The following is a 72,089-nucleotide window of genomic DNA, read 5'->3' as shown; positions in this document are numbered from 1 at the left end:
TCATTTCAAGTAGGAAATCAAACAGGTTAGCAATAATTGCATTGTGTAAAACACACACAGTACACCCTCACACACGTAAGAAAAATGAAATTCCCTGAGGAAGAATTAGGCTCATGTTCAGGTCTCTTAAAATCATGGGATGTACATATATTTTGTGGAAGTCGGTATTAGTGATCTTGAAGTAGCATTTGGTTAACTAATATATGCTCATTAGAAACTTTCAGAACTCTTTACATTTGTCTTTTGAGGAACACATGATAGGAACGTACCTAGCTCCTTCTTCTCATTGAGCATTTAACTATAATATCATTCCTTTGTGGGGACTTCCTTGACCCCCAAGCTAAAACAACTCCTTTTCTAAGACATTACTTTGCTCCTTTATTGTCTACTAACATATCATTGTTTGGTATTTTCTTATATATTTATGTAATTGTTTTCTTTTTTTTTCCAACTGGAATTTAAACTCTACATAAGTAGAATGAACTTTGGTTTTCTTCACCACTGTATCCTCAATATCTGGCACATAATTGAATCTTCATATAATTGTGTGGAAAAAATATTTTTAAATTACTTCAAGGCTGGATTGTATGTTTCAACTAACATTTATTAAGGACCTATAATGTGCCCAACTCTTTGTTATAACATATAATTTTATACTTTAATCTTCATAACAGCCTTGTGATATGAGCATTAGTATCTACCTTTGATAGATGAGAAACCCAAGGCTCAAAAAACTTTTCTTTATATCCCAATATCCCCACATGGTACATAGCCATACAATCGATCACATGATTCTACAGTCGTATTTGGTTTCTAGTTGATTGCTAGCTACACGTGTTACCAACTACACTTTTAGCTTCTCACCATAGGGATATTGTCCTCTTTTGGTTTTGTCTTTACATCAGTATTCATCTCGATGGTGGGCAGATAGATCTTTCTACCAGGAAGGTAAAAAATGCAACCCCATAACTGGAGCAGAATGTGATCCTTTGCCGAGGTCATGGAATCACTCCTTTTATTCTCCAGGGAATGGATCCCTAACTAGAAACTCAAAACGACTGACACATCTGGTCTTACTCAAAGCTAACAGACATCATGCAATTCTCTAAGTTTTGGGGTTCTTTGGTAGGAAGAAAAGCATTTACAGTTGCACTGGATCCCCATTCCTATATTTCTATATACTTTACAATTATTCACATTTTATACCTGTCCTCATCTCTACTCCCACTTATCTCAAAACCTTAGGAAAATAAGAAGGCAATATCATCTCTCAAAAAAAATTGGTTGCTGCTGATGCAGGCTGTCTCTTGATATCAACATTTTGGTTATATTTCTTGTTTTTTAATTTAATTTATTTTTATTTTTATTTTTATTGTTATGTTAATCACCATACATTCCATCATTAGTTTTTGATGTAGTGTTCCATGATTCATTGTTTGCACATAACACCCAGTGCTCCATGCAGTGCGTACACTCTTTAATACCCATCACCAGGCTTTAATTTAATTTTAAGATTTTATTTATTTGAGAGAGAAGAGAGACAGAGACAGAGAGCATGAGCAGGGGAAGGGGCAGAGGGAGAGGGACAACAGACTCCCTGTTGAGCAGGGTGCCCAACACGGGGCTCTATCCCAGGACTCTGAGATCATGACCTGAGCCAAAGTCAGACCCTTAATAGCCTGAGCCACCCACGTACCCCTCTTGTTTTTTTAAGTAAAACAACACAGAATCCTAGTCTTTGATGAGTAGCATAAAAAAATACTACTAATTTTAAGCCTGTATTGATGATTCTAGCTTCTATCTAGGGAACAAGAAAGAGAGTAGGTTCTAAATCTAGGAGAGTGTGAAATACAAGGCATTGGCCTGACTGTGATGTTAATGAAGTTAGCATTTATTCAGTACTTGGTATGCATCAGCACTGCACCATGCACTTTATAGGCATTTATGTTTTTAATCCATCCAAGGTTTAGCATATCTATGTTTACAGATTAGGAAACTGAGGTACAAAAAGGCCAAGCAACTTGTCCAAGGTCATGTGGTCAGTTAGTGGTTGGTCCAGAATTTTAGCAGATGATGCTGTAACTGGAATTGCAATGCCTAAAAATTAAGGATGGAGCCAGTTTTCCTGAATGCATCCTCCACCTCCAAAATAAATTGAGAATATGTGGGTCCTACAATGAAGTAGATTTCTCCCAATTGGAAGTTGATCTGTATGTGCTTTTATAGAGTACTTGGTTTAAAGTGACTTAAAACCATAGTTTTTAGACTATATTAATAAAGATAAAGAGCAAAGATTATAGTTTTTAGACTATATTAATAAAGATAAGGAGCAAAGATTATATGCATATTAAAATACTGTATGATAATAGGGGCAACTGGTTGGTTCAGTCTGCAGAGGGTGTGACTTTTGATCTTGGGGTTGTAAATTCAAGCCCCATGTTGGGTGTAGAGATTACTTAAAAATAAAATCTTAAGGGGCACCTGGGTGGCTTAGTCAGTTGAGTGTCTGTCTTTGGCTTGAGTTATGGTCCTGGGGTCCTGCAATTGAGTCCTGTGTCCTCAAGCTCCCTGCACAATGGAGAGCCTTCTCTCTCTCCCTCTGCTGCTCCCCTTGCTTGTGCTCTCTCTCTGTCAAATAAATAAACAAAATCTTTTAAATAAATAAATAAAACAAAATCTTAAAAATACATTGCATAATAGTATATTACATTTGTCACAAATAGGCATTTTTGAATAGCTAAAATTCCTGGCACTGAATTTTTTTCTAAATAAATTTTAAGTTAATACAGAAGTTCAAACAGATTTAGTTTATGTCCATGAAATAGTTATGAATTAGATATAATTATGCATTTCTTCTAAATTAGGATCCCTACCCAGAAGAAATTTTGTTCTTTCTTGCTTTCCTAAAATAGAGTTTTAGATAGCTAGTAAAAATAAATTGGAGGAAACAAAATCATTAAATTATCTAGTTTAGTAGAGATGCTTTCATCAAACACCACCTTTTTAATAGATAATTTCTTCCTTACTCATTATTCATTAATGATATTCCCAGTTTAATTTTCTTTTTGCTCTCTAATAAAAGAATTTTGTCAATTCCAGAGGTTATTATTAAAATGTTTCACTGTATTTTTTTCCAAAGAATTCTAATGTATTAGGAAAATGTGAAAGACTTACTTTAAAGAACTGAAATGAATCTTCTTGAGACAAAAACATGGTACTGTGTACAAATCATTCAATTGAATCACTTTTAAAACCCATAAATATAGGCTGGGTAACATATTTGCACACCAACCAAAATGTAACATAAAGCTATATCATCATACTTTAATTGCTTTATTTAGAACCCACTTCTTTTAAATTAGCTATTAAATATCACATTTAAAATTTCTTGTATGTAGGAAATTCTATGGATTTGTAATCATGAGACCATATTAAATAGATGTACTTGAAAAAGCAAAGTAAGCAAAATCTATTATTTATTTTAATATTGAAAGAATAAGGGAATCTGGCAAAGGAGTAAGCTGTCAAGTATGTAACTTATTTAAATTACTACCAGGTTTCCCTTTGTTTACATGACAATGGCACTCCCCCTCTGTAATAATACAGAACACTTTTCCCATTTTCAGATTTCTTATTTGAGACCTAACACAAGCTCTAAAACTACCATGTGCCCTGTTGCTCAACTAAACCTAAATCTTCCAGTTTACAAATAAAGGGAATGAAATGTGCTGCCGTTAAAATCCATATTTTCAAGAGCATTTTCTTTTAGAATAATTTTCTGGTATGTTTATAAGTGCTCAGCATGTGCTTAATATTTTATCTTAGGAATAGATTTTTTCATTTATACATCAAGTACAACACATTCATTGAGCTAGCAAAGCAATGTGGTAAATGTGCCATTCATCATTTGAATCTGATGAATTATTAAATCTTATCAATTTGTTCAGTATTCAACTTATTTAGAAATATAGAAAAGCCAGATTTCAGAGATAGGTTTTTAATTTATTCATTTTCCATCCAGAAAATTCTATCAATGGATGCTGGAGGAAAAGTAATTTTTATTTTAGAAAAATAGAATTTTTAGCTTACATCTGACCAGAAGAGGCTTTGAACAGTTTATAAAGGGACACTGACAGGAGCGTTGATATAGATAAACAGAACAATTGATCAATTTACGAGTAGTAATATGAAGTGGATGATCCCATACTAACTTAAAACAATTTGGTATCCTCTTAGAAGACTTTATGCAGAGCTTTTGATTAATAGCACTTTTTTTTTTTTTTTGTAAATTCTGACATGTTTCACTAGTGTTTGTCCCCAGGAATTTAACATGAATACATTTTGGCCTCTTTTCATAGACCCCAAGCCCTTCAAACCAATGAATTCATTTCTTCAATTCAAGGTATCTAATTCTATACTCTAAACTCAGTAGGAGACGTATTCTTCTTAATTAAGGTAAATCTGTATGACAGACTTCCGACACTGTGAGCTATTCTAAATCCATGCAAAGTTCAAGCATTTTCGAGAAATCTTTTCTATTCAATATGTTTGCAGAAATCTGACATTTAGCTTTTCAATGATTATGGACATGATCATTTGAATCTTCAGATAGATTATAAGATGATATTTCTTTAATATTTTTTGGAAAGAGTAAGTTGTAAATGATGCTAATTCAATAAAGGTTGATGGACTGCAGGTACAGTGCTAAGGTAGGAAAGTACCTTACAGTGTAATGGTGGGAATATAATTCCAAAATTAAACTATTTCAATATAATATCGTGTCTTAGCTGAGTTTTCTCCCAAAAAATCATAACCTTGGATGAAAACTTGAGTATTAGTAGTTTGCATGGGCATATGATTCCTGGTAGCAGATGTACAGGATCAAGGAAGTGAACATGCAGGGATCATTTCAGGAGCCTTATAAAGTGGATTTCAGAAGTGTGTGTTCCAATGGTCAAAAGGGGGAAGCACTTATCTATCAGCTCCAGTTATACATTGATTAAGGGTGACTCCACTGTAATTAATTACAAGAAAATTCAGGTTGTATGTGCATAAGTGCTGGCAGGTTACCATAGCCATTCTAGGCAAAGACATCGGAGAAGCCCAGGGCAGTAAAGGATAGGTAAAAAGCACAGGACTAAGCCAAATTACACTCGCACCCAGCCATTCAAAGATTACTTGGGTTCTGTCATTTCTGCTGGAATACTAGCTGAAATACAAGGTGGAGCAGAGAGAATAAAGTGTCCAATACATATCGTAAGAGCTAAGATCAAGGGTGATGTACAAGCAAAGAGAAGGAAATGTTTTAATCAAATTCGGGATTTAGGGAAGACTCCTGAGATAATACTATGTCCAAATGAAGAAAATAAAAGTGTAAGAAGATAATATTATATGCTCAGAACGGAACTGTACCCTAAGGATCATGGTTAAGAATATCAGTTTTTTAGTACCCCAAGCTACAAATTGAAAAGAACCACAAACTGTTGAGACCAGCCACCTCTCCATAGGACTTCCTGAGATGGGAGCTATTTCACAATGCTATCTATACTTCAACCATTGTCCACTTAAGGATAAAATGTTGCCTCTTGATGAATTATGGTGTTCATGAAGAGGGACAGTTTTCTCTTATGTACTCCCTGTAAGAAAGCAGGGTCTTTCCCTTCCAAGCCAAGGGTAAAAGGGTCCTTCGTAACCACTTGGTGGTATATGAATTTATGTCCTGGATCTAAAAAGAGGATTGGGACAGATGTCATAATGGGACTTTTCTAAAAGTGATGTCCGCTACCACCTCCTTCACTCCTGAGTTTTAAGTTATCTGGGAAATAGGATACAGAATCCTGAAGGTTATAGGAAGCCCAGAGATGGGGAGAGGGGAGATGGAAATTAGATGAGATTGTGTGCTGTTGTCTAAGTGGGGCAACCACAGCATGGAGCAAAGAAGCACATTCATCAGAGGCATATGACCTGAAATGTCTGGCTGGATGGGTGAGGGGACATCCACAAAATGTCAAGAAGTTGCTTAGGAAGAACCTGTCTTCAGTGAGTTCTGTTGGAAACAGCATCTGTCCACAGCAAGCCCATAAAAAGCAAGCTAGAACAGCAATATAGTCAGCCAAATAGGAGACTGCAGTACTACAGACTTGCCTTCTTTGGCCAAGAATAGAGGAGGGAACTCAAGGAAGAGGGGTGAGTGTGTACATATAAATATGAGAGAAAGAGCACAAGCAAACTACTACATTCAGCCTCTCACTTGAATTATCCTGTACTAAGGTGGTTGGATCAAATATGAAATTAAAGTTTTTAAGCAAAGAGTACTGAGCCTTAAGAACGTAAATGAGACTATTTGAATAAACAGAGGTCAATAAAAACCTATAGAATTGGACTAAGATGGCACCTTTAAGGGAACCTATTACATATTGAGAAAAGGAGCATCCACTAGAGCAGACTTATCGTCAATTGTTAGAAACTCATATTATGTCCCAATGACTCCTTAATAAATTGGTTATAAAGCTAATATTTATTGAGTACATATTCTGTGCTCAACCTTTACTAATACCTTCACAATCTTCATTTCACCCAAAGGTATGAATTACTCTTGAATTTATTTTACAGATAAGGCAACTGAGGTTTAGAGAGGGTAAGGAATCTTGCAAAAGAACCACAATAGAGATTTAAAATCAATCTGCATGCCTGACTCCACAGTGCACACTCTTAACCACCATGTTATGATGTCATTCTTTGGAAAGGACACTGCAAGCAAACAGAAGAGGAAGAGCACAGCAGAATGGCGTGAAACAATATATGTGTGTGGAGATACATAAAACTTGGCATTACTAAAGTATTAAGAGTGAGGTAGAGAGTAGAGAGAGATTGGAGAAATTAGGTCAGGTCAATGGATAGAAACAAGTTCATGGAGATCCTTTTGTGCACACTACCAAGCTCAAATTGTAGGCAGTAGGCACTAGGGAAATTTGGAAGTGTTTTTAAGCAAGGAAGTAATAATATCAGATCTGTGATTTCTGCCAATGTTGACCCTCTCATATGTACTACATTGCTTTAGCCAGATATCAGACTCTTAATCTTCAGCTACCAGCTTTAGAATTCCTTTAGGTAATAAGGAAAACCAAACAAGAGACAATAGGAGGTTGTGGTTCACAGCCACAACCACTACTAGAAAAACATCTTAAAGAACATCATAATAGTGTCCACATTCAAGAATTAAGAGCCACTTTGTTGAGAGTTTTTATCATAAATGGATGCTGAATTTTGTAAAATGCTTTTTTATGCCTATATTGTGGTGATCATATCCTTCAGTTTTTTAATGTGGTATATCACACTGACTGATTTGCAGATGTTGAATGATCCTTGCATCTGTAGAATAAATCCCACTTGATCACAACGTATGATCTTTTTAATGTGTGGTTGAAATGGTTTGCTAATATCTTGTTGAGGACTTTTGCATCTATGTTCATCAGGGATATTGGTCTATAATTTTCTTTTCTTGTGGCATCCTACTTGTTTTGCTATCCGGGTAATGCTGGCCTCATGAGAGTTCCCTAAGAAGAGTTCCCTCCTCTTCTATTTCTTAGAAGGGTTTGAGAAAAATTAAAATTAAAGTTTTGAATGTTAGATTTAAAACCATAAAACTCCTAGAAGAAAATATAGGTGGTAAGCTCCTAGACACAGGTCTTACTGATGATCTTTTTAATCTGACACCAAAAGCAAAAGCAACAAAAGCAAAAATTAATAAGGGGACTGCATCATACTAAAAAGCTTCCATATGGGCACCTGAGTGTCTCAGTCAGTTAAGCATCTGACTCTGGATTTCAGCTCAGGTCATGATCTTGGGGTTATGAGATCGAGCCCTGCATCAGGCTCCACACTCAGCGAGGAGTCTGCTTGTGATTCTTTCCCTCTGCCCCTCACCCCCACTCACATGTACTCTCTCTCTCTCAAATAAATAAATAAAATCTTTTAAAAAAATAAATACAAGTAAAAAGCTTCTGTACAATAAATAGAACCAACAAAATGAAAAGGCAAATATTGAATGGGAGAAAATATTTACAGTTCCTATATCTGATAAACGGCTAATAACCAAAATATGTAAAGAATTCATATAATTCAATAGCAAAAAAATAAACAATTCAATTAAAAACTGGCAGAAGATCTGAATATACATCTTTCCAAAGAAAACATAAGATGGCCAACAGGTACATGAAAAGATGCTCAACATCACTCACCATCAGGGAAATGCAAATCAAAACCACAGTGAGGTATCACCTCCCACATGTAGGAATGGCTATTCTAAGAAGATAAAGGATAGCAAGTATTGGTGAGGATGCGGAGAGAAGGGAATCTTTGTGCAATGTGGTTGGGAATGTAAATTGGTGCAGCCATTATGGAAAATATCATGGAGGTTCCTCACAAAATTAAAAATGGAACTACCATATGATCCAGCAATCCCACTTCTAGATATTTATCCAAAAAAAAAGAAAGAAAGAAAGAACGAAAGAAAGCACCAACTTAAAAGATATATGTACCCCCATGTTAATTTAGAATAGCAAGATACAGAAATAATCTAAGTATCCACTGATGGATGCATGGATAAATTGTGGTACATATATACAATGGAGTATTATTTGGCCGTAAAAAAAAGAATGAAATTTTGCTATTTACTACAACATGGATGGACCTCAGGGCATTGTGCTAAGTGATTTAAGTTAGACAGAGACAGATAAATATTGTAGTATCTCTCTTATATATGTAATCTAAAAACAAAACAGAACAAACAAACAAATGAAGAAAAAAGCTTATAGATACAGAACAGATTAGTAGTTTCCACAGACAGAGGGTGGGGTAGGGAGTGGAGAAATAATTTTTTTAATGCAATATAACTATATTTTTTGATCCAGCATGTGTGTGTGTCTGTGTGTGTGTGTGTGTCTGTGTGTATGAATTTATATCTATATCTACCTATTAAAAAAAGAAATTCTATCTGTTTTTAAAAAGAATTAAGAGTCAGAACATTTCATTAGCAACCTTTAATTCAAAACTTCACAATTCACTTCTTTAGAATCACTTTCCACATAAATATAAGGATAACCAGCTCTTTAAACATCTTCATAATTTAACAGCTTTTGAAATTTGACTTTAGCATTTGTTGTTAGCAGGAAAATGTTGGTCATGAGTTTAGTTTAACGTTTATGTTTAGAATTTCATGTGACTAATTTAAAAGTCATACTTCCTAAGTATTATTAACATTTTTTCTATGGATCCTTTGACATTATAAAGTGAAATATAATTTTTATAACATTCTAAAATTTCTTTACTCTGGGGATTTTATGTTATACCACAGACAGCTTTACATCTTGAGAGTATGGAATTTCAAGCCCAATTCTTAAAAGAAAATTAGCAAATATTGTGAAAGTGATTATAGTACTAGCCAACATGAATAGCATGTAAACTCTCTTAAGTATCATATTAGGCAAAGACTACTAAATTCAAGTCATGGGGAAAAAAGCCAAAATGCGATCATCTCTGAATCTTAATAAGAATCCTTATTTTTGAAAAAATGTATTTAATAGTTAGAAATAAACCTAAAAGGAGACATATCTGATTACAAAAAGTAAAACAGACAATCTTGGGGTGCCTGGTGGCTCAACTGGTTAAGCATCAGACTCTTGATTTCAGCTAGGTCATGACCTTACAGTTTGTGAGACTGAGGCTTGTGTCAGGCTCTGCGCTTGGCATGGAGCCTGCTTAAGATTCTCTCTCTCCCTCTGCCTCTGCCCCTCCTCTCTCCCCCTCTAATAAAAACAAAAAGTAGAAATTCTTCTGTTTAGTATTCATATAAAATTCAATACAATTTCAAATTGCTAAAAATGTTATCATATTTATTCATGTTTTTATGTATAGAGTTAAGAAAAAACACAAACAGAACAGATATGAAAGGATGCTCTCATCTAAATACACAGAGATATTTGTAATTTTCTAGGCACCACAAAATGCATGGCATTCTGGCTGCATCATTGAAATTATAAAGTAATATCTTTTAGATGACACGTTAAATCAAAGTTTTCCAGAGATTAAAGATTACATGGTAAATCTGGTAAAGAGCAGGGGTTATAAATCTAGGATCCCAAAAGACTTCAAAATTCTTCTCACCCTCTCCCTAAAGCAAAGACCTCAATATAACTAACTTGCAAAAAGATTTTCTGTTCAAAAAAGCTGCCAAGAGATTATTGGACATTTAGTGTTGTAACTGACATTGATAATTTGCAATTTATAGAATGCCACAGTTTCATGGTTACATCAAAAGTCAATTTTGTTTCTTTTCAGAGCATGCTGAGTGAACGTGAGTTTGTTTTATTCTTCAGAATTTGGAAATTTGCAAGGATAATAAAATACTAAAGAACACTGATTAAAAGAGAATGCCAGGCAATCGGTTTGAAGTTGCAGACATTTTGCAAGAATCTTCACAAATGGATTATTTTTGTTTTTTACTTTATAAAATTTTATTAAAAGTAAAAATAAATAAATAAAAGAGAACATGTAGCAAAAGATACAATGCATGCAAAATATCAAATAGGCATGCAATGTGAGTACTCAATTATTTCAATAAACCATTACAATATTATCATATAGACTCAAAATTATTTGGACTAGGTTTAAATTCTCAAATTAACAGTTTTAAACTTATTCACAATCTTAAATTCTTTGCCTGCAAATATACATTCATATTGTCTTTTCCTCTCCCTCCCTGCTCTTCCCTTCCTCTTTTCCTCTCTGTTTCTCTCTATATTTCCCTCCCTCCCTTTCTTTTTCTCCTATATAGATGGATTTAATGATACAATTATTTTTTATTTTTTATTTTATTTTTTTTAAAGATTTTATTTATTTATTTGAGAGAGAGAGAATGAGAGATAGCACGAGAGAGAAGAGGGTCAGAGGGAGAAGCAGACCCCCTGTCGAGCAGGGAGCCCAATGCGGGACTCGATCCCGGGACCCCAGGATCATGACCTGAGCCGAAGGCAGTCGCTTAACCAACTGAGCCACCCAGGCACCCGATACAATTATTTTTTAAAGTATAGAGTAAAACTTTTAAATGCTGATTGCTAACATTTTAAATTAAATCTGCATCTTTAATGTATTTGTTTATGTATATTCAATCTAAAAATTCTCAGCTAGACAATATTTTTGAAATACATATATGGTGTCATATAAATTATATAATTAATATTCATTATAAAATTTTAGTAAAATATTTATATTATAAAGTTAGAGAAGGCTTGTGGTGCCTGGCTGGCTCAGTCAGTGGACCATGGGACTCTTAATCTCAGAGTTGTGGGTTCAAGTCTCACACTGGGGGTGTAGAGATTACTTAAAGATAAAATCTTTAAGAAAGAAATGTTAGAGAAGGCTTAAAATAATATGTGCTATATATGTTGTAAACCTTAAAAAATGTGTTAATTTAGGCATTTTGGCATTTTTAAAAACAAAACATAAATGTTGCATTAGTATCTTAAAATACTGTAAAAGGAACTATTTGAGATAAATAAATAGTACTAAATAAAACATGCTGATTTAGCTTACTGGTTGATATATATTTGTTGGATAAATTATTGACCAAAAAAATCCTTTGGCAATTGGTCAAAATAAATTCTTATGAAATTAAGAATTACAATTTTATTTTTATTTTAGAAAAAATTCAAGAGTTGCTTTCCAAAATGATTTATATTACTAGCTACTTTGTCTTTCTTTTTTTTTTTAGAGATTTATTTATTTATTTTAGGGAGAGAGAGAGAGAGAGAGAGAGAGAGAGAGGGAGAGAGCATGAGCTGGAGGGGCAGAAGGAGAAAGAATCTCAAGCAGACTCCACAGGCCCAACAGAGGGCTCGATCTCATGACCCTGAGATCATGACCTGAGCTGAAACCAAGAGTCAGACACAACCGACTGTGCTACCCAGGTGCCCCTAGTTACTATTAAAAATTGATTTTCCCCTTTATTTACTTTGCTACAAGTTATTATTATGGATTATATAATTTAATTTCCTAGTAAACATGCAAATTCATGAAAAAATAGTGTTTTTTATCTCTGCTTTAATTAATTAATTTATTGTGGTGGAATGAATGTGTGTTTTATAACAATTTTATGAGTCCCATATTTTTTTTTTGTGCTTTTCACAAAGATTTAATTTGTGTCATTTATGTTACAATATTAGATAGATTCCAAACCATCTACAACCCTGAAGACGGTTTGCTCTAATTTCCACAAACATGTGCAACATGTTTAAGGGCATGCATTAAAACCATGAAATCCGTTATTTTCCTATTTCCATCCTATGCCATAGAAGATTATTCCATACATCTTAATAATGGAAAGTATATTAATAATAACACTCTAATACCAAGACCACTTTGCTATTTGCTCACTTTGACTCACTAACTTTGAGTAACCACAAGGTGGAGTCCCTCAGTGCTATAGCCTTATTTTATTTTTTTTTTCTATTCAATTAACACATTTTTAAAATTTTATTATGTTATGTTAATCACCATACATTACATCATTAGTTTTTGATGTAGTGTTCCATGATTCACTGTTTGCGTATAACACCCAGGGCTCCATTCAGTACATGCCCTCTTTAATACCCATCATTGGGCTAACCCATCCCCCACCCCCCCCCTCTATAACTCTCAGTTTGTTTCTCGGAGTCCACAGTCTCTCATGGTTCGTCTCCCCCTCTGATATCCCTCCCTTCATTTTTCCCTTCCTGCTATCTTCTTCTTCTTCTTTTTTTGTTAACATATAATGTATTATTTGTTTCAGAGGTACAGGTCTGTGACTCAGCAGTCTTACACAATTCACAGCGCTCACCATAGCACATACCCTCCCCAATGTCTATCACCCAGCCACCCCATCCCTCCCATCCCCCACCACTCCAGCAACCCTCAGTTTGTTTCCTGAGATTAAGAATTCCTCCTACCAGTGAGATCATATGATACATGTCTTTCTCTGATTGACTTATTTCGCTCAGCATAATACCCTCCAGTTCTATCCACGTCATTGCAAATGGCAAGATTTCATTCCTTTTGATAGCTGCCTAATATTCCATTGTGTATATATATATATATATATATATATATATATATATATATATATATACCACATCTTCTTTATCCATTTGCTCAGCATCAGGGAAACCCAAAGCAAAACCTCAATGACATACCACCTCACACCAGTCAGAATGGCTAAAATTAACAAGTCAGGAAACAACAGATGTTGGCGGGGATGTGGAGAAAGGGGAACCCTCCTACACTGTTGGCGGGAATGCAAGCTGGTGCAACCACTCTGGAAAACAGTACGGAGGTTCCTCAAAAAGTTGAAAATAGAGCTAACCATACGACCCAGCAATTGCACTACTGGGTATTTACCCCAAAGATACAAATGTAGGTATCCAAAGGGGTATGTGCTCCCTGATGTTTATAGCAGCAATGTCTGCAATAGCCAAACTATGGAAAGAGCCTAGATGTCCATCGACAGATGAATGGATAAAGAAGTCCCATATGTTTTTTAAAAAAAGGAATATTGTTTTTTTTAAACACAGATCAGAAAGAATAATAGCTACATACATTAAATATACTATCATTTATTTCACTTCTATCATTTATTTCACTTTCTTAAATCCTTCATTCAATCTTGACAGAGACCACAATAATTAGATAAGTTAATAATACATTTTAATTCATTTATTTAATATATTTATTAATATAAATTAATAAATTCTCATTTATTTCCTATTGAACATTTAGCTACAATGTAATAAAAAATAGTAAAATTCAACATATTTTTGTAAGCCACCACTTGCTTGAAGTGTTGATGCTAAAGCCAAAATTGAATGTGACTGGATTTTTCTATAAACTAGTTGACCTGTTTTTTTCCAGAAATGACCACCATTCAGTCACAATAACCATGACAAACATCCACCTTAAAGATTTATTAAATGTATCAGTTCATATTCAAGAACTGTTTATGTCTATGGCCTTATGTGAACCTGGCCTAGTCTTCAGATAGGACAAATTACCAACTACTTCAGGTATTTTTTTAATTTAAAAAATACTCTCAGGTAGAAATAATAGTAAGTGATTAATTGTAAGTTAAAACTCTTTCCTAATTCTGAGAACTGTAGGTAGAGAAGGAGGGAAAGTACAGAGTGGGTAAAACTAACACAGATTATTGAATGTAAAAATTAATTTGAAAACACTTCAAGTTTAGGATATGGTGACACTTCTCAAAGATGGGGGTTGGAGTGTATATTCAAGCTAGAGACAAGGCAGTTCTCCAATTGGCAATGTTTGCTGATAAAGCTCTTTCATGAATTTTCATATCCATATGACTGGTCCTCAGAATGGAATCAGTGCCTGGAGAACACAAGGGAGAAAATCAGGGTGATGGAGAAATGCATATTTAACATATGTAGCTAACTAGGCTTCTTGGAGAATAGAAAGAAAAGCTCTTGAAGATGAGTCTTAATTTATAGTGTTTATAAGTGAAGTTATAAGGAAAGAGTAAATAAATAGTACTTTTCTAGTTTCTAGAAAGAAGTAAACATTAAATGAGTGCCTTATTTGTTTTATAATATCTTTAACGCAAATTACAGTATAATAGAGGGTAGGAAAAAATCAGAAAAGCTTTCTTAAAGTTTCCAGACCAAACGCCAATGTTAAAACAATATTAAGTTTATATAAATGGAGGTGCTTTAACCCAGACAGGCTGGCAACTATAATGCTTAAGTGAAAAAGGCACCAAAATGCTTCCTCCTCTATTAAAACCCCAAAGAATTTTAATTTAAACTTAATTAGAGTTTTAAGTAAAATGTTACACATTAATTATCCAGTCTCAAAGGACATGCAAAATAATGTCCTTTCACAGGAAGTTGGTTCAGCATTGACTAGCTGCCAACTGTCAGACTAAGGAATTTTTAAAGGGACCTGCATGCAGAGGTTTAAAAAGGTAGAGGAATTAAAATTATATATACATATATTATAGATATGTATAAATAATTAGTATAACTTATTGTTATAATTCCCTGTGACACTATACCTTTGTAATGAAAGAGAAGCACATTGCCAATGGGAAAAAATTATTCATTTAAATCTTTAAAAATGAAAAAATATAATTTTACATAAATTATCTTTTTTCTGCTTTAAAAGAAATAACTTCAATCAAGAAAATATTTGAGTTTAGAGTTTCATGTCCTTATAATCCGCAAATCTTTTCCAATAAAGTCTTAAATTTCTATTTGCTTATTCAATTAAACAAATGACAAATCTACAAATTAAATATATAACCCATGAATAATGGTATCTCAATGAATTTATAGGCTGAATGTAGAAAATTCTCACATGCAAAATATGTCATTTATATTTATTATCTTAAAATTTTACATGTACCTAATACAAGTAATTGAACTCAAAACACAGGAAATCATCATTCCTAAGGGTTTAACGTTGATTATGAGCCTAGACATTGGCCATCTTCAACAAATAACAAATTTTAATCAAGGTCCATTTGCAAAGGTTCCAGACCACCATTAGCTGTTTGAATAGAAACTAAAGTAAAGTTTCCACTGGGAGAATTTTGTTTTGCCTAAAATTCTTGCTCCTAGGAAAGTAATCAAGTTGTAATCTACCTCTATTTTCTAATAGTATTTAGCATAGTGCCATGTGGATATAGTTTTGAAGTAGAATTTTTACATGTAAATGGAAACTACCTTCTTTTATTATATATTTGTTAAGAATAGCAAAATATATTTTGTTTTTAAATATTTTATTACCATTCCCCATCCTCATTCTGCTTCTCCTCCCTGTACCCAGCCATTCTAAAATGTCTGATGCATCTGATGCATAACCTTTTGTTTGCACACATTCTTATAGGATGTGTATTGTGGTTTTGTGTTTGTGTGTTCTAAATTTATAAAAATATTTTGCTCTAGAGTTCCTTCTGCTTCTTACCTTGTTTTAACACAATATTTTCAAAATCTAGAAGTTTTTCTGGGTCACATTTAGATTGAGGAAAACCAGCTTCCAAGAGAGCCCCCAATGATTCACACTTCCTGGTAAATGTTCATGTGTGATTGCCTCTTATATTCAATCAGAGTTGGTCCTGTGTGTGACTAATAGGATACAGTAGATAAGAGGTGGTGTGAATTCTGAGGCTAGGTCGTAAAAGGTAATGTGGCTTCTGCCCAACTCTTTCTCCCTTGGTACTCAGAGCTCAGATATCATGAGGGGAGGAAACCCCAGCCATAGAGAGAGGCCACATATATACGTTCCAAGAAATGGCACCAACCAAGGTCTTAGCCATGAGCCAACTTCAAATGTCAAAACTGTGAGCCCATCTTTAGATAATTCCAGTTTCTGGTCTTTGAGTAGCACTAGCTGGGACCAAGTTGGATGAGATGTGCTATAGATGTGCTATAATCCCTATTAAATTTCATATCTATGAGTGTCAGTCAGTTTGGAAGCTCTGAGAGGTAAGTGCCAAGGAGAGATCAGATAGGCAAGAGATTTGTGTGAAAAATGCCTATGAAGGTTAAAGGAGGAAGGGGTACAGAAGAAGGAAAGTGTTTTCAGACTGAAGCAAATATGATACCTCTCTTCGAAATGAGAGAAAGAAGAGAGGGGGTGCAGGTAAGAAGAGCTTCAGACTACACTGCATTTCTGAAAAAATCTTGTCAAGGCCAATGGGGGATCTCCTAAGCAAAGGTGCCCATAGAAGAGTACCATGTCAGGCAAAAATGACCAGGTTCTAGTTCCCTTGCCATGCTTGGTCATTGGCTGTGAAGAACCCTGGAAGAGGATGACATTGGCATGAACACCACAGGACATTCCATAGCATGGCAACTGGATGCTGTCAGTTAGCTATGTTCCACACTGAAGGTTCTCTTCATGGCTATTCCATTCAATGCACAGGCCCACTTCTCCATGCATCTTCCTCCTAATTTCCCATGGACTTCACTTCCTGAGAGAACCTTCCTTCTTAAAACATTCTCTTTCATGGTACTAAACACCACTGATTTTCTATGGCCTTCCCCAGTCTCCTTGGCTGATTTGTCTTTCTCTGTATGAACTTTTAAATAAGGGGTCTCTCCAGGAATTGGCCATAGGTCTTCCTCATGGAAGATGGAGATCAATGGGATGAACTATTGTGCCTTCATCAGTGCAGTTGCTCTCAGGATCACAATCGGTATTTGTTATGTCCATTCTCCACTACCCACTGCATCTATTCATGTCTCACCTCTGTGGTTCTTGATGATCGTGTATATATATAAACAGAGAGAGATTATATGGAATTGTCTCTCATGATTATGGAGGCTGAGAAAGAGATTATGGAGGCTCAGGAAGGCTGCAGTCAGCCAGCTGGAGACCCAGGAAAGCCTATGTGTAGATGTATAATTCCAGCCTGAGACTGAAGGCAGGAGAACCAGTAGAGCTAGTGGTGCCAGTCCAAAAGCTACCAGGCTTAAGACCCAAGAAGAACCATTGTTTCAGTGTCACTCCAAATCCTGGAAAAGACCAATGCCCCAGTTCAAGCAGTACCCTACTGCAGGTGGGTCAGTCTTCTATTATATTCAGGTCTTTAACTGATTGGATGAGTACGGCCCACATGAGGGACAGCAATCTACTTTACTCAGTTTACCTATTCACATGTTAATCTCATTTAGAAACACCCTCCAAGCATGCCCAGAATAATGTTTGATCAATTATCTGAGTACTGTGTGCCCTAGTCAAACTGACACAAAAGTCATCACAGTGACTTAATCCAGTGGTGCAACTCAAACCTTCTTTCCTGAAGTGGCTGAGCTCTTGGTAATCATATTCTCAGGCCAAGGTTGCTGTATATGTCCATTCACAGTTTTAACTGGGAAATATAATAATTTGAGGTACCAATGTGGATGACCTGGGCTCCACATGTATTGCTCCATGTTAGGATCACCTGCAAGAGTAATCATTTTCTCTACTTGATATTAAATTTATTTTAAAAAATCTGGTACCAAGTATATGAGGGTCTTCTGTCTAATATTGAGCATCAATTTAAATTAATTCTTTGGTGGAAAGTTCTTTGCTATTTGAAATTAATAACTTTTCAGCATTTTCACTATTTACTTCAAAAATCTTTTTGCAAACTCTAAGGATTTTTTTTTAAGATTTATTTACTTATTTTAGAGAGACAGCATGAGCAGGGGGAGGGTTGGAAGGAGAGGAAGAGAGAGAATCTCAAGCAGACTCCCTGCTGAGAATAGAGCCTAACTTGGAGCCCAATGCAGGGCTTGATTCTACAAGCCTGAGAACATGACCTGAGCTGAAATCAAGAGCCAACTGAGCCACCCAGGTGCCCTGGAGGCTCTAAGGTTTTTTGCTTTGCATTAGCCATTTCCTGAAACTTTGGAAAAGGGTGACAAATTGTGAGACAAAGTGTCTTTCACATTTGTTCTTTGTATGTTGTGAGCATTTTGCCAAAACCTGATTGGTAAGTTTTAAGGACCTTCTTGATCTTAAAACTATTCCATAAATCCTTTAATGGAGTAGTATCACACCATCCACTACACATACTATATGAGAGGCAAAAAAAGACCACTTAGATAGGATCTTCCCAATCAGTAACTACAGGAACTAAAAACACAACAGGGGAAGAAAAAAAAAAGGCTACTCAGATAGGATATTCCTAATCAATAATAATAGAGGAATGCCTGGGAACATTATCTGTTATCAAAAGAGGCTTGTTTGCAAGATTTTCCTTCTTCATGTATTCCATTATGAATAAGCACAAAGATAATGCTTCCTATAATCATTAAATGCTTGTTTCACAAAGCACTTTTCAATGACCCCTTAGAGGCCATGTAGTTTGGGGAATGATAAATTAACAAATTTTTTGCTTAACAGTATACCATAATTTCCACCTAGAAGCAATGCTAGCCTATCTTTGAATGCTTCAGGTGTGTGGCACTGTCTTCTCCTAGTTATTTGAAATAAACCTACATGATGACATTCATCTCTAAAGATATCCAGTTTCATCAATATTAAAAATGTGCTTTTGCAGATAACCACGTTATCAAGTTTCCTGCAATTTATTGAGAAGTATCAGCAGCAGCTGCTTCACCCATGATCTTCAAATTACATAGTCATGCAGAGTTTTAAAATCTGTTGAAGCATCCTCAACCTACTTGAACTAAGGTCTTTTGGTGAATCTCTCTCTCCTCCCTCTCCTTTTTTCAAGTCTTTGAAGATGTTTAATACTTTCTGCTGTTTCAACATGGTTCTCTATGGCATTCCACAAAGACTGAGGTTTTTAATATACAATGCATGGTTATTTCTCTAGTTTTTTAGTACCAACAACACTTTTCATATTTTTTTCTCTCTCTTTTTTTTTTTACTTTCTCACATACAAAAAATCATTGCACGTCTGGTAAACAAAGACAAGTGCACTGCCTGGCTTAAGTCTTTTATGAGTTCTTCTCTCTCAATTCAATTTAGCACTTAAAACTTTTCTTCCAGTGAACAGCTTGCCTGGACTTTAGGCTTGCCTAATTTCTTAAAAGATCTTTTCACTTAATAATGTAAAGAAGACAATAGATAATGCACAATACTTTCAAACAAACATCCTATTAAAAGACCTAAGATATGACAAACAATCTACATACTCTCTTTCAAACTCTTAGTGCAATATAATTGTTTTTACTGGTACATTAGACTATGTTTTCAATAATGAATATGGGGGAAATTTTTGCAAGTATTCATAGTGAGTATGTGGTTAGGAGTTGAGATAAATGATAACGAGAGGTACATGTGTGTTTGCAACATTATATGATTCATTGGTGACTCACTCACATGTGAAGAGAACATGTTTTTATTTGGACCTCTAAGCAAGTGTGAGTGGGATACAGCTGTCAAATCTGAATTTCTTGAGAGTGTCGGTAGAACAATGCTTTCAAACCCAGAAAGAAAATACTATTTACAATTAAAAATATGAGATTAGTGGGAAAAACAAAGATTGATCTGGAAAATAAGATGACTAAATGAGTGTTGTCATGAAAGCAAACAGAAGAGAGATTATATAATGAACTATGCCAAGAAATTGAGAAAATATTGTTTTATTTTCACACAGAAACTTGAGACAGACTTAAGTGATCCTTAAGTATTTGTTTAATTATTACTCCAAGTAAACTTTATACTTTTGATAAATCTTAGAAAATAATAACATAAATTATAGTATATTTTGTTAGTAAAGAACATTTTCATATAACACAATGAATAATAGTTTCAGAGGACCACCAAGGAAGGCGCAAAAAAAAAAAAATAGTTGTCTTTGGATTCTTGTTAATATTTATTTTGAAGTTTCAAGTCTATGCTACCTAGTAAGAATGCATCACCACCTTGTGGAAATTCCTTCAAACTACAGACACATGATCCCAAGATCCAGATGGAGTCAACAGACTAATAGATCAACAGATTTCATTTCCACTTAATTTGACTATTATTTCTATGTAGCTCACAACTTAATATTAGACTCTCAACCCAGCTTCCCTCTTCAATGTTAGACCTATCCTTCACTTGCCCACCTGATGCTCTGCAGCCACCTCAAATATCATAACTTCCTGACCAAATTCTTCATAATAGTTCTTTTTAAATTAGGGGACACTCATATAGTGTTCAGTCATCCAAGATAAACATTTTAGCTTTTAGCTAAGTTAATTACAAGAATCTCCCATAAAAATCCACTCCAACTTAAAATTAGTGACCAAATTCTGTAAGTTATAATTCCTAAATGTCTTTCCCACTTATCCTCTTCTTTTATTTCTATTAACAAAATCCTAGTTTATGCCTTCAAAATTGCATACCTAGGCCATTTTAACAGTCTTATACCCACATCTATGCTTCTAGTGTCTCTTCTTCCCCCACTGCCACTGCTAATACTGCATCTCTTCCCTGGTTAATCAGTTTACTTGATTTAAACTGTCTTAGGCATTATGACCTCTAATAGTCTTATCAGTGTCTGTATGTTCCTTGCCTTCTTTCCTACTGGTGTGCTGAATATCCAATGTTCCTGCCATATACTCTACTTACTACATCCCAAATATGCTCTATTGCCTTCTTACCTCTGCTCCTAAGCTCATACATACTCTCTTTGGCATGCCCTTACAGCATATATGGATTTCAAAATCTTTGTGAGTTTGAACATTTGTTTGAACATTTCTGCAGTGAAGTAGAGTAAACTTGAAGATCTTTTTCAGAAAAATGGTTCTTCTCAATCTAAAAAGGCATTCTAATCTGGATGTTTAAGGGATACACGAGGGATAATGGATATTCACTTGACAAGCTAGACAGCTAAATCCATATTGGTAATGAAGGGCATTTTAAAAAGTTGACATATGAAAGAAGAGAGTGGCTCCTCATATATCTTATTTTGATTAATTTAGTTTGCTATATAGCTTTTGTTTTGTGTAAAATACTGAACAACTGTCTAATAGAGTTTAACAAGCATTTTGATCTTTGTTTGATATCCCAAATCTCCTTATTAACTTTGCATTTTAACCAAATGAATTTTATGTTTTTTCAAAAGAATCATGGATATAACTTTAGCATTTCAATAGATGATTTCTGGGTACTGGGCAAAACAATATAGGGTGAATTGATGAGAGAGGAACTGTCATAGAATGGCAGGTCTGGGTGATGGCTGGGGCTGGGCACGTGTTTAGAATCAGATTAGATCGCAATTGCAACAGGGGTTTTCCAAAAGATTTGGCAAGATTGTAAGGAGGCAAAATAGATCACCTTCAAGGAATATATACTAGAGACAGATCAGATTCAAAAGAAGATTAAACAGAGAAAGCAGTCTTTGGTCAATTTTTAAGCAGCACCAGGGAGAGCTCCCTGCATATGTCAGTCTCCACTTGACAGGAGACAGATGGTGTATACTTTTACCACTGGCAGCTAGAAACTTTTCAGATGGACCTTATTCCCAAAGGTAGTCTATCTGATAGCATAGATCTTCAGTCTGTTTAGTCACATCTCAGTCATCAGTGGAGGAGGCTTCATTCTCATAAACCTAAAAATTATTGGGATACTAACCTAGCTTGATTTGGAGCTTGGGTTAGAAGATTAATTTTGGTGGAAAGATTCTCCTAAAGTCTCAAGTTCTTTGTGGTCAAAGGTTTTGTTTGTTTGTTTTCCTCTATTTTGTAATCACCCAGGAGAAATGGGCTGAAAAGTGTCACCTTGCCCAAAATTATACCCCCCCACACACACACACAGGACAGCCCACAGCCAGTGACGAGTTGATTCAGTGTTATAAAGGCCAAGCTCTCTTTTCCCAACTCAGAGCAACTCTGAAGAGCCATTAAAGTTTCAAGCCCTTCATGGTATCAGCTGAGGCCTCATTGAGACGGTAGCACAGTGCAACGTCTTATTTAGCCCAGTTCTGCTTCATTCTCTTCTCCAAGTGTTGATTCTGAGAATATCCACCATGGAAAAGATAGAATAATTCAGCTAGTTGCCATCAGTGCAAATCTATCATTAACCACCGCAGTGTTGATACAATGGACACATAAATATAGTAGCCATAGTGGCAGAGATGGTGGCTAAGCATGGGCTAAAGACCATGGGTTCTCACTCACCAAAGCTGATACAGCTACTGCTGTAGCTGAATTCCAACCTGTTAGTAACAGAGACCAACACTGAATACTTAATATGGCCCTGTCCCTTGAAGAAACAAATTAATCGTTTGGTGGCAAGTCCATTACATTTGATCCCTTCTATCCTGGTAAGGGGCACCGATATACGCTGTCAGTGACTGACATGTATTCCAAGTGTGAGTGTGACTTTATTGTCTGTAGAGATTTAACTAGCACCATCACTCAAGGGCGTCCAGGATATTTGATACACTAACACATCATCCCTTATAACTTTGCATCAGACTTATGGTTCCACTTCACCACATAGGAGGTATGATAATGAGCACATGACCATGAAGTCCACTGGTCCTGTCACATATTACACACACAGTGGCTTATGGCCTCATAGACCATGTGATGACCTATCCAAAGCACAGCTAAGATGCCAGCTTGGAGATGTTACTATGCAAGGATGATGGTATTATCCTCCAGGACAGTGTATACACAGTGAACAAATGACTATTATAGAATCCAACAACCGCCAGAGATAGAATACATAGGTCTGAGAGCCAAATGATAGAAGTAGCAGTGCTTACCATGATTCTCAGTGACCTACTTGGAGAACTTATACTTCCCAAATCTGTAACTCTGTCACCAGAGAATACAGAAAGAGTCACATTGAACTTTAAACTACAGCCGTTGCCTAAACGCTCTGGGCTCCCCACCATCACAAAGGTACCAGCAGGCAAGAAGAGAAATTAAACCCAGGCAGGACTAATTAACTCACCTCACTGAGAGGAGGTAGTGTAGCTGTTACACAATAGGGACAGGAGGGAATGGATGTGTTTGGCATTCAGCTTGTTAACTGGGATGTCTCATGGATATGTTCAGCAACTTCAGAAGAGCATGGTAACCAGGAGCTTGGACCCTTCGGGCATGAGTGTTTGGTCATCCCACCAGATAAGCCATCTAAACCAGCAAAGTTGCTAACTGAGAATAAGGCAAATCCAGAACAGATAATAGAAGAGGGAGATGCTAAGTATCAGTTGCAGCCTCAAGATCAACTTCAGCAGCAGAGGCTGTAGCTCAACCTTTCAACTTTCTTTTCTCTGTTCTCCTAAGGAAAAGAGTCCCAACCGAGTCCAGACTGAGTTACTCTCAGCCTTGTATAAAGCATATGGAAACAAGTAATTCAAGGGTTGGACAGTCATGGATGTTGTGCTGTCCTACCCAAATCCATCTTCAAAACTGACAAAATGATTTTTCAGCTGCTTTGAAGTTTATTGAAGGCTCTCAGATCTCTTCTCATCCCCTTAGAATTACTACCAGCTTAAGAGACCTGTTTCATCTCTCAGAGCAGTCCATATCCAATGACTAGTAAATATGGAGTTATAAGGGCTAGGCTTCCTCACCTTAACTTGGGACAAGCTAGAAGGGCCATCCCAGCTCCAGAGCAGCTCACAAGGTTGGCTGAAGTCTTTGTTGCATTTGCATCAACTTGCCCAACTTTTGCCTCTTCCTAACTGTGCTTCCATCCCTTTTCAAAGAACAAACTTCCTGAATACTAATCTTCCATTTTAAAGTTTGCTTCCCAGGGCACTCCATCGAAGAAAACTACTAATAGTAAGTGGATCCTATATTTTTATGGATGATATACATTTCTGTTAATGACTACAACAGATAACCTTCATGGCCTGTAAAAGAAATTCTGATTCTATTATAAATATTTAGTTATACCATTAATGTGTTCAACTAGTTGAAAAGTATAAGCTCTCTGGACTGATTCTCATTTTTACCCAATAGGAATGTAGATATATGCACTTCAAAACATCCTTAACTATTGGGGAAAATATACTTGATACTGAAGAGAACTGATGTTGTAAGGCCTTAATGTCTATATTCCATAATCATAGACAAAGATTACATCATATATATAATTTAATTTTTAATAAATATATCCCAGGCTTTAGTTTCAGGAGGCTCATTATTCAAGTAGCGCAAACTTGCTGTTATTTGTCTGATGAGGAAGAGGAAAGTGTTGATTAATCATATTCCCCTTAATAGAGATTCCATATGTACTATGTTTGAATGAGCAATTTTCAAATAATTCAAGCACATCAATACACATTTAATATCCAGGTGACTATGAAAATAATCCAATACCTTTTTTAATGAGTCAAAGTCATTTTAGGATCCTATTACATTACAGGTTTACCAATATAGACATTGTAATTTAGACTCACAGGAACAACTGCTACGAAAGACTTCTGATCCATCTACTGTTGGACCACAGAATGATTATTATACTGTCACAACCCATTTTGAACTACATATTCTAGGGGCAAAGACCACCGGAGACCATCATGCTATCCTTTAACTGTATCCCACAGTTATAAAAAAATAGATGATGTGCTTGTTTAGCTTTCAAGTTATAAACTAATTGGTCAGTATGTGTGACTTAAGAATAACTGGGGAAAAAAGTGAACAGTACGAGTAAACAAATGCAAAAACGTGATAGGTCGGTGTTGAGTATCACGTGTACCTATCCCCTCTGCTCCATGGAAATTGTTGTCAGTGAGAAGCTCCTTCATTAGCATCTTCGCTCACAAAAGAAGACAAGGTTGTTCTGATATATTTCCTCTGAACAACTACAACTCACTTTATGAATACATCTGACATGTACTCGGTATCATTGCAGCACTCACCCTGCCTTGTTGTCAAGGAAACAAACATCACCATCACTTAGGAAGTAGTGAAAAGAGATCCGTAAAAGAACAGAAATATATTGTATATTGCAGGGTAAGAGTTCCTTTCTCTGAAAGAGAATTTGATGAGTTTCCTATTTTAATGAATTGAACCCAAACTCACTGCAAAGCATAAAATCTGAGCATGACAGATAAGATGCTATAAAGAATGCTCACTGATGGCAAAATAATAACAAGGGTGAATTGGCTTTATATTTACAGATAGATCCATTACAGAGTATACTCATTATACCCAACATAGGTATGCCATATCCACATCTGAAAATTATTAAACTCGCTTAATTTAGTGAATTAATCACTTTAAAAAAAATAGCAACTATAAACAAGTATATAAACAGTTGACTAAATGCAACTGATTCATTTCAAGTTGTAAATTCATTTGCTTGGGAGATATGGTTTTGTTAAAGTCAATGTACTAAAATGATTAAGAACTCAGCTTCTAATTCAAGTATCCTTGTAATCAAACTGCAGCTAATTTCCAAAGGGAGAGAAAAGGATGGCACCTTCAGAGGGTTTTAAATGAAAATAATGAAGGGATTATTTACAGAGGTGTGGGAAAGTAGAAGGAAACAACAGGAGATGGCAAAGAACCTCAGGACCGGCAAAAATGAAAGCAATTACTACCCCCAAGAACTCAAGGAACGGTATTCCCAGAATTTGGTGAGAGTGGAAAGAACACCCAATAGAAGTTATAGCTGCATGGGGAAGCAGACCCTCTATGCAACAAGGCAGGAAGGGAGAGGGAGTGACAGTACAATAATGAAAAGTAACACCATTTCTCTCTTTTTTCACCGCCAAGCTTACTGAGCTCTCCCTTTAGTTGAAGCCAATCAGAGGCCAGGGAAAAAGAGAGCCTGGATGAGGCAGTGTGAATAGTTCAGCCTCCCAGAGAAGAGCAGAGTGGAAAATTGATCTAGGGAAGCAAATGGAAAATGATATCCAACATATCCACTTATTAGTTATATTTTCCAAGACATATTACTTAATCTATGTATCTGTTTCATCATCCCTAAAATACAGTTAATAATAGTACCTTTCTTACAGGGACATTGTGGAAGTAGTATATGAAAATGGCAAAAAAAAAAAACAAAACAAAACCATAACAATTCAATAAACCTTACTGATTATCGTTTCTCCAAGTCATTTTTTTTTTAATGAAAAATATCAAAATGCTCATGCCATGAAGTGTGGAGATGGTAACACAAGAAGTTGAACATTTAGAAGATATTCAAAACATAAAGCCCTAAATATACACAACCATGTTAACATTAAACAGAATATTAGTTTGACTTTTTTTGCATTCTTCAAAAAAGAAAATACTTTTCAAATTATAAAAGTAATTCATTATTAGTTGTGAATGTGTAAACACAGTCTCTAGTTTTAATCTCCCTATAGCAGAGACATCAATTTCTTTCACATTAATAGGCTAGTTGGGGTGTGTGATCTGCACACAGAAAAAGGGCTCCCCAAAGATGTCCATCTCCTAATCCTCAGAATCTGTGACTACTTTACCTTATGAGGCAAAAGGGATTTTGCTGATAGGATTAAGTTAAGGATTTTGAAATGAAGAGATTATCCTGGATTACACGGCTGGGCTCAGTGTAACCACAAGCGTTCTTAGAAGAGGAAGGCAAGAGGGTGAGAGAGAGAAGGAGCTGAGATGACAGAGTAGAGAGCGGAGCGATTGGAGTAAGGGCCTGGGAGTCTAGAAATGCATGTAGACTCAGAAACTGGAAAAGGCAAGGAAACTAACTTTCCCCTAGAGCCTCCAGAAGGAACACAGCCCTGCAGACACCTTAAATTTAGGACTTTTGACCTCCAGAACCATAAGAGAATAAATTTGTGTTATTTTAAGCCACTAAATTTGTGATCATTTGTTACAGCAGAAATAAAAATCGAATACAGGGTCTGGGCTAATTGTTTTTCTCTGGCTCCCCAGATCCATTTTCTGTTCTCCATTTTGATCTGTGCCACAGAAGGCTAACCTTTGGCTTCTAGCTGAGATCAATGAATGGGAGGTCCTGGTAGGCAATGGGAAGCCTGGAAGAGAGAGGCTAGAGTATTTATCCCTATGTGACCCACCATGACAGCCCTTTTGGCCATAGGCGTCCTCCCTTCCCCAGCTTCCAGGATCCAAGGCATAGAAATGATTACAGCTTCCCACTGTTGCTAGCCCCAAATGCTTTACTGCCCTGTTGGTTCCCTTAACCGTACCCCTACCCATATTTCCCTAAATAGTCCCTTCATTAATAACTCTTGTTAAGCCTTTTGAGTGTGCCATCTCTTTGCTGCCAGTACACTCTCCAATTCAACACAGAATATCTTTTTCATAACTATTCATTTAAGATACAATTAACTGTGGGACCCCTGTGTGGCTCAGTCGGTTGAGCATCTGATTCTTGATTTCAGCTCAGATCATGATCTCTGAGTCGTAGGGTCCAGCTCCACATGGGGCTCCATGCTCAGCGGGGAGTCTGCTTGAGGATTCTCTCCCTCTTCCCCTGCCCCTCCCCCTGCTTGCATGCATGCTATCTCTCTCTCAAATAAATAAGATTTTTTTTTTAAAAAAAGGATTCAATTAATTGAGTCTTTAAATTGTCCTTGAGGTGCTCTGAAGGAATTCCAAGCATAAGAAAGTTTGACAGTACAACAGTCTATCAGTAATTAAAAGTTGAATTTGTTCATCTTCCAAATTGAATTATAACATCTGTCCCCACTATAGAGAAACCGAATCCTCACCTATTAACACACACATACACACACACACACACACACTTATAGTGGTTATTCATATTTACATATAAGAAATAACATTTACAAAAAATGTCACAAAAAGACATTTTTCAAAGAGAAAAAAATGGGTTTTAGGCACTTTTAAAACTAATTAGCAAAGGCAGAAAGAAGAATAGAGACATTTTTCATGAGGTAATACAATTCACTGCAATACTGAAGGTCAGTTAGATATAACAGATCATTACAGGAATAAATAAATAGTAAATAGAGTTTAATTTAAAAAATGTGTGTGCCCATCAGGAGCACATTTGTTTTATTTACAGTCTATTAAATCTATTACCATGGCTGTTTTTAGAAAACATATCAATGCGATGCCAAATATCTGGACTGATCAAAAATATTTAGTCAATCTTTTGGAGATCTGCTATAATATGGAAAATAAATATCCAAATGACTGATATCCAAAATACATTTATCACTTTACATCTGGCTCTTTTATACTGTGTGTATAGATACATCAACTTAATTATGCCCAAGTAAGAGCTGGGTCAAAGTTGCCAATAGAAGGAACTTTCTTCTGTATGTACTTAAATCACAAACATTCACACTTCATTGAATTTGATAAATTACGTAAAGTAATAAAATGGCATAATTTTTACAACCCTCTACCAGTCCTCCTAAACTAATTAAATAACTGTACTTCAGTTATTTTTCCATCTTATAAATAATCAAACCCTACAGATTAATTTTTGCTACAGGCAGATGATGAAAGATTCTGGGAAATAAAGCTAAAGTTCCCCACCAAGTGGGCTTGAGATTTGTCACAACAATTAAAATTGGTATTGGTTCCCATTTTGCTATAGATTCTACCTCTGCTCACTGTATTCATGGATGAATGTCACAAAGGACAGAGGACTGGGGATGGTTCAATGCGTATTACTGCTCCTGGACATGCCACAAAGAGTCTTACATATACAGACATGATAGTATCTGTTCTATATTCTCACTGAAACAAAGACAGAAGAACAGGTTTCACTCTCTAGATAATGCATATTTTAAAAGTGCCTCAAATCAAAGGCTTGTAAAAATATAAATCTAGTTAAATATCCACATTAAGATTATAATTTTAGCACTTGCTTTTAGCTATAAAATAGGTTCCTATCTCTAAGGCATATTAAGAACAGACAAGATTTATGCTCATGTTGTCTGTGTTAAATACTTGTTTGAACTACACTAAGCTGCCTTCATTAGACTTACTGGTATTTGTTAGTAAAACATAATATGCTCGAAATATACACATATGTGTAAATACCTGTATTTCCAAGGTCATTTAACATTTTTACACAATATTGTAATAAATAATTTATACTTTGTAAAAGAAGTAAGATGAAACTCTAATGTATATGATAATTAGTCTGTCTTTGTTATGAGGTATTAGCTTCTGTTTAACTTGATGTATACTGTATTATATGTGTCAGATTTAAGCTATAATGTGATATTATATCACACATTACATCATGGATAGTACTTATAAAATCTTTATACAACATTAATGAATATGTGCTCATATTAGTGTTTATTGGCATATTACATATATATACTTAATATATATGTATACATGTATATATACATGATGTACATGTACACATACATATATACATAATGTACATACATATATATATAATGTACATGTCTATATATAAATTGCCTGGCATCTCTAAGAAAAAAATAAAGCTATATATTTCTACATGGCTAGAAAAATATAATAATCATCAGCAAATTATTAACTAGCAATTCAATCCTTAGTGTACTTCTGATTCTTAAGTCTTTTGCCATTTGAACAGAAACAGATCTACTATATCCTTCCTAGTGCTACTACCATCACTACCACCAATGATAATAACCGTAGTAATAATAGTAATGATGATAATAATAATAATGCTATCATTACTGCTATCACTACATGCCTATAGAATCAATCTGCTTGGTATTTACAAATTATTTTCCCATCAATTATCTTAGTTTTTTTCACATCAGCTTTGTGATGTTAAAATATACTCTTTAATATTAGAGGTATAGAGGTATGCATTACAGGTGGTAGAAGAGGAAGATTAGACTTATTTCTCTCATATATCTCTTGCAGCTAAGACTTGCACTTTACCTTCTCTGTGAGTAAGACTTTCCATGCATGACTTCAGGAAATCTGAAGCAGATATATTCAAAATGCACTTTCTGGATTGGTGCTTAAAAACCAACCAAACCTCAGCTGATGTGGGGCTGCCTCAACCCACCAGAGGCATCAACTGAGAGCAATGAGGGTACTTCAGTGGCCAAATAGGAATAGGGAACAAATCTAGAATGGACAAACCAAAGCTGGGAGAATGGCCCAATCCAGATCACCTTGTTGGTCACTTGAGCTCAATCGGAACCAGCATGGACATCCGAATGACTCTCGTAGAGTTCAAGGTTTGGCAGGATATCTCCTCAAGCATCCTGGCAACAGTACCATAAGATGTGGAAGGTGCTAAAGATCATGGTGCTTCATCATGGTGCCTTCTCAAGAGGCAGCAATGCTATTTCACTTTCCCTTTGATTCACCAGGTGACCTGGATATGAAGCAACAGTTCAGTTTACAGATTGCAGGAGGCACGTGTATAGAATACCTGGCAAGATCAAGGATCAAGAAACTGAATAATGAATTTGGTGCCTTTTTGGCTGCTAAGCTGATCGATGGTAATTGCTTACTCACCTCAAGCAAAGACTTGATGTAAATGCATATTCTATGGAACCTTTCCAGGAGTTACAGAAAGAAGATTCAGTATTGAATACATTACACCTTTTTCAAAAACATTTAATGGAAAGATTTGTGGAAGATTTCATCCTTTGAATATTGAAATCCAATTCATACACTCAAAGATAACTTTCATTTTCTGACTTTTTCCCCAAGAAATTACAAATTATCCTTACTAATGTAGACAAGCAATCCACATTTCCTTTCAGATAACTGTGCAATTACTTTGTAGAGAAGGTTTATAACCCTTGAAAGACTAGAATTGTGTGAAATGCACAATATTCCAGCTGGAACTTCAGAATGAATTTGGAAAGGGCCACTTCCTCTAATAGAAAGATGAGAGGCCAGAGTGGTTGTTCGACCAGTGGGTCAAATCTCTCTTCCTCCAAAGTTGGGGAGAAAAATCATTATAGACTAGGCCTATTTTGGGCCAAGGACATTTTGATGAGTAGATAAGAAGGGAATCTCTGTAAATGCTGGAGGAGAGTTGAACTGTTCTTCATTTTGTCTCAGTTGGAAGTATTTATTTGCCCACCCAAAAAGCTTCCCAAAATATAGCTTATTGAGATTATTAAAAAAGATAAATATTTAGAAGGACACAACATACTCAACATATTTTTAGAAAACGTTGTTGATATTAGCAGCAGCAGCTAGTTGTTTATTTCATACAATTTTGAAACAAAGACCAATCAAGATAAACCCTACAAGTTCTCACTAATATACTGATTCTGGATGTGAGAGTTAATAATGTTTTCTCTCAACAAAGTAGATATAGTAGATGTTATATATTATGTATTATAAATGTGTCTATAGATAACTTTAAAGTAATGCTTTCTCTTAAAAAGTATATATCTATAAGTATATATACATGATACATATATAAAGCATATATTTCATATATGTACATATGTGTGATATGTGTGTGCAACCCACCAACACTGGACATTTCAAACAACATGGAAATGTCTTGAAATAAAGTCTAGAATTATTAACTACATTATATTCGTACATATATGATTATGTGTGTAATGGACTGATTAAAGGCAATATATTACCTCATTTGTGTCTCTTTTTCTCTCACTAGAGAGATTCTCTGGGAGAAAGAGTAAAGCTGCTGCTGACATCCAGAAACTTGGTCTGACACTTACAGCTGGGCCTTAGTATTGCTAGTTGTTAGGAGTTGGCTTGGCCCTCCCAGCTAAGACTCAGTTTTCTCCTATTTGACTGACCAAAACAATCTCAGAGAATATCAACATGAGGCGAGGTTTCTTTGTCACTGTAAAGAAAAAGACCACTTCATAAGTTTGGCTAAGCACAGGTCACTGCACAAACCACAGAAATATCAAACATCTCCTGGCTAATTTAAGTGCTTGCTGCTTCCTTACAGCTTTATTTTCCTTCTAGTTGTCCCTCCTTCTAGAAAAAAATAATTAAGATACCCAATCATGGAATTTTCCTCACTTCTTGATAGCTCCCTATCCAGAGTAAGCAAACCTCCATTTCCTTGACTCCCCCACCAAAATCACCAAACCAAGGCACGAATCCTCTAAATCCCTTCTAACACCATTTTACTAACACACTACAGTTCTCCATGGTGTGCAGTCTCTCTTGCTGCAATGAACAATAAACCCAGCTTGTTCGACTACAGGTGAATTCCTAGTGGTCTATTGGATGGAAGGCATTAACATGCGTGAACATTTGATGACAATATCATATATTGTGTGATTCTATTTTTAATAAATATAGATGTATCTGTGTAGAGATATATAATTACATGTTTTATTATACATATATATGAGGGCTTTCATTTTTGACTCTTGTTGAAACTTACATGTTTAACTAACGTTTTTTTATATTAATTTTGAAATCACATTTTTTTAACTCATTCTTTTATATATTTTCCCTTACATCTCCAGATACTGTAACAGTTAGGAATTGTATTTGGTTGCAAGCAATAGAGATGTCCCTGTCTATCTGGACAAAGGAATGAGAGGTTCGTTCTCTGAATATAAAGGAAGCCCATGGGTTGATAGTTGTGGTAAGCAGAATTCTAAGATGGCCTCCAAGCTTCTCACCTCTGCTACACATGCCTTTTGAGTGTGGACAAGACCTGTGAATATGATGGGATGTCACTCCCATGATTAGGATATCATATATGGCAAAGGTGAAAGGACTTTACAGATATAATTAAGGTCCCAAATTGGTCATTTTTTGAGTTAATCAAAAGGGAGATTATCCTGGGTCACCTGACTTCATTAAGCAAAATCTTTAAAAGGGGGAATGGGCCCTTTCTGAAGAGAGAGACTCTTCTGATGGCCTTGAAGAAGATAACAGCCATCTTATGAACTATGGAGATGGCCACATAGAGAAGTCCTGAACTACATGCTGAGAGTAGTCCCTGGCCAACAGCTAGCATGAAAATGGGGACCTCAGTCTGTAACAACTGCAAGGAAATAAATTATGCCAATATCCTGAGTGATCTCAGAAGCAGAATCTTTCCCCAGTCAAGGCGCATGATGAAAATGCTGGCTGGCGGATGCCTTGATTGAAACCTTGTGAAACCTAGAGCAAAGAACTCATGCCCAGGGGCGCCTGGGTGGCTCAGTCGGTTAAGCGACTGCCTTCGGCACAGGTCATGATCCTGGAGTCCCGGGATCGAGTCCCGCATGGGGCTCCCTGCTCGGCGGGGAGTCTGCTCCCTCTGACCCTCCCCCCTCTCATGCTCTCTCTCTATCTCATTCTCTCTCTCAAATAAATAAATAAAATCTTTAAAAAAAAAAAAAAGAACTCATGCCCAGACTCATGACCCAAGGAAACTGTGAGATAATAGATAGGTGTTGTTTCAAGCTGATAAAATTGTAGCAATTTGTTACACAGCAATAGATAATACAACAGTTCAGAAATGATATGATGGCTCTAGAAAATAAACAGAGATCCAGATGGCTCTAGAAAATAAACAGAGATCCAGGCAACCCTTCCATCTACTGGTTTTGCATGTCTTCCTCCTCAAGGTTATCCCAAAGACACAAGGTGGCTGTTGGAGCTCTGGCCACAGGTTCTAATCAAGAAGAGAAAAAAATAGGAGCAAGGGAGGTACATGCTAGTTGTCTGTTGACCTTTTAAGTAGTTCTCCCAGAAGACCTACACATAAACCTACACTTCTACCTTACTGACCACTCCTATCTACAGGAGAAGATAGGAAATAGAGTGTTTTATCTGGAAATATCTAAAAAACAAGCAAACAAAACCAGAATTCTATTAGCAAGAAAGAAGATGGGTGGGAGGGAATGGACATTTGGTGAGTAAATAACAGTCTCTTCCACAAAGAGAAAAACAAAGGAAAAACACATTTCCTGACATCAGTCTTTCAATGTCCTTTTTTTCTGCTTTGAAAGTTTGCTGGTAGGAGAGAATTTTCTAAGCAGAATGCCTATAGAAGCACAGAAGCATAGTAAAAAGCAACCTTCTGACCAGAGTATAAAGAAATGTTTTGTTGTTTTTTTAAAGATTTTATTTATTTGACAGAGAAAGAGAGAGAGAGAGAGAGACAGCCAGAGAGGGAACACAAGCAGGGGAGCAGGAAAGGGAGAAGCAGGCTTTCTGCTGAGCAGGGAGCCTGACGTGGGACTCGATCCCAGGACCCTGGGACCATGACCTGAGCTGAAGGCAGACGCTTAACAACCAAGCCACCCAGACACCCTAAAGAAAAGTTTCTAATCAACACTAATGTTCTTGATCTTGCTCCATCTCTTCTGCCCCCAAATGCCTTATACCCTTCCCCATCTTTAACAGTCATTTGGTCACCCACTGGGTTCATGTCCTGTCCTGTGGAAAGACCCACAAAAATGAGCCACTGCCTGATCCTTTCCTTGATCAGTGTTTAAACCCAAATCCAAAACATGAAGAGAAATAAACCTTCTATTTAAGCACCATCACATTTAAATCACTTCCCTTTACCTTTCTCCCTGCCTCATGGAAACACACAGGCTAGTGTGTTGCTGAATGATTAAAGACAGAACTAACATGACTACTTGAAGATCAGGTATAAAGGTCACTTCACAGCAACTTAAGTTTACAAGGAAGAAGGAATAAACTAGGGTCATGCTAGAGACCCATCCACAGTGGGCAGAAAGAGGAAGGTGGCTAACCTGTCTGGGAAGCCTTAGGCTGCGGCCAGGTATTGGAAGCAGTGCCCAAAGAAAGTGTATGAAGAGCTCAGACGTAAATCAGGCTGACTCTAGGACCCACTGGGTGACAGGACAGAGTGTTCAGGAACCAGCCACTGCCATCTGAGGAAGTTCAGCCAAAGGCAGCAGAACTCCAACAATCTGGCTGGGAGATCATTTGATAGTTCATTAAAGATCTGCAAAAAGCCAAAGGTTTATAGTAATGGTGTAGAAGTGGACTCTCTCCTTAAAAACTTGAGTTTTTGAAGATGGTAGAAAGACCAATGCCTAAACAAGTAGAAAATGATATCATAAAAAAAAGTTACCCCCCAAAGCACTAGAAATTAGAGAATAATTTTACTTTGGGGAAAGCAGGATATTTGAGATGCCTTCTTGAAAGTGTATGCTGGGATCCCTAACGCTGATACTACAAGAGGACAGAAAAGTGTTAAAATTACAGGATTAGGTCACAGAAAATTCAGATTGGTGTTCTTGAGCAACAACTGACAAAACACCATTGGTCAGGCCAATGGTTGAGGTAAGTTTCTTCTTCTCGCCCCTTCTCTTTTCTCCCCTTATTCTCTTCTTCTCTTTCTCAAGTGACTTATTTTATCGCATACAATGCTGTGCATTTGCCCTTTGCCCTATCACCTCACTGTAAAAAGTACATAATAATGATAATAATCATAACAACAATAATAATAAAGAATAAGGTGGGGTGCCTGGCTGGCTCAGTCGGTTAAGCGGTTAAGCATCTGACTTCATCTCAAGTTATGATTTCAGGGTCCTGAGACTGAGCCCCCTTAACCCCCACCAACCCATCAGACTTGGCTCTCACCGCAGAGTCTGCTAGTCCCTCTCCCTCTGCTCCTCCCCCTCCTCTCTCTCCCTTTCATAAATAAATAAAATCTTAAAAAAAAAAAAGAGTAAGGCAACACAATGCTCAGTTTCTTCCCTTCTAGGAATCCATTTCTAATAGCTTTATTGAAGTATAATTGACATATGATAAACTATACATATTTAAAGTGTATGATTTGGTAACCTTTGATATATATATATCAATATATTGATATATATGTATATGTACATGTGAAACTATCACCTCAGTCAAGATAATGAACCTCCAAAAGATACATCACTTCCAAAAGTTTCCTGAATCCCCTTTGCAATCCCTTACTGTTGCCTCTCCCTGTCACCAACCCCCATCCCTAAGCCCCAATGGATCTGTCACTCTACATTCATCTGTGTATGTCCTAGAATTAATGGAATCACACTGTGTATCCATTTGTTGGTCTGACTTCTTCCATTCAGCATATTTATTTTGAGTTTTATCTGGGTGATAGCACGTATCAGTAGTTCATTTCTTTACAGTGTTAAGTGATATTTCATCATATATCATTTTTTTAGGTCTTTCTTGTTTCCTTTTTAACATATTCCTTTTTTTCTTTCTTACTGTCAGCATAACATGCTTATTATAAAAAACTTTCATAATCATATAAAAGGATAAAGAAACAGGAAAAAATCACCTACAGAAAGCCTCAGTATATAAGTTAAAAAGAAACAAAACGAAACAAAAAAAAAGAGCCATTATGAGTGTCAAGGAAGTAAATCTTTACCAGTTAGTCGGTGCACCTTGATAAAACCGAGAAATGCTATTTCAGTTGTGGTGCCCTTGCTTAGAGTCCTGTAAACTGCACTGTGTGGGGCTACCTATTCGGTCTTCCAAAGGTTGTCTTGTAACCTGTTTTGCTTATAAAGAAGGTGCCTCAATGAGGAGAGATGATGAAATAAGGCAAGATGCTAAATGTAAGAAACACAAGGGGCATACATTAAAAAGTCCTAGAGATCCACAGGCTAATGACAATCAGTAATCTTCATAAATGGGTACTACCCCCAAAGTTTATGGCCTGAGCTCAGAGAGGGAATGCAATTTTGATTACCTGTGCTATCAGGCGTTTTTCTACTGTTAAACCGCAACTAATTTTCCTTTTTTTTAACATTAAAAATCCCTAGGTGTTCCCCATTGGCCAGGATATACACTCAGCAGCTGCTTCTTTTAGCCTAGCAAAGATCAACCTGACCTTGGCCAATCGGCTTGTACTTTGAAGAGTGTACTTTGTGAAACATGTGAGTAGAGAAGTATTCATGCTTGGCAGAATTGGCTGTCTCTTTTGCTCAGTATTTTACCGTGATTAATCCCCATCCATCTCTCTCTGCCGCTGCCACTACCAATGCTGTCAGTCTCATATTTCTTCTCTATAGCAGACGCCTTTCAAATGTTGTTGGATCCTGGCTGGGTGTGACCTTTTATGGGGCACTGCTGCCTCCTCTCAGGCTTTTATGGGCCTGTCGGTTCGTGCACATGTGCAGACATTCTGACCCCGTGACCACCAGAATTGATTCTATGAGAACAACTGTATCGGACCTTTTCAACATTTTGGACACCCAAACCCTCTCAAGTGCATGGGTGCGAAGCATGCTCCCTGGTGGTTTTGGCTTACGTTCTTCTCACATCTGAAGAAACGGTCTGGGAGAACGTGAAGCCAGGTCAGAAATGCTAACGTCACAGCAATGTCGCTGGCAGCCCTTCAAGTTTGAGCATCAGGCAGTGTTTTCACATCTTTCTGCTTTTATTGTGGTTTAAAGGAGCAGTTCCAAATATATGAATTACACTTTCTGGTATAATCCAAACTGTAGAGAAAATAGTGGCTAACAAAAACTCTAGAAAACTTTGAAGCCATTTTTTAAAAATTCCTTCTCAGATCTAGTCTCTTCTCCTTTCTGAGTCCTGAATCTTGTTGCTAAAGGAGCCTACTTTACATAGACATTTTTTAAAAATGGAGGAATCCATTTTATGGTATTCCCAGCACTTTTGGTTTGTATGTTCTGTGCTGTTACTGTTTACCAACAGTGAGCTTACTTTTGTAAGCATTCTAGTATACGTTTAAGGATGCAAAGCAACTTTTAAAAATTGCCAGTCTACTTCTCAAAAAGAAAAAAAAGAAACCTCTTAAATTGGAGTTTTAAAGTTTTAAATGCCAAATTATAAAAATAACTCTATAAAGGCTACTTTTTCCTAGTCTTCATCTACTTTCACAGCTTCCATCTACTAATAAGGATTTTGCCCTTAAATGCACAGTCTATCAGGATGAACTGAGTCACTGAGGCCGGTTCCTTTCCTTTGTTTCTCTTGACATTGACCCCACTCGTCTCTTTCCTCAATAAGCTTTCTCTTTCTCTTTTCAAAACTGAATACTTTCCTCATCTTAGTCTAACACCTATTTTCATCCTCTTTTTTTTTAAAGATTTATTTATTTATTTGAGAGAGCGAGAATGAGAGAAGAGTGTACATGAGAGGGGGGAGGGCTCATGTACTCAGGGGGCTCCCTGAGCCAGGGAGCCTGATGCGGGACTCTGATCCAGGCACTCCAGGATCATGACCTGAGCCGAAGGCAGTCACCTAACGAACTGAGACACCCAGGCGCCCTCATCCTCTTTTTTGATGGCTGATAAAGTCATGCACACTCAATTCTTCCTCTACCACCATATTCAAAAAGAGTGATTTTCCATCCACTCACCTTTTCTTCCATTTTGAGATCTGTACTCATGTTTCCTCCTCACTGCTGGCATAATTCAAAAGAATATATTTGCCCTGGCACAGCACACCAAAGTCACGTCAGCATTTCTGCAATGGCTTGAGTACAGTATGGAGAGGCACATCATGTGACATTCGGGACAGCTAAATCAACATCTCAGGATTGGAAGGAATACGCCATCAAGACCTAAAAGATAAGATTTTTCTTTTTCATACACCCTACAAGAATCCAAAGCCAGTGAAACTATATACAGTGCTTCTCATCACTATCACCAATGGTTTGTGGAGCTCATAAAAAGGAGGGTGTATAATAAATTCTAAGACAAGGCCAAGAAAATGAAATAGCACATTGTACCACATTCTGAAGTGAGATATAAAATAATTTGGGTCCTGATATTTAAGTGAAAGTCAGCAGGCTGCTAGTTATGGGTAATAATATAATTTCTGATTTAGCCTTACAGTTCAAGATGCAGTGATCTTTCTAGGCTGTTACACGTATCTAGGGAGCAGGGAAAGGATTCTTAAAATATGGCAAAACATCAATTTAGCTACATTCAAGTGAGACCATACATCGTATAATAATAGTTCAATATTTTTATAACTAGATTGAACACTCTGATAGGAGAATGGATAGCTACATATTTGTTACACATATAAATCTTATTATTATTACTATATTTTGATAATAAACCCTAACTAGCCACTATGGAAAGTAGTTTACACTTGCTCTTTTACTTTATATTAACTCTTGTAAATTATGATGAGGTGATATTATCTTGTTATACAGTTATGTTAACTTTAATATATCAATATTTACATTTAAATAAAGATGAGCACAATACGGTCAAAATACAATATTTAATTATAGTAATTCCTTAAGCATTATCGATGACTTTTTCAGATTTTATTTCTTGCTAATATCATGTGATCAGAGATTTCAGAACAGTTAAATGAAAAAATACAAATTTTAAGTGCACAGCTACAAGAAAATGAGATTGTGCAAAACAGGAGAGTATTTTCTTATGATATTAATCTGTAGCAACCTAGTTATGTACCATCATATTTGTTGGGATTTCTGTTCTCGAAGTTTCGGATTTTGTTTTCTATAGAAACACCTCCCAATGTCAATTTTAAGCCTGCTAATTATTTTCTTGGACAGAGGGTGTTATGTGTATAAGAAGTAGCATTTCAAACTTTTCTTTATGGCATTAACTTATAAAAATGATGTTACATTAGCATGTAATTATAACATATAAATTATACATAAAATATGTGCTATATACACTTTTGGTATCTTTCATTTAGATGTGTGTGAAATATATACAATCCATAAACAAAGCCAGTTAAAATAGACCTCTATTACCATTATTATATTTTCACTTAAATTTTTTTGTTTTTCTTCTTTTGGATCACATTTTGTACAGTGGAGGCACCGCAGACATAAGCCAACAATAGACAACTGAGAAAAGGCATCAAGGTAATTGTTACGTCTTGGCTGGTGAACTCTTAAATCAACAAAGGAGCCCTCTCTCTGCTAATCAGCCCAGGCGGCTCCCCCGCCTGACAGTAGAGCACAGAAGTGAATCTACGCTGCAGGGTTTCTCTTGTTTTCCAATTCAACGTTTGCAACACAAAGTGAATAGAATAAACTTGAAAAAAATGACAACTAATACTTTGGGGTGTCTATATTTTGAGGATGATATTAAGAATTAAACTATTTTTTTAAATATTGTGTACCATTAACTATAATGTCATTTCCCGACGCCACCAACAAGGCGAATGAAGAGGGAATGTTTCTCCTTACAATTTTCTGGAATGTAGGCACTCAGAGAAAGTTGAGCTTCTGGAGATGGCATATTGAGGTGATTTGACCGAGTTTGAAGCAATTAAAATGGTACCTTGATTCTTTCATTTCCACAAGTGTATGCATTTGGGGGAAACCCGGGGTATTGAAGCACGAGCAGAGAAGAAAGGGAGCAACCTAAGACTGAAAGTTTAACCTTCCCAGAGGGTTGCATCTCTGAGGCCACAGCCGGAGGTTGAGCTTTCTTTCTCCACTCTTCACCTTTAGGAGGTTGGAAGGTCCCCCAGCAGACAGCCCCCAGGTGGCACGTAGGGACCCCCTCCTCTTTTAGTGATCGGAGCCGCGGGCGACCGGATTCATTCACCTTTGCTTTCACGTCCCCACCTGGGCCCACCAAAGCGCGTCGGAGGCCAACCCGGGCTCTGGTCCCAAACGTGGGTGGCAAGGAAATTCACACTAAGGAACTGAGTGGCCTCTCCAGGGGCTGCGCTCGCCAACCTAGAAGGAGAGAGGTCTGCATGACGTTGATTTTCTCCTTAAGTCTAGCAGGAGGGCAAGGGGTGTAGATTCAGTTCGATTTCTCCTCCTTTGCCAAAGGGAAGATGGAATCGAAAAATGCCTTTGAGCGCAGAACACTAGGGGGTGGGGGTGAGGGTCCAGCTAGAAGGTTGGTAAATTGGAAATCCTGGAGGGAGGAGACCCAGGGGATCCGGAGGGGGCGGGGGTTGCGTCTCTTTGTTTCAAGCTTCTCTTATCCCGGGACCTGGGCTAGGCTGAATTTCTTGAACATATGTGCTTGAACACAGAAGGATGTAGGTTCTTGGAAATACCAGAAACTTGATCGCAGGACTCTGAGCCCGAAAAGAACCGGAGGACGGGAGTTCCTGGGCCCTCGCTGAGAGGCTACCTGGGGAAGGGAAGTTGACCTCGGCGCCGCGCAACTGCGCGGGTGGGAAGGGTAGGCGTTCTTGACCCTTTCCGGAGCAAGTTATTAACTCAGTTGAGTTGATCAAATGACATTCTTTCTGGAAGGGGTCGTCTCCAGATCCCCTTTTCTTGGTATTTAGCAGGTACAGTAGCATGGCAAATCCGTCTCTCCACCTGAAGTCTCAAAGAATTGAGGAGTTTTCTTAACAGACTGGATCCGGAGGCGCAGATAATTCTAAACGCGTACAAGCCCAGAGCTCCATCCTCTCGTTCACGTCCGCGGAGTCGAAGCAGACGGCCACCTTCAAAATTTTCGCTAAAATCTTCTTTCGAACCGATCAGCCGCTTACTAAGAGTTGAAGATTTTTCTCCAGTCCCGAATCCACCTCCCCTTCCACTCTCAGAATCTACTTGTAGATGTCACCAATGGTTGCCCCTTCCCCTTAAAAAAAGCCCCTACCCACACATCTCTCAGCTTCACTAAACAGCCCTGACACAGTCTAGCCACCAGTTTAAGTCATAGAAAGTAGCTTAGCTCTTGACATCAGCTCCGCAACCCACCCGAGGACTCCAGCCCAGGACACCTTTCTATGAGGCTGATTTTTGAGCGCTGAATTCTGAGAGTAAGGGAAGGTTATTTGAGGCATCCTAATAGATTTCCGGACTTCCAATTCCCTCCCCCGCTTGGCTGGTAATTTTCTGCTGCTCCTCCTTCTCCTCCTCTTGACCTCCTCCAAGGTACCTTCGCCTCCCCTCCTCCACTCATTCCCAGTAAACCTCCAGCGGGCGGTGGAAATCAATCCTTTGGCGCTAAACTCAGAGATGTCCGTTGGACAAAATTGTAGTGGGGGAAAGGGTGTCATTTCTTTCAGAAAGAATGTCATTTGATCAGCTAGACCGAGTTAACTTGCTCCCGGTTTCCTGAGAGCTCCGGTGGGCCCGTGGGTGTTTTGCTAGCTTCAGTGCAGGTATGTTAGCTTTCAGCCGAATCGTCCAGGACTTGGGAGATGAAGTTTTTTCTCCTCTCCAGACTCCCAGCTACCCTCGCGAGAATCCGATACATTTAATGAAAGCTTTGCGAGCTGTAGGTTTCAGTGCGTCCTTGGGCCAGAACCTCCCAGTCACCACATAGCACTCACTGGCTCCAACCTGGGTTCCACGCAGAACTCTGGTCCAGTTAAAAATTACCTGTTCCTAGTCATTTACAGTTCCAAAAACAATAAACAACCCCCCCCCCAAAAAAAAGGGAAGAAAAAAAATTTCACCTGACACTACCAGCCGCTTCTGTGTGATCATACTGCCAGAGGCACAATTTTAAATGAAGGGTGCAAATTTCTGTCCTCTATTGGTCGAACTCCTTCCTGCAATGAACAGCGAACCTCGCATTCTCAAGAATGATCTGAGGTTTGTGGCTTCCCGGCTGCCGGGAGCATGGAATTCTATCTCGGCTGGTAATCGAGCAGCAGACCGCACATGAACGCTGCCTCCCTGGGCTGCCTCTGCCAGTAAAGAATATCGGGAACATTGGTGACAGAAACAGCTACCTGAACCCAGAAACGCAGGCTAACAAGTTCAGCCTGCAGAAGAAGATTCTTGCTAATTCACCCAGATTGTTCTAACTGGTTAATAAAGCAATTGACACTCAACAAAACCACATTCACAGCAGGAGTCCCCGTCAATAAAACTAGAATCACAACTGAAGGGTTTTTTTTTGTTGTTGTTGTTAACAACTGCCTTTATTATTATCATTGCTTGGTATTTTTTTAATGGACGATTAAAGGAAAGAGAGACAATCATTTCAAACCCAATGGTACAGAAAGATCTCTTCCCTTCTCCTCTGAAATTATAGTGTAGATTCTCTTGATTCATCCTCAGTAAGCCACCACCTAAAAACAACTGGAAGAGGGGCAAATTGGCTCTAAACACCCATACCCTCATTCTGGGAGGAATATAAATGGTTAATCATTACGCTCTTTAAACACACATAATTTTATCTGACCCTTGGATGTGATTTAAGATACTGATGGTTATATAGCCTTTTCTACATGATTAAGACTACACAGAAAAAGTAAAAATGAGAAGGGGAATGGAGTACATATTCATATATTCTATACCTATTTTCTGAGGTGAATATGTTCATTTTGACCTCCAAATTATATGTTTTTTGAATACCAGAAAAAATAAATCCTTCTGTCATATATATATATATATATTTTTTTTTTTTTTCACGGAAACTGGAAGACCAATTGTTATTCTACTCCTTCAAATCCGATTCTGATGTGGGCTAAAGAGAGCTTCACCTCCCTGGGAATAAGTTCCAAAACAAATTCATAGTTCAGAGAAAGCTGATCAAAACCCCCTTTTCTTCCCAATCTTGGTTAGTGGGGAAGGAGAAAGCTTTTTCCTTTACTGTACATAATTTTCCAAAGAACTGAGCTAAAATTCACTTTTATCTGCCAGAACTTGTTGGGGAATAAATACATTCTAAATGTGTAATGCCACTTTTCAATTGCAATTAAAAGCTATTTAGATTTCTGAAAAGTAGCCTGAGAACATATTCATTCAGGGCAATCTGGCATTAAGTTTGATGTGGAATGTTTACATTTTAAAGCAGAGAAAGAAAGTAACAGCACACAAACACATAGGCTTAAGAGCCCACCAGGAGTTTTAAGTGTAATAGCTGCATTTTGGAAGGTGTGTACAAGTATACGTGGGCAGACGCCACAGAGTCAAGAGGAACTTACTTAATCTCAATATACCTTTTATATTCAAAGACACTGTGAAGTATACTGGGGTGGCCTGGAGGTAATGGGGACTATACTTAGTAACTACCAATATTCTTCTTCTTCTCTTATCAATAGAGGAGCTCACAGAAGGGGATTCACACAACTCCTGTTCTGAAAGATGTATTTTTGACCTAACAGAACATGCAAAGGTCAAAGTAAGTCCATTTTTGTCAGGAGAGGGGAGAGGGTCTAATCTCCCCTTTCAACACAAGAGGTCGCTCCTGTGATCAAGTACTGGGGGAAAATATTGCTAATCACAGTTTGTTGTATTCTATAAAAACATTACACAATTTTTTTACCGATATATTTGATGCATTAAATGCACATGTAGCAATCAGCTAAGGAAAGAGGAGAATAATCTGTGGTCACATTTAAACTTTCAGGTGAAGTGAAAAAAATAATGGCTGCTCCCCTAACTTTGATTCTGATGCAAAATGTATTAGCAGTAGACACAGAACTCAGGAACACATCCATCATGGAACAACATATTATTGGGTTCCTTCAACTTTCTCCCTTTAACAGGGAGTACCTTCTGCATGATCTTTACCTCTATCAGCTTAGGAACTTACTAAGAAAATAAATACTTGATTACAGTAACAGTGTGGGCTGAAAAAAAGGGGAAAAAAAGTGTCTTCACCATTATGATGAAACTGCCCATGAGTAAACGTTTTCCTCCGAGCCACATGCCAGCTTTTCTATTTGGAATTGCTACCATCATCAGCAATAATTCTTTGGAATAGGTTATCAGTTCAGGAAGTTAAAATACCACACTGTGTATGTGACTGGTTTGAAGGAGAATGGATAGTGAGGGCGCTTTGTGGATCTCAAATATGTCATCAGGCTTCTGCAGCTTCTGTTGTTTAATTCCATGTTATAAAGGTGGCATAATGCAATTTGATTGGTTAAAATCCTCCATTTACTTTCTGGCATTATAGTGGTATCTTTTTTTCTTTTCTTTTTTTTTTAAACTAGAGTCAACTTGGTTATCTGTAAGGGAAACATGCCCTTATACCGGGAAGACTTGGCTTCGTGTTTTGATTACCAGCAGCAGCTTTGCAAAAGCAGCCTGACAAAAGGCTCCATGCATAGAATACCGGAGACTAGAAACTTTAAACAAAACAGTTTAAACAAAAAATTGGATAAATTTATCAACCTATGTCTATTCCAACTTTCAATTTCACACACACACAGATATAATAAAAATAGAAGGCATGAGATCCAGTTAAAACTCTTCCTCGAGAGAAAACAAAACGAAACAGATACGTGTTCTTGGTAAAGCCCAACTAGGTCAGGAGGAAACTCAAACATCTTAGGTTTTTTTGCACTCTGGAAAAGCATATCCATGCAAACTGAGCTACTGAGGCCAGCTGAGAGCTCAGAGCTCTTATCAAGGGTTGGATCTGGCGAAAAGTACAAAGAAAGGAGTTTCCTAACACAACTGGGTTTTCTCGCGGCAGCAAGACACCGAAGTTAAGCCTTCTGCTTGGGTTTGTGGACCTTTTAAGAGAAAACTGGCAGTCACTTTACATAAGGATTAGCTATTTAGAAACTTTGGGAGACGTGTGGGTGTTCTTCGTGGACTTTCCCGTGACTTTGTTTTTGGGAGACTGTAAAAGGTGACGGGAACATGTCAGAAATTATTGAAAAAGGTTACCCGCGAGTTGGAGCCAATGTTCATCTTTCTCCAGGTTGTTTCCCGAGAGAAAATTATCAGATAAACAAACCCGCTGAAGTGAAACAGGTATTTCACTGCCTTTCAGTATTTGATCCCTTCCTCCTCACGCTCTTAAACTAACACATTTTTTAAAATCTCTAGACTACAGACATGGAGAACTGTCCTTATAATTGCCGAAAACACCACCAGCAAATTGCACACGTTTGCTTAAAAACAAAGGGCAGGACACCAGCAGACAGAGGAACTGGACAGGATATATATTAATCGCTTTACAAACTTTCCGCTACTGGAAGATCATTTCAGTCTTTGGCTTTGGGTTAGTGCGCTTCTAAATTCTAGGGCTAAACTGCAAAAGCAGACCTCAAGGACTGTTAGAAGAGAGAGGAGTCGCGGAGTCAACTTAGTTTTACCTGTGTACTCCCAACCTGATTCTCCGCTAAAGGCAAGAAGCACTCTTTTCCTCCCACCCCAGCTCTTTGGAGATCTGAGGTCGGTGGTAACGGGATAGTGGGGTAGCAAAAGAGAACAGTTCCTGTGGGTTTATTCATCCCATTCCCGGTTCTTCTTCCCCCAGGCAGCTCCCAGCGCGCCAGTCGCAGCCAGTTCGGGAACTCACCCTCCCGGGCAGCCAAGCCGGGCCAAGCCCGGAGCTGAGCGCTAAAGCGCGAGACCAAAGCGAGCCAAACGGCCTGTTCCAAGTCGCCCCTTTTCCTAGAGGCCTGGAAGGACCTCGTCATCAGGAAGACCTACCCACCAGCCACTCGCCACCGGCGGCAGAAAAGTGCCCCGCGCGCAACACGGCCAGCCGGATTGCGGGGACCCCAGGAGCGCAGGGCGGAGGAGCAGCGCGACAGGAGGCGAGGGCGCTGACAGCACCGCCGGGAAGGAGCACGGGAGGGGGGGCAGGAGGAGAAGGAGAAGGAGAGGAAGGCCAAAAGCCAGAGCAGCCGGGCAGCCCGAGCTTCGGGAGAGAGCGGCCTGAGCCCAGAGTAAGTTGCCTCGGGAGCCCTAATCCTCTCCCGCGGGCTCGCCGAGCGGTCAGTGGCGCACGGCAGCGGCGAGGCTGAAATATGATAATCAGAACAGCTGCGCCGCGCGCCCCACAGCCAATGGGCGCGGCGCTCGCCTGACGTCCCCGCGCGCTGCGTCAGACCAATGGCGATGGAGCTGAGTTGGAGCTGAGAAGTTTGAGTAAGAGATAAGGAAGAGAGGTGCCCGAGCCGCGCCGAGTCCGCCGCCGCCGCAGCGCCTCTGCTCCGCCAACTCCGCCGGCTTAAATTGGACTCCCAGATCCGCGAGGGCGAGGCGCAGCCGGGCAGCGGTTCTCTCAGCCTTGGCAACCCCAGGGGCCACTATTTCCCACTTAGCCACAGCTCCAGCATCCTCTCTGTGGGCTGTTCACCAACTGTACAACCACCATTTCACTGTGGACATTACTCCCTCTTACAGATATGGGAGACATGGGAGATCCACCAAAAAGTAAGAGGCTATTTTACCTTGTGGGGCTCGGTGTGCTGTTCTTGTGCGGGGGTCTCTCTCAGGCACGGGTGCCAAGGGCTCTTCACAGTTGGAGTCATTGCCTGGAGAGAGAGAAGAGGTGGCTTTTTCTTGTTGCCGCCACGCCTGCATGCTTGCTGTCGGTTCTGATCTTCGGGAAACTGATCGTACCTTGTGTTTGAATTCGCCTGTGTGCCCTCCAAAACCCTAGCCTTCTGGTGCTAAAGCGGTGGTTTCCTCCTCGGGAATCTTGAGCTCTCCGAGGTTATTCCGTTGCAAAGGTCTGCCTGTACATACAATACCCGGAGATGTGAATTAGCATTAGACTTGCAAAAGAGAACGAGTGACAACTGTATTGATGTCTGCTCTTACTAACAATATCCAGTCCTATGTGCTATTTAAGAGCGTGCTTCATGGAAAATATAAGCGTTCACTTAACGCTTCTAGTCAAAACCTTTTCTTTGACTTGACTTATCCATAATCTTTCCCAATGATTACGGCAAAGAGGGAGGAGGGAGGAAAAAGAAACACAAAATGAACGGGTTTGATTGCGTGCTAGGCTTACAAATGTAGACTATTCAAATCTGCATTTTACATATATTCCACCTCCTTTTTAAAACGAGTCAAGGTTTTGATGGCACACTTCAATTACCATCCCAAAGTGCAATACTCTTAAAAAAAAAAAAAAAAAGAAAGGGAGAAAAAAAAAACTCCTAGAGTACGCCCAGTAAGAGAACGACACTAAAAGTGTGTTTATCTCTGTAGGAAGTAAACGGTTAGTCAATCATGTATTTATTTTCATTTCAGAAAAACGTCTGATTTCCCTATGTGTTGGTTGCGGCAATCAAATTCACGATCAGTATATTCTGAGGGTTTCTCCGGATTTGGAATGGCATGCGGCATGTTTGAAATGTGCGGAGTGTAATCAGTATTTGGATGAGAGCTGTACGTGCTTTGTTAGAGATGGGAAAACCTACTGTAAAAGAGATTATATCAGGTACGCCATTTATATTGCTTCCTTAATTTTGTGAGATTTCCCTGTCTCTCTACTCCTTTTTTTATTACTTGATGTGGCTTTGTCTTTTTGCGAAGTATGCCTTAGTGGAGTCCAGTGTGCAAAAGTTATTCTTTAGGTATGTTAACGTAAATTAAACTATTCTGTTTACCTCACTTTTTAGGGGAAATCCCCCCACAAACTCAATAGTGGTTTTCATAAATTGTGTGGTGTTGAAGCTTGTTTAATTGCCCTTGGAATTTGTGATGCTCAAATTATTTTCTTCTTTCACCCTCCCCCTTCCAAAACAAGCAGAAATTTAAAGATGGATAATTGGGCTTTCTACACTTGCTTTTTTAAAGGTTGTTTTTTTATTGTATTGTGCAGTGTTTTTCCCTATTCATTTATTTATTTTTATAGTTTAGTGTTTCATTAGTTATAAATTTTGTGGAGATGTCAATGCAATAGGTGAAATAAAAGTTTGACCTAAGGATGTTTAGACGTGCACCTTGAAAGTGCAAATAGAAATATTGCCCCATTTATTTTTAGGATAAGAGTCCTTTCTTGGAAAATTCCAAAACCAATCCAAATATTCCCTGCAAAAAAGACCGGAAATTTAATCTTTTTAAATATTAACCCTTTGGTGACATCTGACTATCTTTTCTTTCTTATCTTATCTGAGCTGATGAATTAGACAGAGCAGATCAAATTGCCCATCATCTGTCTACGAACAATTGGTATATTTAGATAATTGAACAGCTTCCTTTCTCACATTAAAATCTGGTAACTGATAAAATGAGCGAATTGCCCATACTGACAAGACTAAAACCACATAGGGGACTTTCTGAGGGTTTTTTTTTTCTTTCAGTTTATTTTGTGTCTCAACTTCATGCTTCACAAATCTCAAATTTTCTCTACCTGTGTCAGAGATGTGTCAGAAATTTCATTTTCTGCCTTAGGATGTCAGTAGAATTCCGAAAGAAAATTTTATTGTTTTAATAACAAACAGAAGAGATAACATCTTTACTCTTATGTTAAATAATATAAAAATATTATATAATTTTAAAATTTCTCCAGCGGCTATTAACAAGTAATTAGCTTTTGTAAGTGTATAGAATTTCTGGAGCTGAGAACTTATATTAAAGTTTAGTTAAGAATTAAGTATGTGGTCACAATTTTTACCTGTTCACTTAGTGTCCAGCACTTTTTCTTAGCGTAAAATCATGAAATAGAGAGTATAATCTTGATATGTAAAACTGAACAGTGTGTCTAAGGGTTTATTAATACTTTGTGGAATGGGGGTGGGGAGGGAAGGAGAGTGGGAGGAAATAGGGGAAGTGGGGAACAGGAGGAAGGGGGAGGGATTTTCCAAATTGTTTGGTCACAGGCAAGGTAAAGTCCTCATCCTATGAAATGGAAGATCTCACATAGAGTAGGCGGAGGGAAGAAAAACTTTTGAATCTACCTTCTAACCTCTGACAAATGAGCCATTTTCATTGTTTACTTGGTTAGTGTGTGAACTCAAGATTCTGGAGAGGGAGAGCTCACTTTGCACCTCTAGGACTATCTTTCCTCCATGGAGATAGTGTTTTCCTCAACTGCATATAGACCTTCATGTAGCCAATTTCACGTACACATTTATAGAAGGAGCCAATTGCTTTTTGCCTTTTCCCCTTCACTCTCTCTCAGTTGTGTGTGTGTGTGTGTGTGTGTGTGTGTGTGTGTGTGTCCCTTTGAACTCCTGTAGTTGTAAAAGCAGAACAGAGAGACTATTTAGGTCTGAATGCCCTTCTCCCCTTGAGGGAGTGAGGTGCCCTCCTCCCATTATGTGTGGATCTTTTCCTCTGGTCCATTCTCTGTTTGTAGGAATGCCCCCACTTCTGTTATTACTGATACATGGAGAGGGGGCCAGGGCAGTGCCGCCTAGGTGGAACCTACAAGGATTGTCCTTTGGTAAGGAAAGGTCAGGCGTGAGGAAGACCTTAGAAATGGGTTTTTTCATTTTTCTGGCTGGTCCTGGTTCTCAAGCAAACTGAAATAGAGGTAGATGCTTCAGCAGCTTGAAAAAGATTGAGGGAGCAGGAACAGATTTTAAAGATAATAATAAAAGGAAGAATGGAGAGGAAACTTTCTGTTAACATTGTTACCCGAGGAAAAACACCGGAGGAAAAATCTTTAGTTGTGGAAAAACTGCAACATGCTTATTGTGCAGAAGGGAATCTGGAAACCCTCAGAGGTTTCATTTTGTTACTCTGCTTGTGCATCTGTGTATATTTACCAAAGAGTGGGGTGACAGTCTCGTCTCCTAACCTTTTTCTCTTGGAGAGACTTTTTGTAGCAGTTTTAAAGACATTTCTAGCGGCAGAAATTGGGGAATAGGAAGGCAAAAGTGTGGGGCCAGTGGATACCAGAGTCCCCCCTGACTCCTTTCTGCCAAAAGCTGCAAGGGTTACCCTGGGGTTGGGCTAGAATAGAGGTCCAGGTTTCCAACACATCAAACGTTTTTACTTTGGGGGTGTTCTGAACTAAGAGCTATGGTTGGAGACACAGAGGTTCATAGGAAAAGAAAAGGGGGGTAAAAGAAAGGGAGGAGAAGTCAGAGAAACTTAATGATTTCTTTCCTCCCATTCCCAGCTGGTCGGCTAATGCTGATTTCAGCGTCCCAGGGCAGTGTGGCCCGGGTCCTCGGCAGTCTTGGGCCAGGGCAGTGCCGGCTTGAAGTGATCCCCTTTTTCTGTGTTTTTCTCCTTGTCCCTGCCCGGCGGCGTGCAGGTTGTACGGGATCAAATGCGCCAAGTGCAGCATCGGCTTCAGCAAGAACGACTTCGTGATGCGCGCCCGCTCCAAGGTGTACCACATCGAGTGTTTCCGCTGCGTGGCCTGCAGCCGTCAGCTCATCCCTGGGGACGAGTTCGCGCTTCGGGAGGACGGGCTCTTCTGCCGTGCGGACCACGACGTGGTGGAGAGGGCCAGCCTGGGCGCCGGTGACCCACTCAGCCCTCTGCACCCGGCGCGGCCACTGCAAATGGCAGGTACTCCTTGCCGGGAGGGAGGATGGCTGGGGCGGGGGCTGGCGCTGGGCTAGGCCAGCAGCAGCCCCAGCCAGTGCGTAGGCCACCGCGGTCACCTTGGTAGCCACAGGGCAGTTGCTGAGGCCGTGGCTGGCAGTTAAAGGAGATGTTCTGGGAGCCGTTTGCACTGTATTTCACTCTTTTGCGCAAGATTCCGTGCACTCACGGCGTCCACAGACTAACCCCCCCTCCGCCCCCAGCACATCTACACATCTGCGTGTCTAAATATGAGTACACATGAATGTACGCCTCTTGTGCATACATGTATACACACATCCAAACAGTACTTCCAGTTCACCTTGGCCTCCAAACCCGGGCTTCCTGAAAATGGGCTTCAGCTCCCTGCCAGGTATTCTTCCTGCCGCTGCCTAATTAAAGGGGTGGAGCTCCGGTCGCCCGGAGCTTCCTCCTTTAACCCAATGAAGGAAGCTTAGGTGGCCCTAAGTCATTTAGCCTTTCAAATCCTTTTTCCTTACAACTGCCCCACACTCTAAAACATTTTTAAAATTTATTTTTATCCTTTTGTGAAAGAATGGATGTGAAAAGATACAGTCTTAATAACTGCAGGCCATTGCACAGAGCTGTAATTTAAAACTGTCAACAAGCTAATCTGCAATAATTGCCATTTAAAGGGAGCCTGCCTCTTTAAACCATTCATTGTATGTGATTTGGTAAGAATTTCATCTTCAGGTCTGTCACTGTAACACTAAATTGACCCAGTAGGTTTTGACCTGACTCTAGGGGTCCTGGAAGGTGAAGGATTTGTACCATACATTTCGAGAGCCCTTTCCCCAAGAAGGAGAATAGAAACAGGGCAAGGTTGGCCAGGAGGAGGCCTTCCCTTAGAAGGCAGACAATGTTTCCAAAACTTACTTCCCCTCAGGAATAGATCTACCTGGTGCATTTTTAAAGTATCTTTCTTACTAAACACTGAAGGTGAGGAAACACAGATCTGTCCACTCCGCTTTCTCAGAGGCTGTAAAACTTCTGTTCTGGGGGATGTGTGACTAGCTTGCACAGAGGCAAAGCCATAGTGGCAATTTCTGTTCTGTGCAACCTGTGCTCTCCTTGTGGAGAAACACAGAAGAGGTGGAAATATTGGGAGGAAGTCAGGAGACAGAACACTCCCCAGCTGTCATTTATCTAGAGCCTGGGCAGCTCAACAGTTTCAGTTTTCTTTTGCATGGGGTCAGCACATCTCAGGAACAGCCAAGTAGATTTCGTAGTAAGAAAGATCAAGGACTGGAGTTATGGCCAGAATACTGAATTTCTTTAGCCCCTTGACATGCTTGCCCTCTCTGGACTGATGTTCAAGACTTTCTGACAGAATTCTCTTTGACCTTTGCATTAGAGACCTCCCGGGCTGCTACAGTGTCTCTGGTTGACATTGGGGTGTTCTGCATTTCCCCTTGTACCATCTGTGGCCTTTGTCCAAGAGCCTGGAGGTAGTGGGTACTCGTGTAACCTAGGCCCAGTCTGGGTATGAGGACAGGCGAGGAAGGAGGAGAAAAAATGCTGAATGATGCTGCCCCTGAGACCTGGGCCCCTTTGCTAAGGCTGTGTTGACAAGAGCAAGGGTGGAGGCTGTGTTCTGGGCCTGAATTACTCAGCACTGACCTCTCAGATTAGAGAGCCAGATATTATTCTCCCTTTTGCTTCCCTGGTCCCCACCTCTGCTGCCCCTGCTTTGTCTGTCGAGGCTGCAAAGCACTGGCCATTGTCTGGGAGCAGTACGGGAGGGTGAGCTGCCTGGCCCGCGCTCACTGCACCCCTTGCCTCGCAGCCGAGCCCATCTCTGCCAGGCAGCCGGCCCTGCGGCCCCACGTCCACAAGCAGCCCGAGAAGACCACCCGCGTTCGGACTGTGCTGAACGAGAAGCAGCTCCACACCTTGCGGACCTGCTATGCCGCCAACCCACGGCCAGATGCCCTCATGAAGGAGCAACTGGTGGAGATGACAGGCCTCAGCCCCCGCGTGATCCGGGTCTGGTTTCAAAACAAGCGGTGCAAGGACAAGAAGCGGAGCATCATGATGAAGCAGCTCCAGCAGCAGCAGCCCAATGACAAAACTGTGAGTGGCCCTGGGGTCTGTACGGGACTTGAGGGGGGAGCAGAGCAAGTATGCAAGGTAGGAGAGGGGCTGCCCAGGTTGGCCTGCAAGTACGTTCCATCCTGCTCCAGGGCAAAAGCCAGCAGCCCCTCACCCTCTCTACCCAAGCCAGCAAGGGCCACCTGCCGAGCCGGGCACCTTCACCCCCAGCCCACGTGGGTGGGCTTGTGCCCTTCAACCTTGCCCCCACTCCGGCAGGCACCGGAAGGACAGGGTCACCGCTGCACTGCACCGGCAGGGGGCAACAAGGCCTGGCCCCGTTTTGCCAGGGTTCAGGGTGTCAGTTCCTCAGGCACCAGAGTAAGAGACACCTCCTTGGCTCCCTATCTAATTCAGGGGTTGGTGGGTGGGTCACCCTGGCCGCCGACCCCCTGAGTGTGCCCCTTGACTCTGAGCAAGGCCTGCCTCAGCGCCTTCAGACTGGCGAGGTCCACCAAGGTGACCTGAGAAGACAGGGCACCCTCTGCTCTCGGTCAAGCCCAGGCCTCCGGAGATATTACTATACACTGTCATCCCAGGCCCATGGCAGCACCCACGCCACAGGATTTCTGGTTGAGTTAAACTAAAGAGGTTCTTTTTTTTTCTTTTTACTGCTTCAGCCCTATTTTTAAATGCCATAAAACCCCTGCTGTCATTAAACTTGGCAGGCCAGCCAAGCCTGAGCCGGGGCACTTTTCAAGTTGGTGAGTGTGTAATAGCACACAATAGCGGCCAGACCCAAATGCTTGGGGGTGGGGGTTGGCGCTGTGAAAAGAAGTGCCTGTAGAAAGTGTAACTGAAACTGCCCACGAAACCCACCATGTCTGGAGGCTGCAGCTCTCCACCCCTGTGATGCCATAGCCTGTGAAGGCAGATGGGAGGAATTGGGATGAGCTGTGAATGTGAAGGGAAAGGAGAAAAAATAGAATTTAGTTTAATAAGGTCCAAGCAGACCTACTAGTCTCACCCGCAGAAGCAGAAAAACAGAATAAAATAAAACAAAACTGAACTCTGGCTAATATCCATACATGCAGCAGATTAACTGAGTCAATAATGGCCACTATATAGATAAGATAATGCCAGGGTATATTTGCTTAGCCTGTGCGGACAATGGAGGGAGGGAGTTTGGTCATTAACATGTTGGGGTTGGGGGGACCTATTCACAGAATATCCAGGGGATGACAGGAACTCCCATGGTGGCTGCCAGTCCAGAGAGACACGATGGTGGCTTACAGGCAAACCCAGTGGAGGTGCAGAGTTACCAGCCGCCTTGGAAAGTACTGAGTGACTTCGCCTTGCAGAGTGACATAGATCAGCCTGCTTTTCAGCAACTGGTAAGTGTCAGCTCTCAGAGTGAGGAGGCTGAATCTCCAATAAAAAGAAGATTCTGGTTTAACTGTCACACAATGAAAGATTCAGGCAGGGAGAGGGTGCCTCCCTGGCTCCAGGGTTGAGGAGAGATGAAGAAGGCTTGGTGTAGATGAGGCAAGTGCTCAAGGAAAACAAACTTCTTGTGAGTCTTTTCTGTGAGTTCCTAATTTGACCATACAGGTTGAATTTTCTATCAACTGGGCCTGCTTTGAGGGATAACCTCCAAGGTATCTAAGTACCTAGACATGCATGGGAAGGTGTACAGGGTTGCAAAATCAAACATCTTAAACTTTTAGAGCTGGAAGGGGCTTTAGATCAGCAATTAGTAAATTTACTCCCTCCTCAGCTCCTAGAGAATGGTATATTTAAAGACCTAAATCAAGGTGTTTGTATTAATAACCGATGTTGTAAGACATAATCAATGCTATTATCAATGGGCAGCAGGCACCTGTCTGAGCACAATTTTCCAAATGTATCAATAGAGAGTTCAGTTATTTGAAGACACGATGGATACCTTTGGTTATTAATATCCCTTTCTGGGACCACCTTAATCTACAATGCAGGACTACTTTAACATTTGAAGTGTATGAGTTCAGATGTCATACACAATCACATACTGTGGGGCATGTCTAGCCAAAGGAACATGAGTTTTACCCATCAGAGAGATAGCGCATGAACACCTGTTTTAGCATTAATATGTTTTACAGACCCAGAGAAGAGAAAATTAACTCACCTTATGCCTACAAAAGGCTTAAGGATCAAGATAAATAGGATCATTAAATTTATGTACTTTGTGATAGGGCATATATACACATCATTTTTTTTCTTAAATAGTCAACAGTCCTATAGAATCTTGTTCTATAAAACAAGATCTATTCTAAAAACTTGTTCCTTTCTTTGAAAATAAAACTTTAGTTGAGGTTAGCTTTTTACCCTCACACTTACCCGGGGGAACATTTTCTTTCTCTGTGGCAACAGTTAGGTAATAGGCCAGAGGCAGTGGTTACAAGGACTTGGCCCAGGTTTACATTTGTAAGTGGGCCAGTCTAGAGGCTGGGCAAATTTGAGAAGCCCCTTGACCTCACCATGGGAAAGTTTAATAGAATAGAAAGGAAGGTAGACGCTGGAATTAGGAAAAAGGACTTATTTTAAAGTGAGGTTAATCTTATGAGTTATTTGAGCAAAACTTGGATCATAGAAGGCAAGTAAGAGAAGGGTTCAGGGCAGCCAAGTGTTTGTACCTTCTAAAACTTTAGTGTTAGATGAGCGCAGTGGGAGGGAAGCCAAGACAGGAGGGGGATGTGGAGGCAGAGTGGAGAAGGAGGTTTCCAGCAGCAACACAATACTTTCGGTTTAAAAGAAGGAGCCAGATATTTATAATGCGATGACGTTATAATATATGGGTCTCTTCTCCGAAGGAAGAGCCTGATTTAAAGAGAGAGAGAGAAAGAGAAAGACAGAGGAAGGCCAAAAGGCAGTAGGACCAACAACAAGGAAGAAAGCCCACGCTGTGAACCCTCTGAGGAGTTAATCATTGTTCTGTGGAGCCTCCTCTGAATCTCCTGTCACACGATCTGAGCGTATGTTATGGATTTTCCAACTCAAGAAGAGAGGCTTTGATGCCTAGAGACTGAGAACTCGCCTGCTCCCAGGGCAGCATGTAGCCAGCAGGATAATTTTATTTCGAGCATGCATGGTAGAGTTGTGATGCCATTTTACAGTGGGAAACACATTTGTTCTTAAATAATTCAATGCAACACAATGTTGGGAATTCAGTTTCAGTTAAAACAGAGATCTCTTGAAAGATGGGAAAGCGATAAGATTTCTTCTCAAGTTCTTTTCTTTGTGGGCTTTCTTTAAGCCTGTTAAAATTCAGTTTATATATGTAGATATCTTTATCTGCGTACCCATCCACACACGCAAACACTCGCACGTACGTATACACATATGACAAGTTTATAATCCTTTTAAGAATACGATCGCAGCCTCCTTTATTCATTTCTCAACCTTCCATGCAGGTGAATTTTTCAGAAGGAGGACCGGGCTCTAATTCCACTGGCAGTGAAGTGGCGTCGATGTCCTCTCAGCTCCCAGATACACCTAACAGCATGGTAGCCAGTCCTATTGAGGCATGAGGAACATTCATTCAGATGTATTTTTTTTTTTTCCCTGTTGGAGAAAGTGGGAAAGTATAATGTTGAACTCCGAAACAAAAGTATTTAACGACCCAGTCAATGAAAACTGAATCGAGAAATGAATGCTCCATGAAATGCACGAAGTCTGTTTTAATGACAAGGTGATATGGTAGCAACACTGTGAAGACAATCATGGGATTTTACTAGAATTAAACAACAAACAAAACCCAAACCCAACATACGCTATCCAATGACCTTAGGAGTACTGAAAAAAAAAAAAGACGTTTTTAAAACGTAGAGGATTTATATTCAAGGATCTCAAAAAAAGCATTTTCATTTCACTGCACATCTAGAGAAAAGCAGAAATAGAGATTTTCTAGTCCATCCTATTCTGAATGGTGCTGTTTCTATATTGGTCATTGCCTTGCCAAACAGGAGCTCCAGCAAATGAGCAGGAAGAGAAACTGGCCTCCTTGGCTGAAAGAGTCCTTTCAGGAAGGTGGAGCTGCGTTGGTTTGCGATGTTTTTAGTTGACTTTAACAAGGGGTTAAGTGAAATCCTGGGTCTCTTAGCATGTCCTGTAGCTGGTTTCTTTTTTACTTTTGCCCCTCCCCCTTCTTCTTCTTTCTTTCTTTTTCTTTTTCTTTTTTTTTTTTTGAGATCCATCCTCTATCAAGAAGTCTGAAGCGACTTTAAAGGTTTTTGAATTCAAATTTAAAAACCAACTTATAAAGCATTGCAACAAGGTTACCTCTATTTTGCCACAAGCGTCTCGGGATTGTGTTTGACTTGTGTCTATCCATGAACTTTTCCCCCAAAGATGTGTATAGTTATTGGTTAAAATGACTGTTTTCTCTCTCTGGAAATAAAGAGGAAAAAAAAAAGGAAACTTTTTTTTTTGTTTGCTCTTGCATTGCAAAAATTATAAAGTAATTTATTATTTATTGTCGAAAGACTTGCCACTTTTCATGTCATTTGACATTATTTTTTGTTTGCTGAAGTAAAAAAAAAAGATAAAGGTTATACCGTGGTCTTTGAATTATATGTCTAATTCTATGTGTTTTGTCTTTTTTCCTAAATATTATGTGAAATCAAAGCGCCATATGTAGAATTATATCTTCAGGACTATTTCACTAATAAACGTTTGGCATAGATAAATAAATAAATGCAATGATCCAGGGTCCCTCTTTTATATGTTTACAAGTAAGCCATTAAAATGTCTGAAATTAAGGACTGCATGTGAATGGGGTAAACTGACATACAATAGGTATGATATTTTATTGCAAATAGTTAAGGTCGAATTTGCCAGTTTGCATTTTAATAGTCTAATCAAAACTGGTTGGAAGCCTTCGGTTCTCAGCTGTGATGATGTTCCTGTTTTTTTTTTTTTTTTTTTGAAAATGAGATGCTATCCCCCCCATTCTGCTCCCTACCTCTCCTTCCTCCTGTCTCTTTTCTTGCCCGATCCACCCCACCCTAAATAGGAAGAGGGTCCTGCTTAAAATGGGTTTTGGTTCTGAGTCACTATTTTATTTTCTGGGAGTAAGTGCTTTATACCAAAGTCTCCTGCTTAGGATTGTTGAAATGACCTATATTTCAAGTATAAGCTCTTGCTAAAAGAGAGCCTTTCTGCCTAGTCAGTGAGGTATGACCATTATTTACCAGTGGCGGCTGTCAGCCGATTGGGAAATGCTGCTTTATTTGCGCAGGAAGAGCAGGCCGAGAGGGGAGAGTTTTCTCAGCAATTCCCAGACCAGTCAGCGTGTGTTTTTTTCTTGTCTCTCTTCCCCACCCCCAATTTGTTTCCAACCCCCCTCTCCTTTCCTTTTTCTCCCCCAACTCTAATTCCCCAAACCTTGGAAGGATGTCGGGCTAGGGCAGAGAAGCGCGGCGGAGGCTCCTTTGGAAAAAGCCTTTTATGGGTTGGGGCCGGGTCGCGTGCTCTGCAGGCCCCCTCCGCGGTCTGAGTTGCGCTCTAACACTCCCCCAAACCAGTCTCCCGCCCCTGAATTTAGCAGTAGTTCTGTGTGAGAGCCAGAACCCAGGGTTAGATAAAGGGCCCTGCCCGAAATCAGGCTTCTTGGTGCTTCTTCGTTTGCGGGTGTAGAGTTAGGATTTGGGGCTCCACCCTGTCGCCTTTCCTTTCTCCACCCCAGGATGATACTTTGACTTTTTAGAAACTGGATTCATTTGTATGCTCGAGTGTCATGCCGTTTTAAGTATCTGACAATTCTTAATAAATACGAGAGCTAACGTACCCTAATCGTGTGTCTTGTGGCGCGTGCCCCTTCAGACCCCTGACAGAGGGCAGCGTGGAGGCCTGGCTGGAGACCGGGTGAGCCCCGCGCTCCCGGGCTCTTCAGTTGCTTTCACACTCTCCAAACCTGCCGCAAGTCGGGAAACGAGCCTCAATTAGCCTTTTGTTTGGCATCGTTCTACATAACGGGTTAATTACAGGCTCTAACGTGGGGGCAAAGAGAAAACAAACTTTGCATTGAAAATGTTACAGTGCATTAGACATGCCAGTTGATTACTTTGATTGTTGTGTCTAATTCTTCACAGAGGGGTAATAATTTGGCCGGCGGTAATAATGGCTTGTGGTCTTCTGTTGAGAAAAACAGGAGTTACGTCTTATCTTACACAGATCCTCTCCTGGAAAGATCTCTCTCTTTCTCTATTATCTATCTATCTATCTATCTATCTATCTATCTATCTATCTATCTATCTATCATCTATCAATCTATCATCTATCATCATCTATCATCTATCTCTGTCTCTCCCCTCTCCCATCTCTCTCTAATGTCCCCCATCAGACTTGGCTCTTTTACCTTTCTGTTCACTATTTCTATTTGCCTGCTTTTCAGTTTTCCTTTTTCTCCCCATCATACCTGGGATGGCTAACTGATAATTGCAAAGATGGCAGGTCTAACGTGAATACTGGTGTCTGCAAAGTTACTGACCGCCCAAGCCCTGGTTTGGAAACCATTAAATGCCCTTCCCCAGCCATAGCCTCTGGTGGACTCTGTAGAGGTTAGATGGGAAAAATTTATTTAGGATTTGAATGCACTGGAGGGACTTAAGTGAGGCACACATCTTTGTGATGCTTTCTCATCCTGACATTTATTCCTTAGATTAGGGGGGTGGAGGGTGGGGAAGGAGGTGATGTTTTACATATATAGATGTCAGACTTTTCTGAGGTCCACAGCTTGAATTTAAGTACAGTAATTTGGGAGGGGAGTGATGAACGATTTGGTTTCACTTGCTAGATTCAAGATATTTGTTGCCTGATGGCTGAGAATGGATTGATGGGTCGATAGCATTCTAGTTCTTGTATTATTCATATGAAAGGTGTGTTCCCCTCTAGACTCCTCAGCACGCGCTCTAAAATGTGTAGCTGAAATGTCTCCTTGTTTGCAAACCATCTCTTGCACATACTCTCCTTTTTCCTGCACACCTCTGGAGACCTAGCTTTGAGCTGTGCTCTTCTAATGAAATTCCTCCTGTTTGCTATTATCTTTGATCCTCCTTCCCCTTATTACTTTGAATTCTTCCTTCTGGACATTATGACTCATTTCCTCCAGCTTCTGCAAGCTAAAACTTAATGCACCTAAAAACATCCAGGATGCTCTCCTTAAATCAGGCAATCCATATCAATGTCGATACTCAGGATTTCCCCCCTCCATTGTTTCAGAGCAATAACATCTTCTATTTCAGTCTACTGTCTCTCTTTCCTTTTCATTAAATGGGCCTGGTTTTCCTTACCATTAAAAAAGGTCCTTTCTAAGTTAGAATCATATTTGAAGAGACTTTTTTCTTCATTGAAATAACATTTCTGGTTATTTGACATTCTTCGTGGGTGTGTGTACCCACTTACCAATTCACAAGTTTTTTTTTTTTTTTTTTTGGAATTCAAGATTAAATGGATGACTTTGTAATACTCTGCTGCAATTCACCCTAATAAGCTTGTTAAACTCATTGCATTGACCTCTTTTTTTGGTCTTTTGACTATTAGCTAAAAGACAATGTGCTTTTAAGGTACCTACAAGTAGTTGGCATTTCCCTAGCACCTTGAATCTTTAAGCCATAAGATCGTTCTCAATGAAATATCTCTTGTAAATCCCATGTGGATTTATTTAGTCTTTTCCATTTTCTTAAGAAAAGAAGGAAAAAGTTAAAAATTCTGTCCAAACCACCAGAAGAGCTAAATCTGGATAGAACTCAATCAGTTTGGGTTTTTAATTCCAACCCTAGTACAAGTAAACTAAGCAGAAAGTACTTATTTTCTTATCTGTAAAGTTTAGTCAGTTTTTGTAAGGGAGATTTATAATCCAAATTATGCTTGAGTTTTATTCATTAAGGGCTATTTACTTCCTTTCTGCTAATCAACAATTAAAGATTAGTCACAACAACAAGGCAAGTCAAATTTTCCTTGGACTGATGTGCAGGGAGAAAAAGGCTAAAGCATTTCTTTGTGTGTGTGCATTTATTTAAAAAGTGTTACTTTCAAAAATGCCCCCAAATCTTAAATTCTCATTAACTATTTAAAATAAAAACAATTAACTTGTACAGTGTGGGTCAATGCTTTTAAACTAAAATGCAAGTGGTTAATTCAGGGCGCTGGCAGCCGATTCTGTTTACTGATCTTTTCTGATTGTTGTTTTCTTGATAACTGAGCAAGCCACTGAATGGCTGTTTGAGCCCAGGCGCCACAAACATAAACTTCACAGCTTACAATGTCCCAAGTCGTGATGGAGGATCTCTCCACACCTCCCGGAGACTTCTGAAGTGTAGACAGAGAAGTTGGTTCACAGGGAGCGAAGGAGGGGGAGGGGTGGGAGGGAACGCTGCTGAGTGTTTGCTGTGAGCATTGTTACTATCACATCCTTTAATTTTTATGGCGCTTAAGCTGTTAGCTCCGAGAAGCCAGTTTCTGTGCCTTGGAGAAACCAGTCTCTCCCCAGAGCCGCACTTAAGACTACTTGACTCTTTTTATTTTTTTTAAATTTATTTTCCAAACCTTTCTGCCTAATTATCCTTTGGAAAAGCGCTCGGCGATGATAAGCAAAGCGTTCTAAAAAGAAAACCTTCTCCCCCCCGCCTCCAAAAGAGGACGCCTAGATTTGGAGAAAAAGACGTGGATAAGATTGCTTTTCGCCAGGTGGCGTGGGGGGCGGGGAAGGCGCTTTAAGACAGTCCTGTGGGAGATTCTACTTAGCCCTCTCCTTGCCTGGGGTCCTCTTTCCATTCCATTGATTGAAAGTTCGTGTTTATTTCAGGGTGGTGTTATTGATGGATTTGATTGAGATGGCTACTTATTTTTGCCGATCTTCCTGGTGGTTCTTCCTTCTGGTGCGTTTCCTGTGGGTGGGCGCTAAGAAGCGGGGACCGACACTGGTCTAACCAGCCCCGCGACTCCTGCAGGCAAGTCAACCCTTGATCCCTTAAAGAAGGGACAATCGTGGTCCGTAAGAGGAAAAAAGGGTGTTGCTGGGCCCTTCTCTTTCAGGAGTTGATCAGGTTGGCAGATCTGGAGGGCTAATCCAAACAAGGCGCTTGACTTGTGAGGTCGCGAGTCTAGACAGAGCTGGTGGCTCGGCGGCTCCTTATCTTTCCCTGGAATCAGCCGAAGAGGCGCTCCCCCGGCCCAATGCGCTCCGCTCACCCTTGCCGGAGCCACCGCTCAGCACAGACGGCACAACAAACACAGCACCTGAGGCTTTACAGCTTGCTTTATTGTTTAATGGGAATGCTGCAGAACAGTCATTTGTTTTCTTGGACCCGCGCCCCGGCCGCTTCGCGTTCTGGCCACCAACTCTGGGTGGGGTGTGCACCAGCGCCCGGTTGTCCGCTCCGGCACCGCGAGGGAGAGCGCTTTCCGCAGCTCCGTCCTGCCTCCCCTCTATCCAGGCCCCCCGGGAGGGCCTCCGGGGGAAACCCGCTGCTGCCCTTTTCTTTACTCTGAACCCCCGAGGCGGAGTGGGTGGAGGGACTGTGGAGAAAGCCTAGGGCGAGGTGTCTTGGACTAATCCGGTATCTCTTCTTGCTGCCTGGAAATGGCAGTTCTGCGCTATAGCCATTTATGGTTTGCGGGGTCAGTGAGCTCTGACTCAAGGGCGATCAATAAAAACATTTAGTTCAGTAATAAGCTGCTCCCTCCCCCCCGCCCACCTCTCAATAGACCGAGAAAGATGCGTCACCATCTTGGACAGGGTGTCCCAGAGCGGCGGAGCGCCCTTTCTTTCCCCATGAGCACAAAGAAGTGACGTGACTGTCCAGTGTTTTCGTGACCGCTTCATCGGGCCGACCATGGGTCTTCCTTGGTCCTCCAGCTGGCTTCTACCACGGAGAAGGTGGCACTGCCATCACTTGGGAGCAAGGGGACCATTGGGGCAGGGATTGCTTGCAGTGCTCTTTTTTGGAAGGACAAATAGCCAAGCTTGGGGATTTATAATCAAGGATTTGTGGCTCGCATTTCAGATTAATTGAGATTAAGTTAATTATAATTTTGGTCCTTCCCTATGAGATCTTTCTCTTGTTTCAGAAAGGAGGGAGAGATTCTAGTTACATCTTGTTATTCACTATTCTTGTAGTTTGCAAACAACATTCTGTGTACGTGCGTGTCCCTGGCATGGAATAGATAATATTGCCTCTGTTTGAAAACTAATCAGAGATGTGGGTGAGAGTAATTTGGTTATGTGCTTAATGTGGTGGTAATACAAACACCACCATCTCCCAGCTTTGGAGGCACCACAAATCCATATCATGCTTTCCCTGCCCAGTCTCAGCCTCACAACTGTGTGTTAGATGAAAAAAAGACAAAGCAAGACAAAAACCCAAGTTTCATAAAATTGACGAATTTCAGTAAGGAGATTGGGAAAAATATTCTTTCTCCAGAAAATAATTCTTAACTGTACTCAGGCACTGACTTGTCTTGTTCTCATGGGTAAGGGTTGCTGTTTATTTTGACCTGTCACAAATACAATGTGTTGTTTGAAACTTGTTATACTTAGCAGGTATATGGAGATAATATTAGACAGGCCACTGAATAGGATAAAGTAAAATATGGTGGGAATTAACTTAAGGGCTATGAAGGATTTTACTTTTTTCTAATAGTTTTTTAATTAATATTTCTACAAAATGTTATATCTCTTTGCTCATAGTCCTGTAATAGCAGCAGTAAACTAGTTGTTCTGTGCACAGTAAAGGTATGATTGGCAACATGTTCCTTATGCAGGTTCTATCCTGCAGTCATTTCGGTAAGTTACCTATATTCTTAATTAGTTTTAAATAAGTCTTCTTTTCCTTCATTAAAAAAAATGCCCACACCTAGGTAAAAACACTTTTTGTCTTAAAAATTTCAATGATTACTTATTAGAACAACTATTACTTTGTTTTTAAGTATATACAGGAAGTTTACTTTAAAAATAGCTTTAGCAAAGCAAAAAGTGTATTTTATTTTAGGAGAGGACTAGCAGGAAACAGAAAAACTGAGATAGATTTGTGAAAAAAGCATATATACTTTGAAACAGTGCATCGTAAGCAATAAAGTGAAAAATACTTATGGACCAAATAGTGAAAAATCTCATTTTAAACTCACAATATATACCTGCTAGTTATTTAACATTTTATATCAGCAGTCAAAAATTTTTATTCTGGGATATCAGTTCTCAAAAAGAAATACTTGAAATTAAAATAGCCTGTCAACCCAAATACATTTAAAGATTTAATTCATAAAACAAGATGGGTGACTTTATTTGTAAAATGCAGTAATTGCTCCCACTAACAATGAATGCTGATGTCTAAAATGATTAAATGTGGAACATATAGATTACCAGTTTCTGGAGAATGAAAATGCTTAGTAAATTCTGAAACCCTTCACTTTCTACAGTAATACATGGAAATATTTTAGAGCTCACTACTTAGAATTCTGTATTTGTATCAATGTACATTTCATATTTTTAAAACTCTGATGTGTCCTTGAAGTCTTTACAACTTCAGAGACAATAGTCACTCTTGTATTTTACGCACAGCCAAATTTCTGCCTATTTACGAGAAGTTAAACACTTGGATGAAAGATGGTACATCACCAATAAAACCTCACCTTTTAGTTCTATTATCCCATCAACGGATTCATAGGTCTCATTAATGTTAATGGAAAACATCTATATGTGTCATGTGCAAAATAGGGCTTGGAGATACTTCACCCAGCAATGTCTTTATAGCAAGTATGCTAGGGCTAAAATGACCTAAAAAGTAGTTCCCATCACATCTAAGCCCAGATAATGTTAGTCTTGCAGGTGCAAATGAGCATATGAAGTGGCTGGATTAGAACTGACTTTAAAAATAGGTGTATTATTTTTTAAAAAGGCCTGAAAACAACCCCCCACCACCATCTTTTAGAATTTTTTGGAGTAACCCCTATTTAACAGTTCAGAGATACTCCTTCCAGGCAAATCCAGTAGCTTCTCTACCACTGAGACCTGGGAGCAAACCTGGTTATATACTGCTGACTCAACATATAGGAAGTTGTTTCCATTGAATTATTTACTGGAATTTGAGTGATGCTTTGTTTATTTGTTTTCATTTTGTAGTGGTGATGGACTCTATGAAATCATTCTTGTGGATAAAGGTATGCATTTGTAATGTGTATTATGGCAGCCTTTGGCCATGGTGTAGAGTTTTCTCTAGGGCAAAGCTAAGTGGCTAGCATCAGAATAGAATCTGTAACATTACAGAATTGAGCGATGGTCCAAGTGTGTAAATGACGAATGTTATTCATCATGGATGTTGTTTTGGTTATTCAAGTTGAAATCTTCCAGAATCACTATACAGACTAAGAATATTTTAAATCTTCTTCATAAGGAATATCAAGAAAGGAGGCAGTTTCTCCTAGAGCAAAGGATGCATAGTGGTAGTTTCTGCCGTGACATGACACTTTTCTATCTGTAAAGCACTTTACAGTCATTAGTTATGCATGAGAGTCCACAGAGCCCGTTTTCCTAATGACCTCTGTACCTGTTTCTCAGCACAATTCTCAATTCCTTCTTCTTTCCTTCATATGTTTAAGAGCAGAACATCAAAGAAGCAATGCTCTGTCCTTGATGACTGCAAGGGGGACTATATTAGATCAGAGAATGGAAACTATTTTATAGACGTTTTCAGTGATGCCCACTCTCCTTACTTCCAGGAGTTGAGGAGAGATGCTGAATGGTGATGCCAGTGGATCCAATAAATTAGCAGAACTGTAATTTATCCCCTGAAAGCTATGACTCTCAAACTTTTTGATTTCAGGACCCCTTTATACTCTGCAAAATTTTTGAGGATCTCAAAAAGCTTTTGTTTATCTGAATCATATCTATTAATATTTGCTGTATGATAAGTTAAAAATGAGGGCTTTGCAATATTTATTATTCATTTAAAATAACATGTTACCATAAATAACTTTTTGATGAAAAATAAGTATAGGTCACAAAAAAAAATTAGAGGAGTGGCAGAGTTTTCTAATTTTGCAAATCTTTTAAGTATCTGGCTTAATAGAAGAGAGCTTAATTCTCATATCTGCTTCATTATTCAATCTGTGGCAATATCACACATCAGGGAGCCTCTGGAAAACTCCATGTCCACTTGTGAGAGAATGAAAGTAAAAAGGTAAATAATTTTTTAGCATTATTATGAAAAGAGTTTTGACGTCCTAGACCTCCTGAAAAATTTTCAGGGACACCCCTTGAGAGGTCCTCAGAACACATAGTGAGTACTTCTGCCTTAAAAATGGACTTTTACAGAAGGCTTATAGAGAAACTATTGTTTGAGGGAATTTAATTGCTTATAATAATGCTCTCGTGATACAGATTTGTTTTTAAGCCAAGTCTGGGTCACAGTTTTATTTTGTCTTTTAAGTTCCATCATCAACTACTGATCTGAAAGTCATTTATACCCTGGGTCTTGAAGAAAAAAAATATTGTGATGTTATTTAACTGAAAATTTAAGTCTCCTTTCTAAAAAAACACTCTAGGAAAGACAGACCTATGGATGTGGACTAGTATATGTAATATGTGCTGGACTCCTTTATCTTTTTACCCTTTATCCTTGTGAAGTCATGGAGGCTAATGAGCCCCGAAATCCGTAACAAATAATTCAGACTTGGCATAGGTAGGAATTGTTAACCACAGCATTCTGAGACAAGGAATTAAAAATAGTTATAATTTGGAGAAGTCATGTGGTTTTTGGAATGAGATAGCCTTGTGAGATGAAAGACGAAGGCTAGAAAAAAAGCAAGTCAAGGAGCATAGTGGTTTCAGGCAAAGGATGGACTTTTTTATAGGCAGCATGAGAAGAAAAGAAAAGCATTGGTTTGAGAGATATTCTGAGAAATTGACTGATGTGGAGGAGACTGGCAGTGGCCCATCAAGATTTGTTTTCCATTTCTTCACAAGCACATGGATTGGCCATGTAGCCCAGGTTCCCTTACAGGTTGGAGGGTGGGTGCACATGACCTCATCCTTGCCGACAGAATCTAGGCAGAAATAATGGTAGGTTATTCTAGCCTTGGGGATGTGCTTCCTTTACGTTCTCTTTTGCCTTCCCATTAGCTAGAACCCATGAAAGTCCAGCTTTAATTGGGCAGATGATGAAAGTGCCCTATGCGTATGGTGGAACAACATGATGGATATAACCAATGTTCTAAATAACTTTGGGGAATGCAGCTGCCTATTCACCTGAAGCATTCAGCCTACATTCAAATTGAGAAACAAATTTTTACCTGCTTTAAGCCACTGAATTATTAGTGGCCCCATTTATTACATTAGCTTAGCCTTACCCTCATACAACAGGATATAGAGTAGAGCTTTGAGATAGTAAGAAATCAAGGATAACTCTAAGGTTCTGAACCAGAATGACAGATTCTGAATAAATCATGCATGTGTTCACTTCCTTACTCACTTATTCATTAACTCACTCAAATATTTATCTAGTGCTTGTTATTTGCCATGTACTGTTCTATGTGCTGGCTATTCAGCAGTGAACAAAGCAAAAAGTTCTTGCCTTCAAGAAGCCTATATTTTTGTGGTCGCCTTCCAATGCCATGCAAATAAATACGATGAGAGTAGTGACAGATGCTAGGAAGAAAACTCAGGCAGATAAAGGGCGCAGAGAATTTGGGGAAGAGTAATCAAGTAAGATTTCTCTGAAGAATTGACTTTTGAAGAAGTGATGAGCACCTGAGAGAGTGAAAATGATATCTGTATATACTGCACTGATTCTGTATTGAAACTGCATATTTGAGTTTTGATGTGCCCTTGATGTAGCTGGGACTGTACAAAAAGATATGGATCAATGTTAGAGGGTATCTGTACATTATTCACCTATATAACTCAGTGAAAACAAAGGAATCTGTGAAGAGTAAAAACAAAAAGCAAGAGGACACAATGAATATAGTAATTATCAAAGATCTGTTGGAAGAAAAGTGACTGGGAAGGTATAAGAAAAAAAGACCTATAAATGTGAGAAATAGGTGAAGAGATCAGGATGGTGATGAAGAAAAATAAAAGACAATAGAAATGTCTCAGGAACTGAAGCCAGAAGTCTTCAAAGGGGCAGGTATGAAAAGCTGTGCCCCATACATCAGAAAGATCAAGGAAGATAAGGACAGAGAAAATGCCTTTGAACTTGGCTGAATTGAGATCATTGGATACCATAAAGAGGCAAAGATGGAAGCCAGATTTAGGAGGGGAATTAGGGGGGGAAATACTTTAAATATAGTTCATCTAACTCCTCACCATTGTTATTGGACATTTATTGAGTGCAGTGATTCTATAGAGCTCTACTCTGATAACCAAAGTATTCACTGAGTCTAGTTACCACATTTGTGAAGAATAACTGAAGAAGTACCAGAGTCTGGCACCTCTGTTAACCCTTTTAGAAGGGCTCTGGAGGACAGAATTACAAAATATTTTTAACCCTTTTGGTTGCCTGGCTCTGCTGAATTCAGCAAGACTCAAGTATCCACAACCTAAGCAGACAAACCAATTAGATGTTAAAATCCCAGAGGCTACAACTAAGCTGTCAGAAAAAAGTGAGGGTAGAGAGGTAATCATCCAGCAATTATAAGAAACTAGGCAAAAATCTAAGAGAAAAAAGGTCTATTGGCATGTTGTAAAACTGTTTGAGAGGTTAACAATTTGCTTAGTTTTGTTGACACTAGGCTAAAATATGTGTTTCATCAGAAGGTGATGTTCCTTGGGCTCTCTATTACCATACTATTAAAAACTCAGCTGAAAAGACTCTGAAAAAAATCAACACATGTGAAAATGACAGGAAGTAAAGAAATCAGCTGGGCCTTAGAAATTCAGGTAGCAAGAAGCAAAATCCTCCTGCATTTTGGATTGTGAGCCATCATCCAGCTGATGCTTGGCCAGTCTGAAAACACTGGAGAATCAGGTGGCATACAGCTTTGCATCTCCAAGGCATCCACGGCAAGAGAAAATCGGTGATAAAATTTGCCATAATCTGCTTCTCTGGAAATGGAATCTTCCCAATAATTTATAGTTTCTCTGAGTTTTACTTTGCTCTGTGTGAAATAATAGGGCATATACAACTGTAGGTTTGCCTGTACTGCAAGCCCAAGTAAATAAAAACCAAACCTAGTAACACATGCAAGCACATGAGGTTAGTTATTATTTGTAGTTCAAAATAATTTTAGAAGATCAACTATCCCCCCCCCAATACTTTAGAGTCTACAGAAGAGGATAAAACATAAAATCTTTGGTAAGAGTAGTCATGAATCGAGGAAGAAGAAAAAAGCCTTAGTTGATTTGAGGGCCAACACAAAAGAAATAGGGAAGAAGCACTCATCTGATGGGTAAATGCACAAGGTGTGGTATGGAAAAGTGCGACTAGACAAAGCAAAAGACTTCGGTGAAGATAGTTGAGATACTTTGTTGTAAAAATGTTTAGTCATGGTGATTTCTTTAATGCGGTTTTTCCCTCAGAATGATGGGGATTCCGTTTTTTTCCCCCAGGCTCTAATTTTAGGACTATGTTAAAGTGCATTAGGCAATAAAACGAAGACACCTCATAACTGTAGAGGTTTTAGTTACTCTATTCCTTGTGGAATCCAGAATTGTTACATAAAATGTTTTCCAATTTAACCTATGATTTTTTTTCTGAAAAAATTAGCATTTGTGTTTACCCTGTGTACTTTCTAAAATGCACATCATGTACAAAGTATATTAATAGCGGAAACATAATTTACCTCTTATAGTTAGATTAATTTGCAATCACCTGACACTGGTTGTCTTTTTTCAAAGACAAAGTCTTGATTGTCTGTATGGGAAAAAAATGCCACAACAAACCAAGCTACATTTGTTTTTAGAAAATTGTTTTTCTTCTAGAGAGAAAAAACATTTTTCTTCAAAATTAATGATGATAAATCTATTTTTATATTTGAGATTTAGCGAGAATCCTTTCCTTCCCCACCACCCACTAAATCAGAATGGCAGCCTGAAATCACTCACTATTGCTTAGCAAGAATACATAAGCAACATGTTTTGGAAAGTTGTAGAGTTAATTGAAGGTCTTGGTTTTATAAGACATAATGCAATTAACAACTGACAAAAAAACAGCATAAATTCATGAAGTTAGAATTCTACAAGAGTCCCCAAACCTCTTGCATTGAACTAATTAGTGCTATAGTAAGCCATGCATAAGCCAGATGGGTGACTGGATGACAGAGGCAGTAAGTGAGATCTTTTGTGACACCTTCTTCTTAGTTTAGTAATGTCCTATCTGTCCCCAGAGGCTGTATCCTGAATGAATCAAGCCTTATGTTGTGACCTGTAGCCACTGATCCATAGCACATATTCTTATATCAAACAGGAATCGATAGGGAGTAGGGAAAGACAGGAAGGCTTGAGAATCATTAACCCGGTTGAAGTTTGCTATGAGTGAAATAATCTTATATTTGAACAGCCAGTCAGGACTGGGAACCAAGTGTGAGGCTGATGAGAAAATGGCACTTTCTTCTTCTTGTCACAAAAATGAGACTTATGGGCATTTGGCTGTCTAAACTCTTCTACTGTAACTACCATTTAATAGTTGTCTTCTATGTACCAGGCACCAGACTAGGTGCTAGCCTTATATTGTTTCTCTTTCTCATCTACAAACATGTAAGATAAGTGTATCCCATTTTGCAGAAAAGGAAAGTAATCTCCAGTCAAGAGAAGTTGCTCAGTGTCTCAGAATATGTGGCTAGAGACACAATTATATTTAAATTAATTGCATTTGTAACACTTAATTCTGGTGTGTTTATTCACAAAGCCATTTTTATTATTGATACGCAATCAAGGAAAACCTAAAAAGTTTTAAGTGTTGCTTTTTGACATCATGAATCGTTTTTTTTCCTTGAAAAGCAAACCCTTCAGGTCTTCAGAAAATAAGACTTGTAGGTACAACAATGTGTGGTTATCATTGGCTCTCTAAGTCCAGCTCTATGGGTCACTTTCAGTTTCTGGAATGTACCATGTTTGTTTTGTCTTGTTTTTGTCTTCTTTTGATTATCCCCCCTTGGCCCTCTACAGGGATTATTTCCTGTGATGCACCATCCATCTGCCCAATCCCAACTCAGCCTTTGGTTTCTCAATTCAGATGCCAATTCCTCAAGAAGCCGAGGTCATGTGCCCCAGCTGTGTGCCTTTGCCTGCTTGCATGCTTGTACCCCCACTTGCCTGTGGGTGCCCAGAGTATATAATTTTTTCAGCTTTGTAACCCCAGAACCAGCACAATGCAGAACAGGTACTCAAATATTTATTTACTGTATATACATTAAAGTATAAGTGACTATCAGACCTGCCGAAGTCAGAGGAAAGAACTGCACTGCTTTATTAAGGGCTGAAGGCAAGGAAGAAACAGAAAATAGGGCTATTTCAGAATGAGGACTGGAATTTAATAAAATAATGAGAGAGAGGCAAACAGGGACAAATAGACAGATGTAGGGTTGGGGAGGTGGAGAGAAAGAGAGAGAATGCT

The 72,089-nt window shown here is 39.1% G+C and overlaps 1 protein-coding gene across 1 annotated transcript; it reads left to right on the top strand.

Annotated features, from left to right (window-relative positions):
* The first annotated feature begins 47,120 nt into the window (after nt 1-47,120).
* On the top strand, nt 47,121-58,195 carry ISL1 (ISL LIM homeobox 1). Its single transcript, XM_025866648.2, has 6 exons — nt 47,121-47,391; nt 48,217-48,406; nt 51,176-51,435; nt 53,258-53,544; nt 54,729-54,896; nt 56,952-58,195. Exons 1-6 carry the CDS (start codon nt 47,364-47,366, stop codon nt 57,066-57,068), a joined length of 1,050 nt encoding a protein of 349 aa, XP_025722433.1. The 5' UTR covers nt 47,121-47,363; the 3' UTR covers nt 57,069-58,195.
* The last annotated feature ends 13,894 nt before the right edge of the window (nt 58,196-72,089 follow it).

The sequence above is a fragment of the Callorhinus ursinus genome, unplaced genomic scaffold (assembly GCF_003265705.2).
Source record: "Callorhinus ursinus isolate GAN/ISIS: 27379988/994484 unplaced genomic scaffold, GSC_fseal_2.0 scaffold3, whole genome shotgun sequence".
NCBI classification, from domain to species: domain Eukaryota; kingdom Metazoa; phylum Chordata; class Mammalia; order Carnivora; family Otariidae; genus Callorhinus; species Callorhinus ursinus.
This window is presented reverse-complemented; position numbering and strand designations above follow the sequence as displayed.

Bases quoted from the DNA above. Each gene is read 5' to 3' on its own strand.
- ISL1 (XM_025866648.2), top strand. From the start codon at position 47,364: ATGGGAGACATGGGAGATCCACCAAAAA. The intron at 53,545-54,728 runs GTGAGTGGCCCT...ACCTATTCACAG, and splicing joins AGCAGCCCAATGACAAAACT to AATATCCAGGGGATGACAGG. The intron at 54,897-56,951 runs GTAAGTGTCAGC...CCTTCCATGCAG, and splicing joins AGCCTGCTTTTCAGCAACTG to GTGAATTTTTCAGAAGGAGG.